At 41.4% G+C, this 72,089-nt stretch overlaps 1 pseudogene; it reads right to left on the bottom strand.

The window, feature by feature from the left end:
- Positions 1–34,210: 34,210 nt before the first annotated feature.
- LOC147429001 (uncharacterized) lies at positions 34,211–35,059 on the bottom strand (annotated as a pseudogene).
- Between the last annotated feature and the right edge of the window lie 37,030 nt (positions 35,060–72,089).

Here is a 72,089-nt window from a genome sequence, read left to right as displayed (position 1 = left end):
GTTTGGAGTCAACCTTGTCAGTTTTGTCCAGACTCTATTTGGAAATGCTCACACCAAGGTGGCCATCAATGGAATGCTATCAGAAGCATTTACTCTCAACATATCTATCAGACAAGGGTGCCCCCTTGCCCCTTTACTCTTTGCAGTTGTGCAGGAGATGGACTTAACTACCTAGTCAAAGGCTGGATAGCTGACAAGCTGATAGAGGGGATCACTCTCTTGAACTCTGAAAAACAACAATGCCTGTCACAATTTGTAGATGACACTAATGGGTTGGTAGAAAATCAAGACATGTCACTCCAAAACTTCTAGAGAGCAATCGCTATCTTTTCCTCTGCATATGGCTCCAAAGTGAACCATTCCAAAACAGGAGTTAGGGCCTTCATCTCTCCCATCCGTAATTGGATGTCTGAACAGGGATGTAAAGTCATCCCAGAGGGGCAAGTGTTTAGGCTCCTAGGCATCCCTTTTGGGTTTGGGGTCACAATGAAACAAAGATGGGACTGGGTGCTTGAATAATTCGGAGGGAAACTGAATAGATGGCTAGGGTTTCAAAGCAACATTGCTGGAAGAGTTATGGTAATCAATCACTATATGACTGCCTACCTCCTGTACTTCCTCAGCTGTTGGAGGCCCCCAGATGCCCATCTAAAGGACATCATCAAAATCTGTAGGAACTTGTTGTGGGCAGGGGACCCCTTCAAAAAGGGGGCTGCAAATGTCAAATGGGACATCTGCATTCTACGCAAGAACTTGGGAGGTCTTGGAGTCAGAAATGTCAGTGCTTGGGCTGACAAACTAGCCATCAAGACTATCATTAGGGCTATGGAACAACCAGAAGCTGAATGGGCATGCGTTCTGTTTAGACACCTGGAGAGCTTTCACATCAAAGGTCAAAGACTTTGGAGCCAGCTCCCTTGGATCACAGTATTCTTTGGAAATCAAGAGATAACCCCCATAGGGTCTGCCCTTCTCAAATTGGTACGGCAAGCATGGGAGAGAGGGAGGCCCATGCTGGGGTTTAGCCAGGAACACATACAAGACCAAGGAATCAGAAGAGAGGAATCCATCTGGTGGTCCAGGGACCTATTCCCCAAATCACTAATCAACATGCTAGAGCAACCAGGAGAACCCATCACAAAGGGTTCAAAGTTTGCAAGGACTTGTGGAGCAAAACCAATAGCTCCTGGCTCACCTTAGAGCAACTTATCATGACATTCCAGCTACAACCTTGGGAAGTTCAATTACTGGAATCAAGGATATAACAGTTCCCCCAAGGATATCAATGGATATTCAAAGCCAATGTTACTCCATCTGCCAAATGCATACGATGGAAAGGGGGGATAGCTCTTAAGAACCCCCCCGACTTCACAGTTGAACAGGTCCCCCCTCTCCATGTCACCCTAAGCAAAAGATAGAATGTGCAGCTTGACAGGAAGCAGTGGAACTTCAACTTCCAATCCATCTGGAACAGAAGTATTCAGCCCAAGCAGTTGTGGCTCATCCTTCATAAAGCTTTTTGGACAAGGGCTAGAAGTAGAAAAGCCAATCAGAGTGATGGTAGATGCATCAGGTGCAGAAGAGTAGTAGAAGACATCCCCCACCTGTTCTCAATTGCGAGACCAACATCCCCATCCTCTCCCCTTTAGTCAACACCCTAGACCACCAAATGGGTTGGAAACAGCTGCTCTTAGAAGACTCACCTGGCCTTCTCTCAGATTTTTGAAATAGATTTAGGGAAGAATTTTTGTGGATTATTTGGAAACTTAGAAATTATTTCTTATTTGTTCCTAACTTTCAAGCTCCTAGTCTAAAAAAGTTATTTGCCGAATGCTCTATGGAGGATGCCAACCTCAAGCTTGAACAAATGAGGATCTACATGCATAGAGTTTCAATCTTGAAAGACTCTCTAGAGCTTTATGCTAGAAGGCTGAAGACCTGCAGGGTTTGTTGGATGACAATGGCTCTCTGGATGTGATATATAATTGGGTGCAGGAGATGAAGGATGAAGTACTAGAGCTGGCCAGCAAATATGAAGAGGCCCTGAACTTTGCCAGCAAGCTTTAGGAGGAAATAGATTGGCTGTGAAAATTAGTGCTAACCACTTTTACCTTCAAGTTAACTGTTGTGGCCCTTTTTTGTAAAGATGCAGGCTTTAGAGTTAGACAAAATGAAACTTTCCTTAGGTCTATGGACTTATCCCTTGATGTATCTAACTCTTTATCCCTTCCATGGGTGATCATATGTAATTTTGCTTCTCTCTTATAAATTCAAAGAGCGTAAATGGATGACTAATCCATTTGGTGCTTGGGAGACGTAGCTGCCGCAAGCATGTCCGCTCTTTAGTCCATTTCATTCTCCCAAAGTAGAGTGACAACTTCTACTTGGTGTTTGAGAGACGTGTCATCACAACATGATTCTAAGCATGCATTCTATTTAAATTTGTGCACAATAAAAAGAGAATTAGTCTTATAAGACAAAAACAGTGGTCATTTAAAAGAAACATGTGCATTTGCTTACTCTAATGTAGCATTGTAAGCATTGACAAGGTTCATACTATCCTTAAGATGTATTCCTTTGCATCCATCTAGCATCGTTTTGGGTTGTAGCACCTCTTCTTGGTCTTTGATTTTTGGAGGGTCTTCAATAATTAGTTCTCTTGGTGGCTCTCCTTTGTAGGGCTTAAGTAGACTCGCATGAAAAGCATTGTGTGTGAGCCAATGGTTGGGCAACTTGAGTTGATAAGCCATGCCATTGATTGGCTTCAAGATTTGAAAAGGACCATAGTATCTTTTTGCTAGTTTAGCATAATATTTTGATGGCCCGTAGGATTTTTGCCCGTCGTTTGCCTCAATCGAGCCTTGGGAAACTTAAGTAAGACCCAATCATTTTCTTTGAATGTTAAGACCCTTATGTGCTTATCAGCAACATCCTTTTGCCTTTGTTGAGAGATGGATATAGCCTCCTTAATCTTTTGGAAAGAGTCTTGTAGGTCACGGCTATACTCATCAACAGCGAGGATCTTCCCATGTACTTTAAGTAGCAAGGGACTTTTAGGTCTTCCCGCTATGATCTTAAAAGGTACCTTTTCCATAGTGCTATGGACAATATTATTTTATGCATACCCTATAAGGGGTAAGTACTTCTCCCATTGTGAGCGTTGATCTACTTCGATCACATAAGTTTTTAGTAGATCGAGAATCATAAGATTAGCAATCTCACTTTGGCCATCCGTTTGTGGGTGATAGGCCAAAGAGAAATTCAATCTTGTACCTAAATTTTTTAAAGAGACCTTTTCAAAAATTACTGGTCATTCTAGGATCTCTATCTGACACGATGGATGTTGGTAATCCATGTTGTTTGAAAATCTGAGATATGAAGAGAGTTGCCATTTGGTGTGCCTTAATAGTCTTTTTGACAGGAATAAAGTGTGCTTGCTTGCTAAACCTATCAAGTGTTGTCCATATTATCGTATTCCCATGGATAGACTTGGGTAATTCAAAGATAAAATCCATGGATATACTCTGCCATGGTGAATTAGGGATTGGCAATGACTAGAGTAATCTAGGTTGCTTCCCTCTATCATGCTTGGTCTTTTGGCATACCACACATTTTGAAACATACTCTTGTATGTCTACTTTCATGGTAGGCCACTCTACTCCTCGAAGAGGACGTTGAATACCTCTATGCCACACATAGGGAGGAGCATGGGATTCATACATGACTTTCTCACGAAGGGAGTGGGTAACACATAGCCTATTGCCATGGAGAAGATAACCATCCTGCAAGGTGAACGGTTCTTCTTTCTTCCCCAATGCAAGGACTGACATTATGTCTCAAAAGTCAGGGTCAGTAGCATACTCATCTATCATAGAAGATAGATCATTGTGAGCTACTATAGACACCACATTAACTCTTGGTCTTTGTGAAAGTGCATCGGCTACTTGATTATGCTTACCACCAATGTGAGCAATATGAAAATATAATTGCAAAAGAAAAATTGCCCACCTCATTTGTTTGTCAGAGAGCTTGGTTTGCGTCATGAAGTACTTTAGACTTTGGTGGTCCGTTCGCAACATAAATGGAGTCCCCAAAAGATAGTGCTTCCATATGTCTAGGGCATGTAGAATAGCTAAAAGCTCTTTTTCGTATATGCCCAAGATCCGTTCATTGGTATTGAGCCTTCAGCTCTCATATGCTATGGCATGCCCTTCTTGAAGCAAAACTGCTCCAAGGCAATCACCACAAGCATCACATTGGACCTCAAATGGCTTTGAGCCGGAAGTATAAGGACTGGTTGGGAGGTAAGCTTCTCTTTGAGCTTGTCAAAAGCATTTTTCTCTTTAGCAGTTCATGACTACTTAACATTATTCTTTGTTAGGTCATGCAATGGTCCTGCTATTTGAGAGGATTTGGCTATGAAGAGTCTATAGTATGCACACATACCAATAAAGCTTCTTAGCTCATGTAGATTCCTTGGGTTAGGCCATGCTTTTATTACCTCCAACTTTGATGGATACATACAGATACCATCTTGAGAGATAATATGACCTAAGTATTGAATCTCTTGAAGGAAAAATTCACTCTTCTTTTGATTGATAAAAAGCTTGTTCTCCCTCAAAGCTTGAAAAATCACTTGGAGATGTTGCTTGTGTTCCTCCAAGGACTTGGAGTAGATGATGATATCATCAACCAATGAATTTGAGGTAGGGTCTAAATATTTTCTCCCTTAAACGATTGAACATGGTTGGTGCGTTAGTCAAGCCAAAAGGGATGACTAGATATTCATAAAGACCAAACCTTGTATGGAACGCGGTCTTTAGGATACCTTCACTCACTATCCTTATTTGATGGTAACCACTTTTAAGGTCAATCCTACTGAAGTAGGTAGAGCCTTGTAGCTTATCAAACAAATATTCTACCCACTATACGGGAAATCTATTTTTGATAGTGGTATGGTTTAGTGCTCGATAGTCCACACACATGTGGTATGTACCATCTTTCTTTTGCACTAAAAGGACTGGAGAACAAAAGGGAGAGGAGCTAGACCTCACCATCCCTTTGTCTACCAATTCTTGTACTTGCCTCATGATCTCCTCTTGTTGAGCTTGGGAAACTCGATAAGGAGGCTTGTTAGGTGGTGAGATTCCTGATAGGAGTTCAATTCGATGGTCATCATCCCCTCATTTTGGAGGTAAGTCCATAGGGATATCATTGATGAACACATCTTGGAATCCATTTAGAAAATTAGACAAGTTCAACTCTTCTTGATTACTAACATTTTTCTTTGTTTAAACATTAGCATCATTTAGAGACTCTTTGACAAAAATCATGTACGCAAAAACTGAGCTTTTCATTGATTTATCAAAAGCAGGAGAATTTACAAGTGGTATAGTACGACCTGACTCACTAGCATCTATATACATGCTCTTTTCCCTATAGGTGAAGTAGATTCTCCTTTCAGGGAACTTCATGTTGGCATCCATGTGGTTGAACCATGGTGCCCCTAGGATAACATGCTCATGTTGGAGAGGAGAGATGTAAAATTATTCTTTGTCGATGTAGATTTGGACATGAAGCCTCAACTTCCCAATCAAGGGAGTAACGGAGTATTGCTGTCCCTTGAAAGCTCCATCGACAGTTACAGTATCTCCCACCTCAAAAGCTTGAATGCCCAACTTAGTGGCCAACTCCACTGATATGAAGTTGTGAGTAGAGCCAGAGTCAAGCAAGATGAAGGCATTATGCTCCCTTAACTTTCCCCAAGCATATGAGAGAGGTGATCCTTTGCAATGAGCATCCTCTTTTGGAGCTTCGATCGTTGAAGCTCTAAGAGTCTCATTGCGGCCATTTATTTTGGGACAAGAACGATAGCCGTGTCCTTGCTCCCCACACTTGAAGTATTTGTGGTCCTTACAAAAATCTTCTAACTCTTCAGGAGAGAGTTTATTTTTACCTTTGTAAACTCCCTTCTCCTTGGACCGATTGTTGTTGTTGTTTTTGTTGGAATTGCATTGGAAAGAATTTTGGGCATTGTTTTCCCCCTTTGCATCACTTTTGTCTTTGCTTTCCGTGGGCTTAGTATTCCTTTTAGCCCCTTGTTGGAAATTGATGTGTGAAGCAACCATAGTGTGGTGGATTACTTTGGTAATAGAACCAGGCCGTTGGGAGTTAACGTACTCGACCATCTCTTCAGGTAATCCCGCATAGAATTGTTTCTTTTTCTTTGCGAAGTCTATCTTTTGAAAGATAGTAGCCGTGAAAGACAATAGCCTTCAGATGTGAGTCCCAAAACTTGTCCACAAATTCGTGGATAGACTCATGGGGGAGAAGCTTCAAACTCCGCCATTCGGTAGGCACTTTGTCCTTTGCATCGCTTGCAAGGAATTGCTTCATGATGAAAACTTGTAGATTTTTCCATGTCTTTGGGGCTTCGTCGTTGCCACGAAGGCTAGCCCACCATTGACGAGAAGATTTTTTGGAAGTGCATAGCTACATGGTGTAGCTTGGAGGACTCTGTAAAGCCCTCATCTCCAAAGGCCGCAACAAATTGCTTGATGAAGTCCAATACTTTGTCAATAGCACCAAAGGTGCCATCATAGGTGAGAAAAGAGATACTCTTTCCTCCCTCTTTGAACTTCTTGAGCTTTTGGGACCTTCTCGAGGTAGGGTAAGATTTGCGATGTCCTCTCCTCTTGTATTCTCTAGGAGAATAGCTATTGCTTTTGTTGGAAGAGGAGGAAGATGAATAAGAAGGAGAAGAGGGTGACCTCTTTCTTCCCTTTTTATTCCTTTGTTTCCTCTGTTCCCTTTCGGAGTGACGAGGAAATACAATCTTTGTGTTCCTTGTTGTGACATAGGTGATGCAATGAAGATGGAAAGCTTCATACATTATGAGCATAACATAATCTTTGTAAAAGAATTAACCATCCTGACCTCAGTCCCAAGGCTTCAAACACCTTCAAAGGTGGAGAGAGCTAGTAGGGAATGAGGGTAGGGAAGAAGAAGAAGAAGCATTCATAGGAGAAAGAAATAGTTCCTTCACTCTTCTTGCTTAGCATAGCATAATAGCATAATAATGAAGGTGCAGAAGATGGAAAGATTAAGCATTGAAGCATGGCTCTTGGTTGGATTTGCATTTGATAGCCAAGAGCGTTGGTGTAGGCTCTCAACTTCTCAACAAGCTTGGAGAAGGAGATGGAGCTCTTGCACTTTGCACTTCACACAATGAGAGAGAGAGAGAGAGAGAGAGAGAGAGAGAGAGAGAGAGTGGAGGGGGGGTGGGGGGGAGAGTATATCCGGCAAGCTAGCCCCTCTTTAAGCTTTGTCGACCCCCTCTTTAAGCTCATGGTGGAAGCTCATTGGATCCCTTCAAGCCTAGCCAATCACATGCAGAGTGCATATCAAAGCAAGCACGCTAGCCTTGGGACAAGTGTCCCCCTTTCCCTTTGAGAGAGATGACTTGATAAATGCATACACAATTAATTAATTAGCTTAATTATCATTGGACGAGATGCCAACCAATAGGCTTTAGGCACCTTATGAGGGCAACACGGAGAGGAACTTGATATGTGTCCTTGTTGCCTCCTTGGACTAGGCTTGCCTTGTGCGAGGGTGTCTGTGTTCTTCTCTTGCCCCTACTTGTAGGGTCACCCACCCTTGTAAGGATCCTTGTTGACTTTTGGAACACCTCAAGCCCCTCATGCTTGGAGAAGGTTCCCACCTCAAGCTCAACTCTATCAAGCTTGGAGAAGGTTCCCGCATAAATCTCAGTCCTAGCACCTCAAGCATGACAAGCACCTCAAGCACCTCAGTTAGCAAGCACGGCAAGCACCTCAAGCGCCTTAGTCAGCAAGCACAACAAGCACCTCAAACATGGGCTAGGTTTCCACCTTAAGCACAACCCTAGCTTGCCTAAGGTCAAAGGATTTTTTAACACTAACCTTTGGAGATCTTTAATGAAGCTAACTCTAAGGTGTTTAAGCTCCATTAGGTAGCCTTGCTATTTGATGTACCCTTTCTCATTTGGACCCCTTTAACCTTGGCTCCGTGTTGAGACAGATCCATAAGCACATGTCTATATTCTAATCCTTGTTCCCGTTTATTCTCCCACATTAAATGATCAGTTCAATATGAGAAAATCATTTGGGTTGGTTAGATATTAGGTTTTATGACACGACTTACTATGAGCAAACTTTTTGTTGGTGCCTTGTGCACAAGAAGTGCATGGTAGCATAACTCTACGAACTCTGAGAAAAAATTCAACCCTATGTCTTCCTCATGTGCACAATGCTTCAAAGCATGCAAACCATGTAGTTTATGGAGTTCATGTGTAACAAAGGGTTGTGCTAGTATTAGGGTCTTCACATAATTTCCCCCTTACTCTAACAATAGGAGTTCAACATGCTATTCAAAACATGTGTTGGGGTAAAGGCAGCATGTGCCTTGCCTCAAGGTCAAAGTTCGATTCCCTGCCACCCATGGATTTACGGACCACTGACCTTATTCTTTCTACAAAATGGGCAAGGGGTCTTACTCATTTAGTAGTGAATACTCCACAGTCTATCACTCTACACTCATCGCACGCACACCCACACTACACAACTTCCACACTAGCGTACTCTAAAACTGGTATCAAATCACAGGGGGAGTGGCAACAACAACCTTGACATTGTGTCATAGAGAGTAGAGCAAAAGCAGGAACACGATTTTTTGTAGCTTGTTTTTGCCATCTTCGAGCTTCGAAACTCCATCACACAAAGTCAGATGGATATGATCCAGGAGTTAAGGTTGGGGTTTTTGCCACGTTTTGAATACAATGGTGATGTCAATTTTTTGAATTTCTATTTTGAAATATAGGTACAAAAGGAGAAGGGTTTGTTCTACATTCTCAGGCCAAAAAAACATTGTTTTGGCGTGTCTCTCATAGTCGGACTTGGATCTATATGTTCTAAGAGTCTACCCTAGAGTTTCTCAATGTTCCAAATGCATTGGGGGTATAAGAATTTTGAAATTTTGAAGACTAATTTTTTTGCAGCAATCAGCAACAATTTCTACACATAGACGCTTTGATAGTTGGACTCCTACACTGCGGAGCATTATGTAGTTTGCATCTTTGGGTATATATGTCACATTGTAGTGCTACTTGAGAGAGAAACTGTTGATTTGGAATATAGATTTTGAATTGATACATATCTGGTGTTTTGTGTGCATTGAGAGTGTGTGGGATTTAAGAGAGTTATATGCACGGTTTTGTGCGGTTAATCGTTATGTATACCATATGTGGATACAAGTGATCAAGTTATAGCTCATAGATTGCATATTCATAAGTGTACAAATTGCAAACAGGTGGAGTTGTCCAAAGAGCTACTCATGTGTAGGAGTGAACTCCATTGTGTCATGCTCTAAGGTATGTATCACGTGGATTTGTGATTTGAGACGGTTTCGTCTCTGTTATATTTATGCGCTTTGTTCAATCCAACATTTTATTTTGCTTCTCTCCATCATGTTTGGAGAACCTTTTAGTTAATTTGAATTGATGTATGATAGATTATGGATGTAAGCTTTGATCTCTGTTTATGTGCATAACATAGTAGATTTTAGAGGTTTTGTGTATGCCGATTTTTTGTGAGATGTTTTGAGATTTTGCTCAAATTACAATGAAAACTTTTTCGGATTATCTCCAAGTTTCTTGTCATAGTTTCTACGTATTTGCAGTTTACTCTTTGATGCTTTAATGGTCGAGTGTGACTCCCACATTGACAATGATCGAGTTTTGACTATCACTTTGACAAAATTGGTTGCTTTTAGATACGGATTTAGTATTCTTGTATCCACTCTTGTAGAAATGAGATTTGTGTATGCTTGTTGTGGGTACAGGTTACAGGTTATGCATTGTTTTCAATCGATGGATATTTCAATTGTGAGTCTACTGCTTACATGTTACATGTAGTCATAAGTTACAAGTCCTATAGGTCTCTTTGGTAAAGCTACGTTGAGCTACAAGTTGCATATGCATTAATCAGTTGTGTAGTGGTCGAGGTGATTTCCCACTTTGGCATCTTTGATGCAGTTTATGGTTGAGATTTTACTGAGTTTACAAGGGAGACTCTGCCAAATTTCTCCTAGAAATTCTTGCCATCTACCTTCTGACGTATGTATAGATTTTGGTTTTTTGGCATCCATTTAGCAAATATGTGTGACATTTTAGAGTCTGCACAATGACTTGTGAGAGACAAAGATCTCATTCATGTCGATACTTGCATTGTTGGCATTGTGGTGACACATGGCACATTAGGCGCCATTGTTTCAGACATATGAGACATTAGTAGAGATGTATGTGTTATGCATGTGAGGTTTTGACATAGATAAAGAGGTGGCTTTATATGCGAATGACGGTGATGTAAAATTTACCTCTAGTGTTTCGCTTGTTTATATGCTAACACAAATGAAATTTCTTCCCATTGGTTGATAGATGAGGATGCACTTTTCACATCACAACATATCGTGAGTGGTTTAGCACTTTCTCTAGTGGGAGTCTTGATTGTGTGCACTTGGTCGAAGGTTCGGTGTTTGACATTACAAGAGTAGGAGATGTATGCTTGTCATTAGTTGATGGTGCATATTTTATGCTACGGCATGTGCATTATGTTCTTGAAATCACACACAATTTGATCTCAATAAGATAGCTAGCAAATTATGGTTGTCATGTACTCCTTTGAGAGCAGCCTTTCCAGATGCATTGTGGATTGCTTGTGTTTGTGAGAGGATCTATATATTATGGCTTCTATGCTCCATTGGATGTATCTAAGTTTTGAGATGGTTTGGTCTTGATTGCATCATTGACATGTAGTATGCAAGAGACGAGACGTGTTTCATTCACGAATGAGCTCTACTATGCTCAAAAGATACAACATTTAGTTGTGCAAGACATGTCGGTAGACTTTGCAGATGCAGAGGTGGAGCGAGATTGCTCTAGTGAGACACAACAAGTGTCATCATAGTCTATGTAGATAGAGGTAGAGCACGTATGCTCCCTAGAGGCATATGTAGTGATGATGGACATGGATTACTTTGATACCTCCCCCCCCCCCCCCCCCCCCCCCCCCCCCCCCCCCCCCCCTCTTTGTGCACATGCCTTTTCTATCCAAGTCCTCCCTTGTCTCGCCCACACATCCGTCCTAGCACATTCATCCCTCTGTAAAGACCACCTCACCTCAGCTTGCCTTGTTGTTGCTCCTCGTGAGTGAGAGAGAGAGAGAGAGAGAGAGAGAGAGAGAGAGAGAGAGAGAGAGTTTTAACTATTAACAATATACTTAACACATGAGATATTCTACAAAGACCTTGGCCTACAGATAAAGTACAAAGTCATGTATTTCTTTCGACAGTCTATCCAAAGCAAATACATCATAGTAACAGGCCATTAAAGAGTAGGATGGTCCTGTTATAGTCCAATAGTTACAAGTACAACACTTCATCTTCTTAATCAATTGCCAAGGAGAGGACACCCTTACCTACATCCACAGTAAGAAAACAAACTTTCGATTAGTTTTCAAACAGCATAACAGGTAACTGGGGTGACCTAGTTGTCATCCATGTCACCCAGGTATTAACTAAAAAAAAAAACATGCTGCTCAAATTATAGTGATGTGTAAAATCTTTTCTCAAAGACCATGAGTTCCATAAACTAGAATCAAACCCACATAATATTATGTCCAAAACTGACCACTCGTTATTTGTACCTTCCGTACCCTAATGCGAAGTTCAAATTGAACATTCCTTTATTCTAATGCAAAGTTAATCCTCAAATTAGATCAATTTGACATATAATGTTGACTCAAAAAAATTCCATTCTCATATACTATTCTGCCATCTAAAATTTTCCTTTGAAAGCGTATTTTAGTGAGTTACTGTACATACTGAAGTCCCAGTACACCTTGGTGATCTGCAAAAATCAGGTATAGAGATATTAGTTGGCATTCCTATCTTGGCAATCTCCTTGGAAGGCCAACCGGTGCCATATTCCATTAATATCGTATATCAGACCGAAAAGAGCCCGTCTAGACCAGATACAAAGAGATACATAAGGCTAAAAAAAGTAACGTATAAACTAGATACAAGGCTATGCTATACCGTATCCAAGGCCGAATATAGCCCGTATACACCAGAAAATTCAATTCCTAGTACCCAAGAAAAAGGATTCAAATATTTTGTGAGTTTTAACATAGTCTATGGTTGATCAAATCAACATAAGGTATGATCCATCAGTAAGGGAATACTACCTGATCTGCACAAATAATAATACGATTTAGTCGTTGGCATTCTGTCATGGCCATACCAATGGAAGGCCAACCTCCTTTACTATAGTTATACCATATCATAGGCCTAAAAAAAGATACGTATATACCACATAGAGGAGACATGAATACAGATATACGGCTAAAATATCCAAATAGATCAGATAAAAAGCCAAAACCATACCGTATATAGGGCCGCATACAGTCCATATACTCCAGATAATGCAAATTCCAGTATCCAAGATAAACCTTAAAACAATCTATGAGTTTAACACAGTCTATTGCAGTAAAACCAGCAATAAGAATGATCAACAACAAAGACCATCCCATTAGTTGTAGAACTACTAATCCCATATAAGTTTCCAATCCATCTCGGCCCATCATTTGATCAGAAAAACCTCCATGATTAGGGTCAGTAGTTGGCATCCCCAACTTGGTATTTATCACTGGAAGGCCAGCTTGTGCTATATAAAGAATACACAGATTACAACTACGTAAACCTATACAAGGCCGAAATAGAGCCCGTATATACCAGATATCCCAATACCCAGCACACAAATCTATCCATTATTATTCTGTGAGTTAGCATAGTCTCCTGTCGTTAATCCCAGCAAAAAGGAAATATCAACAGTAAGGGATAAACCAGCATCCGTGCTTCAAAGTCAAACCATATTCTGAGTTATTGCTACAAAGTACTTATTAGTGTGTAGTATACTTCGGCCCATCATCCGATCCAGTTAGAAACCATGATTAGGGTCAGTAGTAGGCATTCCTAATCTGGCATTTATCTTGAAAGGCCATTCGATGCTTTAATACAGTTTATACATAAAGTTCAGCCAAAGTACACTGTCATGCGACCGAAAACCAGTCCATATAGCCCAGATACACCACTTACCCGTATCCAAGATTTATCCATGATTATCTTGTGAGTTTAGCAAACTTTCCTTATTGGTAAAACCAGTAACCAATGAAAGAACAACAGTAATGGATAAGCCAACATCCGGGCCTCATGTCAAACCCATAGTATGTGTTACTTCAGATGACTATAATTAACATTTGAAATAGCTCTTAGGAAGACATAATCTTCTCAAAGATCCTAACTTAAATCCATTGTTTGAATAGAAAATTAGCACGGCTTCTTGAAAATGACCATAGTGTTAAAGTTTGTTGAAGCATTCCTTTAATCAGCAAAATTACCTCTGTAGATTCCACTATAGTTTTCTTGTTGGGGGCCATCACTTTGAAGACAACCAGGTAACAACACGTACAGAAAGATATATGTAGAGTATGCACAGAAGGAATAAAACCCACACACCCTGCTGAATGAAAACTAAGTGAGCATAGAGCTCACCTTATATACCAATGCCAGCTCCATGTATCCCATTCAAAGCTGGCTGTGGAGCCCCCATAGGGAAGGAAAGGTCACGACAACTAGGCGGTCTTGAATATCCCACCGCATCGGCTCCGTATCGTGCGGCGTTATCAGCTTCATGCACTCCCAAAAAAACAGCGCGTGGGGGGGGATGTAACCACCCTGGTATCTCTTCGTCAGATCCCTTCAATAGCCGTCACCAAACATAGCATTGCTAAATAAGTCGAAAAATCGTTTTATTCTCTTATGAAAGTGTTTTTAGAATCCACCCAATTTTAGGGAAATCGAAGTGGCAGCTTATCAACACACCCATGTGGTGGGGTATGGTAGAGAGTACATACATTGAGGTCAGTGGTAATACTCTCCTTTTTATGAAAGAATGGCATAGTCCCCATCAGATGTAAAACGATAGAGTAAAAAAAGTCAAAGTAAATCAGAGAGTTACAATGTAGTAGATATAATATCCAGTCCAATCTAGGCTAGCGGCTAGTGTTTAGACCAAGCCAGAGATAGGATGTGGTAAATCAAATCCCGTTGATACCAAGTATATCTATATATATATATATCGGTGTCTAGAGGGTGAACTATCGGTGTTGGAGTTCAAGCTATCGGTGGTTGAACCTGTGGGTCAGAGTTCAAGGCACGAACCAATCAGATGTATCTAAAACACTATGGATGAGTGCATCAATCCATTGTTGTTGATCGAATTATGGACATGATGTGTTTCAAAGTTCATTGTCTAGAAAAAGTATTTTGGATGTGATCTATTCACAGTTCACGAATGGGGATTCTTGGACGTAGTGTGGTCTACAATTCAATTTTTTATAAGCAAACGATGCTTAAGATGGCATTCTTCTAAGGTACAAAGTTGAGGGTAGCAAATCCAAGGTGTATCCAATAGTCTGCAATTGTTGGGGTGTCCATGGTAGCTTCTTCATCAACTTGGTCTCACTATTTATGTCCTCTATCAGCTGCAAAGAGGGTATTAGAGTTTTGGCATCTCGAGTGAACTGCCCAATGTGATCCTATTAATTATTTTGGCTTTTAGGTATTTATTTTACTTATCTGCAAAAGTTTGGGTAGGGAAATTTACTGAGGATTCTATATAAGCAACCTTGAGCCCCCATTGTATTACATCAGTTACTCATTGCCAAGGTTGGTTGGTTCAAGAGACTCTCTCTCTTTCTCTCTCTCTCTCTCTCTCTCTCTCTCTCTCTCTCTCTCTCTCTCTCTCTCTCTCTCCATTTCTCCCCTTGGTCTCTACACTTTCGCATCGTCAACTTTGACATAATGGAGTGTTGGTGAAGGGATTGTCTCAATTTCTCTCCGTTGAGTCTCTACTTTCTTTTTGTTTTCTTTCAAGTGTTGGTGCAAATATGTGTGTGATTCAATGTGCAAGTGATTGTTTATATTGAGAGGCGATCTCTCCAATTTGTGTAATATATGCATTTCCATGTGCATGTGCATGCTTTGTTGAGGAGATTACATTGATTGTAGCTAGGACTTAGTGTTTTGGTAGAGTAGATCTCTCCCATAGCTTTTGTGTTTTGATAGGAGTAGATAGATTTTGGTTGGGAGAATCATTTTTTTTGTGTGTTGATTCCAATGTTTATACATGGTTGCCTCCATGTTCTAGCAAAGTAAGAGCTCATCAGATTTTGACATTATTGTCTTGGTTGTGTGTACGCTATAATGGCTACACAAGCTCTCTTACAACTCAATATTAACAACTCTCTTGCTACAATGGCTATCAGCTATGTCCCCAATCTTCTTAAGGATTTTTAATCTTTACATTATCTTAAAAAAAGTGTATCACCTCCTTGCTTTGTGGTTTTTGAGTACCCAAGAAATTTCAAGAATAGGAATAAATTTCTTTAGAGGTAATAGGTCTATGCCTTTTGCAAGCACACAACCCTATGCATGGCGATTGCTTTCTCTTGCTTCCTTTAGCATGTCATCCATGTCTTTAGGAAATCCATGAAAAATTTGGTCTTTTCCTTCAGAAATATTTATTCACGTGTGGAGATATAGACTAGAAAACCTATATCAACATGAATGGTGCAAAACTTGTGAGTAGAGGAGATTTAGGCTAGAAACCGTACATCACCATGAATGGTGATGTACGGTTTGAAAATGAATGGTGTGAAAATTTGAGATGAGGTACATAATGCTCCGACTTGGATTGTTTTTTAGTCATATTTGAGCACATCATGTCCTCTAGAAATCGTGTATGACTCAAATAACATGCTCTTGATGAAGACAAAGGAGCTCAATTCATTTCATTGTTGCGGATGGTTCCTCATAAGATTTAGCCATGGCGGATATCCATAAGGTATTGCAAGATGGGTCATCCTTGGAATCTTTTATATAGCTCTCCTCTAGATGGTCCCTTAGGGTCCTCCTTTTTATAGCCAATTTGGCTAGAATGTGTAGATACTTTTCTAGGGCTCTTTTGAACCCAATGCCTAGCCCACTTAGAAGTTGTGCTTTTAGTTTTTGTATTTCAAGGTCTATTTGCTTTTTATTATCACTTTTGAAAACTTAAGGATGCAAGGTGGTGGTTAGTAGGTGTTATATTGCAAGAAGATAGTTAGTAGGGCTGGGTTGATAGGTGTAAGAAATGAGCTCTTTGGTGCTCCAATGATTTCTTGCAATAGTCAAAGTTTCACCAAGACTAAGGTATTAGACCTAGAAGAGGGGCCACAGTGATGCTTGAAACTGAAAAAGTGCACATATATTAGCTACTAAGGAAATAATCTAAGCTTATATTTTTTCTAGTAAGAGTAGAAAATTGGTTTTAGAGTAACCAAACCGGTCGTAGAGTCAAAATTGACCGAAAAGTTGAGCATTGTGGAAACCCTAGTCAACTAAGATAATTTCATAGCCAAGATCAACTTGTGCTCTTGGGTGAATCTATGTGTTCCCAGGTTCTTAAAGAGTCCTCGGCCTAGTGTAGATCGTAAAAGTCACCTACATCCTAGAAATATCATGAGCAATGCTCAAATACATGAGAGTAGAGAGCAATTTTTTGAGCCTTGTGAATTACAAGTGACACAAAAACCCCGGGGATTCCACTATATAAAAAATTCATAAGCACGTGCAAACAAGAGGTATTTAAATTATCCCTTACCCGTATATTTTCAAGTATTATATGTATCCCTTATGTATGCACTTTTGTGAAAAAACTAGCCCTTATGTATTGAAAATTTCACTTTCACAATAAAAAGACCCTTTATCTAAGTACATTTTTTTGTAAATGTACCTAATTATAAATCCCTTATTTTGTTCGCACATGCTATCTTACATATTTCCTACTGGACGCCCCGGACAAAAACCCAGTTTAGGGTGATGAAGGTGTTTTGATTCTAAAGGAATCATAAAATGTTAGTTTCTCCATGCAAATCTACCTAAAAACATATAAAAAGTACATTAGACTAAGTAATTTTAGATGAAGCTTTCTCGTTCGCACTTTCCTTGATTCTAAGTAACTCAGATGATGATCTTACTTTGCATAGTATTGCTCTTATTGGCAAGAGAAATATCAACTACAAAAGGTTTTGGAGCCTCACTCAACTCAAATGTGCTGATCTTTTCAACCCTAAAATGAATAGATTGATGCTAGAAAGGTTTTCCTATCCTTGTAGCATACCCAAGTACCAACCCTCTAAAATGAAGTCCAAGGATTTGGCAACTTGACCCTAACCTAAAATGTTGGAAGCCACGTTGAGTTCATGAAAAAAAAATATATGCAAGCCCTAAGTCTTAGTAGCACTTGCTCACTTCCCAAGAGATGGAAATGCCACCCTTTCCATCTACTAATCAAGCAACACTTCCTGATGTTTGCAATGGTAATGAAGCTTGACCTACTTTGGAGTAGTGGGAGTTAGCACCACAATTTTGGACTAGAGAACATAAGAAATGAATAGCTCAATGTTGCTCCTCACGAATTAACTCTTATTCTACCTATTAATAGCACCACAATTTTGGAGTAGGGAGCATAAGAAATGAATAGCTCAATGTTGCTCCTCACCAATTAACTCATTCTACCTATTGATACAACCTTAATTGTAGCTAGTGATAACACACAAGCACATTCAACATGATTAGCATGGAAAATCAAACGCTTCTCTCTATCAAAATAGTTAACAACATCAAGGACCATTGGTCAAGATAAGAAGAGAGAAAATGATTGATTCTATTACATGTGCTCCACATCTATGTCTGAAGGAGCATTGTTAGCTATTTAGCTAACCAACATACCATTTTCTATATTTTTAGCTAAATCTCTCATAATATGCTCTCATCAAGTCCAGTATTGTTGTATTAAAATCGTTCATTCAAACTATAAAATAGGTAAATAGAACCAAGTGCTTTTAGCTTGTAGTTACATTTTGGTCGGATGTAGTTGTTAGCCCTACTTTACCTAGACTTTGAGTTAGAAACCTATATTTTTAAACCTTGGCTAAGGTACACAAGCTAATCTTGTAAAAATGGGCCTAAGTTTTGGATAATGAAAGTGAGCGTATGACTGCTCTATCTACAGAGTCTTGTCTCTTGCTTCCTTGCTCATATCTCCCTCATACGATGTGGCATTTTTGTTCTGAGACTTGCTACGCATACAAAGGTGAAAGATCTTTTTATTAATGTAAGTTTTGTGTGATAACTATGTGGTTTTGAGTGTGCCTCTCTACAAGCTGTATATGCTCATACTACAAAAAATACATGGTCAAACCTATTTTTAAACTTAAAAGTGGGGATAAAGCATGCTTAGAGGAAGCTATCAAGTGCTTCTAGCATCCAAACCGACCTGCTAAAAATAGGTTACTACTATTAGGGGCAAATTCTCCCAATGTTGAAAGAAAGATTTGATGTCTTAAGGAAATTTAATATGGCATGGTCTATTCATGTAGTGAGTTTGAGTGCATTTGAAGTTCTATAGATACCTCAAATTATCACTTGACGCTTACACTAAAGTAGGCTAGGTTTTAATGTCTGAACATAGATTTATACTTCAAATTAGCAAGGTAGACTAGGGTTTTCTAAGATAATTCCAACCTCTTGCATCCTAATCGAGTCAACTATATCCCACGGGTAGACTAGGGTTTTCTAAGATAATTCCAACCTCTTGCATCCTAATCGATTCAACTATATCCCACGGATTGACATTTTAATGTATGTGTTTCTTGCTTTGCTACCATTGATATGGTGGGGCTTGGCAGTTGAACAAAGTTATGGTGCCATTCCTAGGGACAAGGCAACCTAGAATAGCAAAAAATTTTAAAAAATCACGAGTAAAATCAATTACCACCTCTAATTACTCTAGCATATTCGTTTTTTTTATTTTGCAGGGTTGAAAGGCAACTTACCAGCTATGTAGGGTACATTGGAGTGGGGAAAGTTGCTAGGGACCTTGGTAGCTTTAGTAGGATGGGGCTGGTGGTGGATGGTCCTTGAGACTTGTGTCAATTTGGGAAGGATATCACCAAGTTAGGAAGGTAGAATTCAGAGAAATTATGATTTCATCTTCACTTTGTATGAACTTTCAGCTTCAAAAGGAGTAGGGTAAGTAAAAAAATTCAAGATTGCGTCTATGCTGAAATTGTATGAAGTTGTATAGAAAATCATCTAGGTCACTAATAGGTGTACCTTAGAATTGGCATTCTAATCTATGAATGACTACTTGTGAACACACAAAAATTCTTCAATCTTCTAGGAACCTAGCCATATGCAAAACATGGGATTTGGACACGTGAAAAGGGTACTTCATTATTAGGCACACCTAATAGTAGTCAAAGGAAAATTTTAGGACTCAACTTTCAACTTTGACTTGATGAGCTTATTGTATGCATTATATAGGCAAGCTCTACCAAATTTGGTGTCATTTGAAATATTGGATTTCCAAATAGGGCCTAAATCTTGAGAAAACTGTTGAAAGGGTGTAACTAAAGTTGCTTGTATCCAAAAGTCAAACCATTTCACATATGAGACCTAAATACTGTGTATAAGCTAAGGGTAGTGTCAAATTGCAAAAAATTGGAATTTTGAGTGAAGCCACTATAAAGCGCATCTAATATCTACCATGAACCTAGAAAGGAAAGTTTGTGCATTTTTTGTTTCCTATGGCTTATACTTGCCACTTGGAAGCTACTGACCAATTTTGGAAGAATTTGGAGCTAAATATAAGGGGAATTTGCCAAAACAGTCATAGACTCTTTGAAATCTACAAATCAATAGATAATTTTTTTTATTTTTGCAAATTTTTAAGTGGAAATGATTGTAATATTGGGATAAAATTGACCGGTGGGACATTTTTTGGGTTACATACTGCTTGAAGTGCTAATTTTCTATAGACATATTTGCTACCGCTTGAAGGGCTAGATGGACATTTTTGGAGTCACAAATTGCTTGATTACTCCTTGTTTGATAGCTCGATAGTGGTAGAACCTTAGGTACCCCCGTAGGGTCCACTATTAAAACTACAACTCTTGGGATGTTCAAGCATCTACCATGTATGGGTTGATAAATCCTTGTATCCCTTATCCTCGATAATTACCTTTCATGCTCAATCCAAGAACCATCCTTTCTTCAAAAAGAAAGAATAACTTCAAAAAGCTACCAATGACAAAATATTGGCAATATAACAACAAAATAATGGAGATTAATATGTAGATCAATCATTTGTGTATAACTAAGCACGTTGTACCATAAAACTTGCAAAGACATGTATAAGTTCATAAAGATTCAATCACACATATACACATGAACTGAAACACGATTATAGAGAGGGAGAGAATTTGACACCAGCTGAGAGTCGGGATTTTTGGAGTCGACCCCCACTTCAAAAGGAATCTATATTAAATATTCTCTTCAATCAAAAATCATTTGATTACTTACAATGCTATTCTCAATTCTCGCTAATCAAATTAGAGAGAGGGAGACTCTAGAATTTGACAACATCTTGTGAATATACTTGATATGCAATTAACTCATAGGACTCAATCTCAAGGCCTTAGACACCTTGTGGGTAATAAGATCTATAGAGATTAAGTAAGAATACATAATCATTAAGGAGTACATAAGCTCTGAGAGAGAGAGAGAGAGAGAGAGAGAGAGAGAGAGAGAGAGAGAGAGAGAGAGAGAGAGAGAGAGAGAGATGAGCCTTGAGAAGAGCATGGAGACCAAGGATTGCATGGAGATTCAAGAGAGAGGGAAACAGAAGTACCCCTGCTCTCTCTAGTACAATCCCATAGAAAAATGAAAAAATATCACTTTTTTCATCTTCAAATAAAAACTGTTTGAACATGAAAGTTGTTCATCTCTTTGTTTCCCATAATCTAGGAGGTACATTGTTAAACAAATGCCTTTGTTTTTTAATTATTTTGAAATACTCACACTAGTTCATTTACAAAAAAAATTAATTTTAGAACTACTCTTTTTACCTCCTCTCTTTCATGGAAGTCTTGTGGACCATGTCCCTTATATCCACATAGCTTTAGCTTTGCATGTGTGGACAATAACACCTTGGATGCCATTCACACCATTTAATTACCCGTATTGCCCACTTTTGGAGGCTTTTGGGATCTATTTTGGACTCTTTTGAGCTTCTAAATATCATATTTTTGTCCTATAGAATCCTAGTTGTCGGATTTTGTTGCCACTTTTATAAAATGCATCCACCTTTTAAAACTCTCGTCCTAGAATACATTTTACTACCCATTTTACATTATTATCCCTTTAAATTTGTTTTAATTTTCTCTCACTAGAATGGCCAATTCTAACGGGAGAAAATTGTTTTAGTAGACCAAAAATGAACTTTGGTGACATGCCACATTCCATAGGACAATTAGATTACAACTCAATCAAATTTGGAATCATAAGATGCTTGAAAATAGACAATGAGAGCTTGAGAATCTGTTATTGGAAAAATGTGGATTCAAATGAAATGCTATGGGTAAAAAATGCAAGACCTATAACCTTCAAGATAACAAGATAGGATGAAGGAGATATGCATGTATTTAGGTTTTGGGACAAATACAACATTGGGTTTATATCCATGACTCATGAGGACATAGAGATAACTTTGTATCAAGGATATTCAATGGAACATTATAAGCCTAAATGGGGAAAAGTGTATTTTCCACAAGATTCCATAGATAGCATGCATAATCAAAGAGATTCAACAATGAGCCAAACACAAGCTAGATAACTTGATGACGTGATACCACGAGATTGGGTCAATGGAGGAACCAATGCAACCCCTGACATGAACATAATCGTCGATGTCATTAGAACCAGATGTGGATTCAATGAATCACATTGTCCCACAACCCTATTCAATGATCTTGGACCAGTAGCACCAATAACAAAGAGAAAAGGACCAGCACCACATAGGTAAGTGAGATCGCCAAATTTCCCAAAATGGACGGAGAAATATGATGGGAATGGAAATCCCCATAATCATTTGATAGTTTCTCAAAGCCGTGAAAGCCTATGATTTTCACAAACAGTATGAAGGTTTTGGTTTATGCTTTGATTCCAAAACATAGAAAATGGAACAATCACTGATTTGCACACTTTACCTACTAGTAGGTTTGTTGCAAGATTTGCACACTTTACCTACTAGTAGGTTTGTTGCAACATTTTTAAATACTCAAATTTATAGCTTCAAATAGAGTCTAGGGGAAACAATATGAGATTGTATCAATTGAATTGAATAATACATGGCAAGGTGTCCTAGAATAGAGCTATAAGAAAAAGAAGATTAGTATCGTTGCTTTTGGAGGGTTTACACAACAAAAACTTGTATTTTAGCTTGTATAATATCAAAACATGGGACATTAGAAGCTTGCATATGCGGTGTAATATATTTGGGAGATAACTTTTGGGAGATAACTGTGAGATCTAATTCTCAAAAAGAGGAGGGATTAAACTTAGAAAGTGAATAATAGTAGCTTTGCCCACATAAATTGGACCTATAGTAACAACCTTTAATTACTAGTTCAAGTTTGGAGACTGTTACACAAATTCTTGCACAATATATTACAAAGACAGATACAAATGAAAGCACAAGGGCAAGAAAAACTTCTTGTGCCACTGCTCGCACAACCTATGTCTCCTTGATTAAAAAAATGATGTGCTGCAAAGGATAAATGGACCAATCATGAAGCACATGAGTGCTATTATTGGCCTAAATATGATGCGAATGTACATTATGTGCCCATAATGTACGCAGGGACAACCTATTTATCGATATCCACCCAATATGACTAAGGGCTTAGACCTACAAGGGGATTGGAGAGACCTCAACCTATAGTTGGGCAACAATCTCCATTGCCTAGGGATAATCCTATCTCAAATAAGATTACGTAGCCTGAGGAATTGAGAAACTAACATGCATTAGTGCCAATAATGGATAGTTCTTACGAGTGGTAGAAGAGGATCGGTGTGAACCACAACTAATTCCTATGTATGAGCCATTATATTATGCTCAACCCAATATTCCTCCAGTTTACTTCATTAGCTAAGTTACTACCCAAGGATGGAAGAACAACTAAAGAAGATATGATGCATACTTTGAGTGAAGCCATCAAGATGTTTCAATGGATACTAGATCTAGCTTGCATCATGCATAGATAGACTGCCTTAATGATGCTCACGTGGTTAAAACCTTCCATAGAGGAGAGTAGATACACACAACATGGATGTCATTAGAGGGAAACAAGGGGCTCTGTTATGATGTTTGAGAAATTGATAGACAAGATTCTATATGTGTTTTATGCACGTTTGGCGTTCTTGCCATCCTATTGCATGCAAACCTTTGAGGAGGCTTTTTTATTGGTTTCTTCACTCACGCGTCAAAGATTTTTGGCCCTATCATCACAAACCTCCATGCAAGGTTCATGAACTACTCTACAATAGAGGAAAAAAACAAATTACGATGCAGTTTATTATAGTGGCTAACAAAGAGCTATGTATCAAGTATTGACAAGGCTTGGGGTAGCTCCAAAAATGAAACACTGCACATCAACCCACATACTACTTAGCCAATAAGTAGATATGTCATGGACAACATAGGCATGGGGGGCTGGGGAGGGGAGGTTAGCTACATAGATAACCAAGATACCAATTTCTATCACTTTAGCCAAATCTCTTGCAATATGCTTCACTTATTGAATGAAAATCCCGTCAAGTCCAATATTGTTGTACCAAAATCATTCATTCAGATGTGTAAAATAGGTAAATGGGGCCAAGAGATTCCAGCTTGTAGTTACATTTTGATTTGTTGCAATTATTAGCCCTAATTTATTAAATTTTGAGTCAAAAACCTTGCTAAGCTATAAAAGCCATTTAAAAAAAAATGGACCTAAGTTTTGGATAATGAAAGTGAGTGTATGATTGTTCGGTTTATGGAGTCTTACCTCTTGCTTCTGTTGCTCATATCTCCCTCATATGGTGTGGCATTTTTGTTCCGAGACTTGCTATGCATACACATACTACCGGTAACATTTGAACTATTTAATGTTAGTTTCTTGAGATAACTTTGAGGTTTTAAGTGTGCATGTCTACAAGCTAGTTATGCTCATACTGCACAAAAACAAGTTGAAATCAACTTTTGAGCTTAATAGTGGATACAACATGCTTAGATGAAGCTATCAAGTGCTTTTGTCATCCAAACCAATCTATAAAAATAGGTTTCTACTATTAAGAGCAATTTTTTCCAAGTGCTAAAATGGAGATTTGACATCTTAAGGACTTATAATATGGCATGGTCTACTCATGCAGTGAGTTTGTGTGCAAGTCTTGTAGCTACAAATTATCACTTGGTACTTGCCATAAAGCAGACTAGCTTTTAGTGTATGACACACACTTGAGATTAGCAAGGTAGACTAAGGTTTTTTGAGAGGATTTCTAGTCTCCATGCATTAGTTGGATCAACAATGTCCAATGGATTGACATTTAATGTATGTGGTTCTTGATTTGCTACCATTGATATAGTGAGGCTTGGTAGTCGGGTGACAAGTATGAGGGAGCTAGATACATACATCATAACAAACTATAGTGCTCCTTGGTGATGTCAAATCTCAAGCTCCTATGAAATGGGAATGCATAAAGCTTGAAGGCATCGGAACCATTAAAATGTCATGACTAGCTCTATTTAAAACAATGAGCTTATAATCATACATATTATGCTTGACCTGCCAAAATTGGTTGAAAATGGCATAATCTCTAGGAACTTGGTTATGGGACCTTACACAAAATACATAAAAATCATTCAAGTCTTCCATGATCTTCTAGTTCTTATTCATGATAATTTTATCACAATGGATTTCCCAAAATGAGGTTTTGGATAAATACCACCCCAGACTAGGGAAAAAGTGGGGTTTGATTCAAAAATAATGACAAGTGTTGGGTATTTCTTGGACTATCACATCAACGTGCACCCTTGATCCATATTTACTTTAACATTAATTTTTGTAGACCTTGATAGCTCTTCTCTAAACCTTTGCAACTAATCCACAACATTGACACACATCTTTGTGTCTTCATATGTGCTCACAGATGCACACTTCTCCATAGATGAGGCTCACTCATCTTTCTCCTTGAATCCATCTCCATGGTGTGTACTATGGTCTCTAGCTTTCCAAATTCCTTTTGCCTTCCCAATGTGCTTCCTATTACCTTTTTTTAATGGAGGAAGTTTCTGATCCCAATCAGTCTTCATATGTATTTAGTTGCTTTGAGGTGTGCAAATTGCTAGAGGAAAAGGCCTCTTTGAAGTTATTTCCTAAGGAATAAGGGCCGTTATTGAAAGGTATAAGGACACTATAGTTCATAATAGAAAAATAATGATAAGGAATTAAGCTCACATGCTAATATTTAGAATCCCTTGTGAGCCCTATTATGGGAAGTATGTTGTGCATAATGATATGCAGATATGGTGTAGCTATATGTGTTGGAGGCGAATGGGATGAAGTGCATAAATTGGGTAAAATCTATCCCCAAACATGAGTGAGCTACTCTCTCATGCATGTATTTACATGCATGAGTGAGCTACTCCCTCATGCATGCATTTACTTTCCTTTAGATTGAAAAGTGAGTTTGAAAAGAGAGGTATATTCCATTTTGGGTAAAAGTAAAGTGCTTTATTTGAAATAGAGTTTTCATGATTTAAGAGGGGTTTCCTATGGAAAAAGAGCTAAACAATCTTTACTCTTTATTCTAAACGTAGAGGCCACTTGAAGTGAATGAGTACTTGTAATATATATCAACCCATTTGCCAACACACATCAATCACACAATATATTATCATATCTCTCACAAACTGAATATCCAAAGTGGATTCAAGTGAAAATCATGATTTGATTCACCTTTCATAACAAAGTGTTGAAATATTAAGCTCACATTCACATGGATGACTTCTATCCCACATTCACCATTGGCACAAAGGTAGAAAATACAAGGATGATTGCCAATGATACTAAGGTGATACTACAAAACGACTTCATGGACATATTCTACTTGTGATAGACTTTTTAATCCCTTTGATTAATGAAAAAGAAGAAGGGGCTTTTGACCTCCATTGCCATTGTGTGTTCTCTTAGTTGTGTGTGTGTGTGTGTGTGTGTGTGCGCGTGTGCACACACATGCATAAGCTTGCTTACAAGGGCTCAAGCTTTCTCCTTCTCTTTCTTTACTTTATATTAGAACCTAGTTGTGGCAAAGGAGCTATGATAGGCAAGTTGAATTGAAATCCTTAGGCATATACTCCCCCTTTTATCAAAATAGTGGGTGTCCTCAGTACAACTTTGTACTGATGACATTTTTAGCCATAAGCAAAATTGTTAGATGCACTTAAACACTTTGAACTTTTCCTTAAGAAAAGGTCAATTGAACTCCATTTGATATCTATTATGGACTTAATGTTGTGTTGCTCCCTTGACAATATGGACAAGACAAGTCTTAAGGTAGTAGTCCACACTATGTATGTTGGGAAGTGAATATGTAAGGCTTGGTATGAGCAAAATGTATAGTCTGATCAAGATTTCAATAATATAGGAGATCTTATGTTGCATGTGAATATGGAGAAGATGAAGGTGAAGCTCAATAGCACACAACACAAAAATAGTAGTACTGAGTCTCTCACATATATCTTGGCACAAAGATCCATCCCTCTCTCTTCCCCCTTATATTTTCACATGCTATTAGAGCATGTTGTTTAATAGAGGAAAGTCTCACAGCTTTACTAGAGGAAGAGGTAGAAATACTCACATTCGGAACCTCTTGGACTTATATTCATCTATATTGTGCAGGTAACTTTTGGCCCCTGGGAAAGCCTGATGCCTCTCACAAAGAAGATCTCAGCTTTGGAATTTGTGTATGTACACTATCTTTTCCAAAATGAAATGTTGGATTGGTTCCCCCCCAAATCAATATTTTGTGAGTGCTTTGAATTACTTTTTGGCAACCATAAAATGCTTGATAATGTCCTTATTGGCTGGAGGTATCAGCAGTCGGTTGAGAGTCTAGTCTATTGTAATGTTTTTTTACGTCACAATACTATCCCTAAATGTGATTGCAATAAATATAACAATTTTCATAAAGATTTTGGTGATTTGGGTAGACATGTTTGCACTTGTGATCTTAAATTAATCAATGACACCATGGTTGGGGACTCCGGAAAATCTTGGCCAAAGGACCGAATCACATCCCTAGTTTTCCAAAAAATTGTTATCTAGCTCTATTAGCTTTACTTAGCTGCTTAAGTGACCTTGTCAGTTCTCTTTGATTGGAGAATATAGTCCTAATGGACTTGAAAAAATTAGTTCAAAAATGTTTTTCTTTTTAAATCTCGCTCCTACCACACAATTGGCTTTCTATTGATAGCACTTGGATTATACCAGACCTTGAACTTAAGTTCCAAAAACTTGCTCGTTATGTGGTTTATCATAGGACTCAACAAAAGTGCTAATTGCCCTACTTTTATATGCAAAAACTTAGCATGAAAGGCAGCACATTCTCTTCTGTTTGGTAAGGAATTTGCCTTGCTTAACCTGGCTCCTAGTTCAGTTACCAATGGTATTGCTTTACATCTCAACAGTCTTGGATACTCCCTTGAGACGATCAAGCTTCCAATCCTATTTCCCACATATAAACATCACAAACATAAGTTTAGATGGATATCTGATGCTTTGAAATGTATATTTACCAGAATTACTAAAGATATCACCCTCTGCCTAGACCTTTTTTTGTCTGAGTTTGAATCTGTTTGTGTAGAGAAACAGAGAGTTTGTTCAAACTTCCTCAATATTCAATATAATCCCTTTTGGCTGGTAAAAAACTTTACCAAGGTCAATCTCAACCTCTCAGTCAAATATTCCATCTCGTTACTGCAAACATTACTCAATGCTGCAAAATATATACCTCTAAATGGAGACTTAGGGCTGAAAAATATTCTAAGGAAAAGGACTAAAATAGCGTTTAAACATGCTAGGATAAGGGGCTTTGTCTATATTTCCCCATGAATAAACCAAAATGGATTAAGAAAACTTGCTCGTTGCACCCCTCCCACTTTAATGAGGAAAAACTGATTGAAAACATAACTTGGATTCTTGACGACTATTCTATCCTCTTCAGAGGCCAATGTTTTAACCAAAGCCTAGGCATCCCTATGGGTTTTTCATGCTCCCCACTCATGTGTAATTTTTACTTAGCCTTTTTTGAATACAAATGGCTCCTTGAAACCATGAAAGATAAGGATAAAAATTATAAGCTCTCCCTATTTAAACATACATATAGATACACGGAAAACATCCTGTGCCTTAACAATATATCTTTTTTGGATGAGGTTAACCATATTTACCCAAACTGGCTGAAGATTGAACCAACATAAGATAATGGCTTTGCTACACCCTCAGGGTCCTTTTCCACTTTTGTACAATTTCTTAATTTCACTATTATGTTACATAACCCCTGTAATGGCGCATATGACTATCATTTCACCTCGAAAAGAGATCTAATAAATATCTCCTCCATTAAGTTCATCAAGAAGAAAAGTCACATGCCTCATAAAACAACTATTAATACATGCATCAAACTCCTTCATTGAGTTCATCAAGAAGAAAAGTCACCTGCCTCATAAAACAACTATTAATACATGCATCAAACTCCTTCATTCAATCCTATATTCCTCCTCTAAATGCTTGGCTTGGGAGGATATCAGGTTTTTTATACATAAACTTTTCCTTGGATTCAAGTGTAGTGACCTAATTAGTACAATCATCAAGGCAATTTCATGGAATGATTGGCCTGGCTTATAGTTCAGCCCTATTAATCTCATCTCCTTAGTTAGGCAGTAGGCCCATGCACAATGGGCATACTGCCGACCCATTGTGTACGGCGCTTGGAATAGGCTGGGTACACAAAAACACACACACACACACACACACACACACACACACACACACACACACACACACACACACACACACACACACACACACACACACACACACACGCACGCACACACACGCACGCACACACACACACACACACCCCTAAGTACTATTACAACTAAATCTCTGTGGGCATGAAGATGCCTCGTCACTTGGACCTGACTACCTAGTACAAACCTAGACTCTATAACATACTAATTTTTTGCTAATATAACCCATTCCCTTTTGTTCACCCCCCCCCCCAAACAAAACACAAACCCCCAATGGGGCTGGAGCTCCCCTTCATCGCTCTGAGGTGGGTCTCTTTTACCTCTCCTTTGCATAAACAAGAGGTTTTCCAATAGAACACCGCCCCTAATAGGGGACTTATATCCTTTTAGCATTTTGTGACACCGAATGTGGGGTGTTAAAGGCTTGACGTCGAGGGGTAAGTATTTGTTCATGCCCATTCCCTCTTCCTCTTAACTCTGTTGCACCTGCTATCTCTGCACCTACATATGATGGTTTTTTCCCCCACCTCTCCCACTCTGTCTCTATGTAGGGGCCCATGGCAGCTACCATTGCCAACCGGATGCCTTGGGGGCTGACCGTAGTTCAATGTGGTATCCTACACGACGGCCATCCTCAACACTTCCTCCAATGGTGACCACTATATATAAGAGGTGAGGTTGGCTCAAAGCCGCGCACTTAGCCTTTCCTTTGCGTTGGTATTATGTGTCTGCGTTGGTTTTCTTTTGTGGCCTGCTTACTACTTAATGCCATGGAGCTAATAAAAAACGAGGGTGCTTCTCAGGTCTGCACTCTGTTTAATTTTGGTATTTATTGGTTCCATAACTTTCTATTACAATGGTATAAAGTTGGTTAAATTTATTGTACTCCAGAAAGGAAATGGATTGGTGGCTATGGGGTATTTTTTAGCCCGGTGGGCTTGCTTAGCAGAAGGCAACACGGGGTGGTTTTCCTCTTGTGATTGTGCTCTATTAAGCTTACTGATTATGAAAGTGTTTTAGGAATGTTCCTTATTCTATGAAAGTTGTGAAAATGTGGCCTTGAGTACATTGAGGTGCTGGAGATTTTATAAATTGTACCATCAAATTTCTTGGGGCCTGTCTCATAGGGCTTAAAAGCACCTAGGGGCTAGCTCCCAATACTCTATCATATACTCAATATGATTGCCGTTGTTGAGGTGGCCTTTTGATGTACTAAAACAGGTCTATGGCTTGCATGGCATGGTGTTTTTGGGGTTGATATGTCTGTATACCGTGGAAAAATACAGCAGATACTCACACCCCAAAAAGGCGCTAGTCACCGTTGTTGACGGTGGTGTTACATTCTCATGGTGACACGCTCAAACTTTTATGTGAGATATTGGTGTTGGTCCATTAAAATAAACTATTTGGGGCTTTGTTTGTTTGACTCCAGCAGGGATGTTTTTCAAACAGGAAAAGGGGGGAGCAACCATATAATATAGATACTTGGCTCTTATAGTGGTTTGTTTTTTAACATGACACGATCGATGATGGTTTGTAGAACTACTTACTCGATTTGTTTTTGGTATTTTATTTTGACTTGCTAAGCCGGATGTAATGCTATGCCGAATAAAAAGGTTTGGGTAAATTGACAACTTACTATTATTTTTTTTGGGGAAGACAGCAAGTGGTTTACCACTTGGTTGGCAATTCTAGATATGTATCTTGCAAAGTACTATAGGAAGAACTTGGGGATGATTATGGTTGTGAAACACTTCAAAAGGGGTAGTAACCTTTTTTATCTAAATGCTTTATATGTTAATTTACAAGCTAACCATGATATGGTTATTATATAGCTATCATAGGTTTAAAGAAGTATGTCTTTCACCACACACTTTTGGAAATAAATTAGAAAATATACACACCTTATACATTTGCACTCTGGAAGTTTGTTTTAGGTTAAAAAGTTGTAAGCTGGACATGGATAACAAACGGATATAGTCCAATAACACCTGTAAAAAGCATTCAAGGCTAACATATGTTGTCTTGTTTGAATGGATGCAAGTGATGACTCTATTCTTTCTTGGAATTTTTTGGCTTAAAGCAAATGTTCGTATAACTATGTAAAAAAATAATTCTAAGACTGAGTTGTTTTTGTGCTTATCATTATCATTTGTCTAAAGCCAGTTTCTCTTTGAACTTAAATGTTCATTTATGTTTTATTATTTAAGTAAATTAGCTTTACACACACACACACACACACACACACACACACACACACACACACACACATGCTCTCGCTCGCACACTTCAATTGGTATTAGAGCTTGAGAATTGGAGAGCACCATTGGAGCTTGGCAGGGAAGCAAACAGGAAGCATTAAAACACAGCAAAACTTTAGCACATTTTGCAGATCTATTTTGGTCTATCAAAAGGTGTCCGTTCAGGTTGATTCTTGCTGGTTCTAATTGATTTTTTGTGCTCTTCAACTTTGTAGAAAGTTTTCTCAGAATCCTCACCGATTTTGAGTTACATTGCTCAAACTGCTTGCAAATAATGTAGGACATGCTGCAAATTTTTTTGATAAGATGTCTCATGGTTACAATTTTAGCTCAATTCCCACAATTCTTAACATTTTCATGCGCTCTACAACTTTGCACATGGAAATTTTTACAAATTCTCCACGGTTTGGGAGTTATCTACTTCAAACAACAGGATGGTTTACTTTTGCAGGTTCTTCTGCACACAATTCCTTTGCATTGCAAGATTCTTTTGGCGTGCATATATGTATGCATACACAAGCATACACTTGCATATTGACGTTGGAAAGGGGGAAGTCGGAAAACCACCAGCACACTCATTGAATGCCTCTCTATAGCCCAATGATCTCACAACACCCCTATCCCCTAGTAAACACACACCTAGACTCACAATCTGCAAACGACTATTTCCCTTGACCGAACCCAACCAACCCTAACTGTGTACATGCGGCCACAAAGCAAGCAATGTTAACCCTATCCTATAACCTTCCACATATAAGCACCTCAAAATTGGCCAATACATAGACCCCTACACAAATCCCTCGCATGAACCACTCCCTCTCACACACTTATACCCAACAAACAACTAGACTCAAGAGCAAGAGGAAAGATTGACACAAGTGGGGGGGGGTATAAATTTTTCAACTATGGATGTACAGAGACAAAGGCCATGGGCAAAACTACCCTCCTTTGGCATAGGATCCAGCAAATCCTCGATGGATAAGCACAAGCAAGATAATGTGGTTGGCCATCTCCCACTTCGGACCTTGAATCAGAATTTTGATATGCCACCTTCGACCAAATGTTCTCTTTAAGTTGACTCATGGGTGCCCACAATAATCATTTTTTCTCACGGCCACCATTGGCTGCATATGGCCACCCCTTCTATTTGCTACACAAGCGGCCTCGTTGCTTTCTCCCTGCCTCAAGCCACCATTCCATCGTTTTCTTTACTCGTGGATGTATCCTTGATCCTGAGCATGGCTAGCTTCTTGCACCCTTACACCACACAGAGCCCTCGTGTTCACAACCGGCCTTCCCTTTGCTTATCAGCCAATGGACTCCCTCTCGCTCAAGGTCGAGCTCACCTCTTCATGTGGCCAGGCCTCAACTCCGTAGACCCTGGATTCCTCTCCCCCTCCTGCTTTAGATGCATCAATTTGAGATGCAGCCATTTCTAAGGGGTCCCCCACAGCTGCCAAATATGATCCTGATGACTGTGTGCCAGCCCACAAAGACAAAGATGCAGGTGCGGCTGCTGCTGCTGATGTTCTTACGTTTTAGCTTTCTCGGTGGAACTTCATGTCTTATGATCGCGAATAGCCCTGAGGGGATATGAAAACACTTGCAATGACGGCCTTGAGGGATGTGGCAGACAAACGGAGCTGCAACCTGGCTTCATCAAGGGCACCCCACCCAGCTTCCCGTTGAGAAGATCCTTCACCTCCTGCAGCTCTTGGCCCCCTTTGGCCAATAGCGACCTCGCTATTGGTCGCCTCCCCTTGCAAAACTGGCTGCACTCCTTTTCTACTCCGTATGGCCACCTCCCAGATGGCGCTCCACTCCCTCCATGCAGTCTGCAGTGCTCTCTAGAGCCGCCCCCCACTCGACTGGCCACCCTCTCCCCATGCGAAAGTGCCTGCTCGTTTTTGTCAATTCCAGGCTTCACCTTTAGCTTTAACAAATATCGAGCTTGGACCCTTTCACATGCTCCCATTGTAAGAGAAACCTTAACTTGGCCATCCCGCTCACCTTTAATTGCCTGCTCCAAACTCTAGGTTTTCCAAAAACTGCCTTCTTTCAACGTCATATGAGCGCAGAGACAACATAGTCGAGATCCCCCATATCCATAGCATCATAAAGAAAACTCTATGCCATAACCAAAGCTTCACGCCCTTTGGTGAATATAGTCGACTTCACATAATACTTTCCTGGATGATGAAATCTCGGGCGGGAGAGGTGACGACTGCTAGGATCGTCGACTAGCTAGAGCCACCCACAACCTCAATATGTCATGATATTATTGAATGTGATGAAATCCACCAATCTCTAGCACTTCTAGATATCCCGATCAGTTGAGTTTGAAAATCACCTTTGACCTGTCAAAAGCCACATTTGACGTACCCATTCCGACGATACATGTTGTACCTTGCATCAAGCAACCTCTCAAGCATCGTACCATCTTCTTGCAAACCTCCATGCCTGGGCTTCTTGCACTTCCATAGGTCGACACAGTTTGGCCGTAACATCATTGCCCACCCCGTGATGCTCAACCATAGCATTATTTAGGTAAAATAGGTCTGTATAGAGAGAATGATATAACATGGATATATAGACTGCATAAGAAATAGTGGCTATATAAATAAGATAGAGATAGAGAGAAAAGCATCTACTACTGCATCATCTGCCAGGATCAAATGGAAAGCTCGAGGCGCATGGTGTAGAGTCCACCTGGATCAAAAAGAAAACATTGGCCGTGTCCATCCACCTATAAAGCATGCACATTGAAGCCCCTCTTTGCACTTGTAGGCCAATAGACACACCACCCTTCCAACTCTCCATAGCATGGAGCTTTGTCATCCTACATCCATAACCCTTCTTGCCAACCATAAGCATACTTGCGATCACTTGAAGCACTGGTACTACAAGCCGCTATCATGTCATCTGCTAGAGAACCCTCCATATCATCATCTTTATCATATGAGCATTGAAACCTGCATAGTACACCTTGCAAAGCAACCTACAACAACATAGCTATCAATAGCATAGCATGAAGCAACAATACCCTGCCATTTGCCTCCACCTGCTGCATAGCCAAGCAAACCTGATCCCTTTGCAAACATGTATCCAAACCCTCTGTAAATGGCTCCAAGGCCACCTTTTCATACTCAAGAGCATGACCTGCTAAAGATTTATCCTTTTCTTCAAGCACCTCATCACCTGCAAGGTTGGTGGCACCTTCCTCTTTGCATGGAACCTCTCTCTTACAGGCTGCACCTGTATCAGTTTCCATAGAGTCATCTGCCGGAGCTAGCTCTCCACGGCTACACACAAACTCTGAAACTTCAAAGTACACCTCGACATGCCCATCAAGGCAAGGTTGCCCCACCCCCTGCATAGATGCATCACTTCGACATATCTTTGCTTCTGTTTCTCGCTCCTGCAAGTCATCCTCAAAAACCTGCTCTTCAACTAGGTCTGATGCACAATCAAACCATACTTATTCCTCCAATAGGGACTCACCATCACCAGACACAAGATAGGGCTGCTCGACTAGCCTGTTCACACAAGGCATCTCCACACTTGCACTATGCTCCTCTTTTACCTTCAAATGACTGGTAAGCAACTCGTATACATCTTGCTCCACTTCATATACATGAAAAACATCATAACTTTCATACCTAGAAGACAGGAACTCCGTTTCCCACATGCTATCTGTGTCCAAAGCACTCCTAGAGCTTTGAGAACTTTTGAACTCCTCTTCTGATCTTGTCGGTTCCTGCACCTTTGCTGTCAGCCTCGTTGCTGGATCTAGAACTGACACCTCTTCTTTAAGATCTTCTATCACCTCGTCCCCTTGAGCAAGAAAGCTGGGTGGCACTCTGAATATGCCTCGCTGTATCTTTTGAGACGTGGTTGGCACTTCTTCTACCTCTCCTATCTTGGCATCAACTTCACGTGCTTTGATCACATTCATATCAAAAAAAGAAAGGGCTGTTACCTCTTGATGCTCATCGATTTGTTTGGGCTTAGATCCACTTACTACCATGACTGCCGACTGTAGCAATCCTGCCTCCATCTCCTTCTTCATTTTTTGACTCTTTGCTCTGGCAACTTTGACAGCTTCATCAAAGGTCCTTGGATCTTCATACTCCACCCTCTCACGAACATAGGGATGCATGCAAGATAGAAAACTTTCCAGCTTAAAGTATCCCACATGGGTTGCTTGGGTAGTAGCCGCAAAATCCCCCCAATAAGCTTCAAATTTATCAACAAAAGCATCAAAATTTTCACTTACCTCCTGTTGCAAACCTTTAATCCACTACAAGAGGTTGTGTGCTCTTGTGACGTTGTTAGCGACGGAAATACACTGGGTTTTTATAACCCCCGACGTCGCTAAAACCGTCGCTAATAGCGTCGCTACGAGAGCGTCGCTATAAGCGTCGCTATATAGCGACGCTCATAGCGACGGTTATAGCGACGTTTACACAGAAGTCTATAGCGACGCTCATAGCGACGCTACAGAGCCATAAATAGCGACGCCCGAGAGATTTTTTTTTTGGTGACAGGGCATTGAATGCCTTGCCACCCATCAACCATATTGTACTTGATTCACTTTTTAAAAAAAGTGCAAGGGTAGATAATAGACCCAAAATGTTGGAATTAGGGTTGCAGAGAAACACACACAGCTTGGAGAAGACGAAGGAAGCTCAAGGCACACGATAGAGAGTATGTTACTTAGTGTGCAATGAAAAGATAGATAGCCCTAGAGTGATGGGCGTATATACAATGCACGGGGGAAAAAACCTCCTAAAGAGGGAAAAAATGCCCCGGCGGTCCTAGTGTGTTCACACACATCACTACCACATGTATATGGTAACAAATCCCCCCTAGAGTGATGCGGTGAACGAGAGCTGGCACATGAGTAAAGGGAAGTGCCATGCCCTGAGGACAGGATCAGTCCACAAAGGGGAGTAAGCCCAAAGCTTTGCGGAAAGCTTCAAGCTTCTCACGAGACAATGCCTTTGTGAAAAGATCTGCAAGGTTGTCCTGTGTTGGCACATAAGCCAAGTTGATCTCTCCTGCTGAGAGCCTCTCCCTGACATAGTGGTAATGCACCTCAATGTGCTTTGTGCGAGCATGAAAAACTGGGTTCCTCGCAACTGCCAATGCGCTCTGACTGTCAGTGTAGATAGTGTTGGCAGTGTCCTGTCCAACACCCAAGTCAGCCATAAGGCGTCTGAGCCATACACACTCAACCGTAGCTGTGAAGACTGCCCTGTACTCAGCCTCACAACTCAAAGTGGCCACAGTAGGTTGCTTCTTGCTCAACCATGATATACATGAACTGCCAAGCATGAAACAAAAACCACTTGTGGACACTCGCGTGTCAAAACAACCAGCCCAATCTGAGTCCGAAAAAGCATGTAAGTCTGGCGGCAATGATCCCCCCTTGGGATAAAACAAGCCAAGATGTAAAGTGCCACTAAGGTAGCGGAAAATCCTCTTGACAGCCTGCCAATGCTTAGACCCTGGGCTATGCATAAATCTGCTGACCTGCGAGACTGCAAACTGAATATCTGGCCTCGTGTTGCATACATAAATGAGGCAGCCAACAGCAGTTTGGTAAAGAGTGACATCAGCAGGATCGCTAGCATCATGTAGACTCAACTTCAAACCTGTTTCCATGGGAGTGGCAATAGGTTTGCAATCCTCAAGTCCAAACTTACATAGCAATGTCTCTATGTAACTTTTCTGACACAAGGCAATACCACCATCACACTGCTTAAACTGTATACCCAAGTAATGATGCAACAGCCCCAAATCTTTCATCTTGAAAGTAGCATTCAAAACAGCCTTAAATTCAGCAATATGTCTCTCATTTGGTCCAGTGATCAGCAAATCATCAACATAAAGAACCACAATGAGAAATACATCATCCTCACGCTTTACATACAATGTGCTTTCTGTTGGACTGTTACGAAAGCCTCGTTTAACCAAATGAGTGTCAGCTTTCTCATACCAAGCACGAGGAGATTGCTTCAACCCATACAAAGCCTTCTTACATTTGCACACTTTGTCCTCTTGTCCTTTTATGACAAAACCGCGAGGCTGCGTTACATAAACTTCCTCAAATATGTCACCATTCAAGAAAGCAGTAACAATGTCTAATTGATGTACATCCCAACCAAAATGAGCTGCCAATGCACATAGAAAACGCACAGTAGTCATACGACAAGTGGGAGCAAAAGTCTCTTCATAATCTATGCCTTTTTGTTGTGCATAACCCTTTGCAACAAGTCGAGCCTTATGGCGATCGATCTCACCATCCGGCTTGCGTTTCAACTTGTAAACCCACTTTGTACCAATGGCCTTTTTGCCAGGAGACAAATCACATAAAGTCCATGTGTCATTCTCTATAAGTGCATCATATTCTGATTTCATGGCAGCAATCCAATTTTCTGAATTCTGTGCTTCATCAAAAGACAGAGGCTCCTCAACATCATGTAAACTAGACACAGCCAAGGCATAACAATCTGATGCATAAGATGCATGGCGAGAGCCTGAACGAGTACGACTAGATAAAGGTGCATCCAATTTACTGTCACGCAAAGTGTGCACCAGCCATTTTGGCATACCTCTAGCCTGCTCATTTTCAGCCCTTTCCTCATCAAGTACATCATGTACATCTGCATCAGTAATAGGCTGTTCTAAAACATTTTCAGAAACCCCCATAGGCTGTACATTTGCCTCATTGGAACTTACATTCGTATTTCCACCACTGAAAAGAGGCAACAAAGTGTCATAAATGTCCTGTGAGCTTACATTACTGTCTCTAGTACATGACAACAAGGGCTGAACAGAATCTTCCACAAACACTACATCCCGTGAAACCAGAATACATTTTGTTTGCGGATGATACAACCTGTAACCTTTGCTTTCAGCACTATAACCAACAAAAATACATTTGACAGCCTTATCATCCAGTTTTCTGCGCTGCACTTGTGGCACCAAAGCATATGCCAAACAGCCAAAAACACGCATGTGTTCAATAGAAGGCTTTCTATCATGCCATGCTTCATATGGAGTAATAGACTGCAAAGCTTTCGTAGGACACCTGTTAAGTACATAAGTGGCACACATGATGGCCTCAAGCCAAAAAGAATGCGGCAAAGCTTGACTTTTGACCATACATTGTGCCATTTCCGTTAGTGACCTGTTTTTCCTCTTAGCAACACCATTTTGCTGAGGTGTATAAGGCACTGTACATTGGTGTTTTATCCCACGACTAGCCAGAAATGCATTAAATTCATGAGACATATACTCCCCCCCTCGATCGGAACGGAGGGTGCCCATAGTACATTTTGAGACATTTTCAGCCATAGCCAAAAATTGTTTGAAGCACATAAAAACTTCGGACTTCGCTTTAAGTGGAAATACCCATGCATGCCTGGAGTAATCATCAATGAAAGTCACGAAGTACAGGTAATTGCCCAAGGACGGAGTTTGCATGGGCCCACAAACATCACTATGCACAAGCTGCAACCTGCATGTGGCCCTAACTGAACCATCCTTTGGAAACTTAGAACGCTGCATTTTACCCAGAATACAGCCTTCACAAACATGTTTGACAGGTGCTTCAAGAGGCGGCAAAGAAGCAACCATATCAGATTTCTGCAAACGCAGCAAACTGGCAAAATTCAGATGACCAAAACGTGCATGCCAAAGTTTTGCATCTGAAATAGCCCTTGAATCTGCAACAGCATTTGCAAAATTTTGTCCACACTTGTCATACAAAGTGAGCTTATACAGCCCACGGCACAAAAGCCCAGATGCAACAATTTCATCACCAAAACTGAGATCATGAACTGTACATCTGTCATCCACAAATTTGACTACAAGTCTAAGTCTAGCAAGTGCGGATACAGACAAGAGATTCTTCTTGATCCCAGGTACATAAAGTGCATCAACAAGTGTGAAGGAACTGCCATTAGCAGCAGTGAGTACAATCTTTCCAACTCCCTGAACTGGATAAGAGGCGTTGTTGGCACAAGTGACTGAATTCCCATGAGGGACAGACTCGAGAGAGGTAAACAATGCACGATGTGAGGTAATGTGCTTTGTAGCACCACTGTCGAAATACCACCCATGTGAATCTGCAGCAACTGACAAGCATGCATCATGGACAGCAGGATTGTAAGTGCACTCTGCGCTAAAAGCCCATTCTGCATCAACATCAGCATCACAATCTCCTTTCACAGAAGACTCAACAATGGCTGCATTTGTAGTGGAACCAGCATTTGCAGTGGAACCACCCTCTTTCTTCTTAGCCTCTTTGGCCTTCAACTTAGGACATGACTTGATCAAGTGATCATTGGCTTTACAATAATGGCAACGCATCTTCTTTTTGCCCTTATCACCAGAATTGCCAGACGAAGTGCTGCCACCAGAAGCATTAGGAACAGAATTTTTGCCACTCGCAGCAGAACCATAAGAAGTGGCTGCATTACTGTTACCACCCTTTCTTTGAGAAGCAATAAAAGCCTGTTCAACTGCACGCTGCCTAGTCCTGTTTTTTCTAGAAAGTGACTCTTGCAACAGCAATGTGCATAATGCATCAAGCTTGACAACTTCAGGATTTCCTTGGGTCATGAGTCTCCAAGTACTAGCAAAAGTCTGGTAGGAATCTAGTAAGGCATCAAGAACAGTCTGCACAAGGGAACTGTCCGAAATGACTTCACCTGCAGAAATGAGTTGCTCATTGATATCCTTGACACTAGCAAGGAAAGTGTCCATATCATCTTCCTCATGCATAATCTTCGACTCTAGCTCTTTACACAGCAAAGCAATTTTAGCCTCATTGCGGCTTGCATAAAGACCTGCTAGAATATCCCAAGCCTGTTTTGCAGATTTTGCTGAACGGATGTGAGGAATAATGGTGCGCTTCACAGACAACGCAATCAATGCATGAGCCTGCGCATCCTTAACATCCCAACGAGCTTGTTCTGCCGTAGGCAAAACAACTCTAACAGCTGCAATCCTTGCAGCAAGACCTGCAACATCCTCAACATCGCCTACATCTTCAGAACCAGGACGTACATCAATGCCCTGCACAATGTTCCAGACACCTTTTGACACAAGAACATGTTGCATCATATAAGCCCACATAGGGTAGTTGTCCCCATCCAACCTGTCCTCAGCAGCAAACATCTTGAACACATCTGTGTTGTTGTTGTCAGCCATGGTAAATGTTGCACCTGATGTGAAAACTGCCCGAAAATAGGAGAAATGGAGCGGGAACAACTTGTGCTATATAGCACAAACCGTAGAAGACTATAAGGCACCTGTTATGCAGAAAGTGGCACTGACAGAAAATCTGCACAAAATGACGAAATAGCCTGTGCAGTACTGCCCGTAGTGGAAACGGAGGCCGAAATGAGCCCAAATCAAAATTCTGAGCAGACCAAGCTCTTCGAGCTTACCCAAAATATTTGTCAACCTGCGAACGCTCGCTAAAGCTCACTGAAATCGGAGAAAGTGAGCAGGCGTGTGCTGGAGCAGCTGGCGACTAAGCCCGGGAGGACGTGACCTGCTCTGATACCAATTGTTGGAATTAGGGTTGCAGAGAAACACACACAGCTTGGAGAAGACGAAGGAAGCTCAAGGCACACGATAGAGAGTATGTTACTTAGTGTGCAATGAAAAGATAGATAGCCCTAGAGTGATGGGCGTATATACATTGCACGGGGAAAAAACCTCCTAAAGAGGGAAAAAATGCCCCGGCGGTCCTAGTGTGTTCACACACATCACTACCACATGTATATGGTAACACAAAATAGTCACCCACAAGACGCATTGTTTGCAAAATTGACAAGCGTAAAATTGACAATTGTACACATCATAGGCAAAATGAATTGATTGGCAAATGTAATAATGACAATTGTACAACATCATAGGCATAAAGAATTGATTGGCAAAATGAACAGGGGTGACAAATGTAATAATGTACATGGTTCAAAAAGACATATAAAATCCGTCTCATGATACATAAGCTATGAGAAACCCTAAACTAATGCTATCTAGCTACGGCTAAACTGACGTCGTCTAGTCAGACGTCTCATCGCGTCCAAGCGGCGTATCTGTCGGATTCTGCAAAAAAAGACAATAAGACAGCTTTCAGTAAGTATAAACATATAACGACATTTATAAAAAAATACAAAAAATAGAAAAGAGTAAACCCTAATACTAACCATGCCGCCGCGAGAACTGAGAATGTCCATCAGGGCGTTTAAGCCCTTCCTGCCTGCGTACTCGCGCTCGTACGGTGTGGGATCACGTCTTGTCATCGACCACTGTCAAAACATACAAAGATTTCATTATGTTAGAATTAAAAAACTCATAAACCCTAAACTATCGAACATAAAGAGCAATGCGAAAACACTTACAAAATCGGCCTCAAATGATGCCTATCCACCGCTCCCCAAGTGGTGCGAGCTCCCTGCCTCTACTCGCGCTCTGGCTGCATCCTTTTGTTGCTTCCACTTGTCGGGATTCTCGCGCGCTGCTTACTTCGCATTCTTCCAATCTTCTTTGGCCAGCCAATCTGGCCTGTTCCACCCATGCTTGATTGCTTTTTGCACTTCGAAACGCTTGTGTTTGCAGTATTCGCGCATTCGAATCTTCATCAGGTCTTCATTGAAGCGCTGATCCCGTGTTGGAACGGGAAACTCATCATGAAGTACGCTGATGACTCTGGCTTTTAAATCACTTGGTACTTCACTCCATTTGTTTAGTATGTAGTGTCTAAACAGCTGAGAGAAAAGACCACGCATGCGCGAGATCATCTTCTTGCCGTCATCATCCATGATGATGCCGTCGCTGAAGTCGACGGAGTAAGGCAAGCCCTCTGGCCGGTGACGTGTGAACCTGGGTGTCCCGGCAGGGGTCTCTAGCGGCGTGTCGATGGGCGTACGGACATCAGGTGTCTCCACCGGCGTCTGGGCCCCGAACCGATGAGTGTCGAGTGGGGTGGCTCCTGGCGGAGTAGGTAGAGGTGTGTAGCTGGTAGGAACAGTCAGCCGCGCGAAACCTGGCGTAGATGGCGATGCTTTGGTTGGTGTGGGGGCGGGCAAAGAAGGGGAGGGTAAAGAGCCTCGTCGAACACAAGGCGGTGTGGAGGCATCGGCGGCGGAATCCCCACAACAACCGCCACCGCCACCACTAGAGCGCCGGTGTCTAGACGAGTGTGAAGATCGTCTCGTCGACAAGCTTCGGAGCGCGCCGAATGCTCCGAAAGAGAGGGAGATGCGGATGGAGTAGGAACGCGCGATGATGCGCCAGAGCGATGAAGCTCCACGTACCACTGTCTCTGCTGCGGTGACAAAGAAGAAAGAAACTCCTCATCATCCATACCTGCATTAAACACACGAATGTTTAAACTTAATATTGAATGAATAGAGTAGACAATGACGCAAAGACCATTAAATACAATGACGTAATGACGCATATAAATACAATGACGCAATGAATTGAGTGATAGAAGAGGAAATTTGAAAACTCAGAATTTTGAATCAAAAGATGTGAGCGCGAGTAGAAAAGAGCGTTATACACCATGGAAGGTACTTAGAGAGCCAGAGCTTTTACAACACGGAGCAAAATTGTTCAAATACAATATTTGTGGCTTTAAGAGATCTCTCTCTCATCCTCGCATAACTCAGCATAACTTCCTATATCTATATAGAGCTCTCCGTTTAAACACATATCCTCTGTTTCATTTTGTAGCTCCTCTGCATGCACCCCATATAGAGTAGTAGCATCTTGATGCTCGTCTGGCACCACCGCAGCGGCTTCTGATTGAGCATCTTCTTTGATCTCCTCCATTGATGCCGTTGTGATTGGCACATGGTAGCCTTCATACGTCCTTGCACTACGAGAGGCTACCTCTATGACATACCACCAGTTTGATGTAGACTTTGTAGGATGAAATATTACCTGCCAGAGCCACATAACTTACATGAGAGATTTCAAGCACATAACTTGTAAAAGGGGGATGTTAACTATTTACATACTTACTTGTTCACAATGCTCGGGTAGTACGAAAGTGTCTCCTAGGTCAGTCCATTTCTTAGTAGAATCCACCTCAAGAAAACCAAACTCTCCTCTACGCACAGTAGCGTTGCGACCCTCCATGATTATCTTGAACCATTGCACGTCGAACAAGTCGACAAAAAATCCTCTGTAATCGATCCTCAAAATCTCTTGTAGCGTGCCGAAGTAAGTGAGTTCCGCCACCACAGGATCTGCATCAGAGGAACGTCGTCGACTAGACTATTCAAATTTTGCGGCCATGATTCCACAATCTTGAGTAAAACGCTTTTTGTCAATCCGTTCCACCCTAAAATGTCGACCTTTACACCATGCTGCTGTGTATGACTTATACTACAACGAACAAAGATTATGAGTGGCCGTTCAAACGTTTAGTAATAAAGTCACTAGCTAGTCGTACATTGCAAACTTACCTTGGTCGCGCAACCCCGAGAGTACTCCCACTCTTCCTCAGTCACTTCGTCACCGCATTGTTGTGCGCTTTTCAATTGGTTGTGCAACCATCTTAAGCTCATGAATGTTGGTAGGCTCTCCAGACCCGTCGGATAGTGCATCGGTGATCGTCTTCCCCGTCTCCACTCGATTCGTGCCCTTTGTCGCTCTTGCTTTGCATCCTCATATTGTGAAATCCACTTTTGCATCACTGGATTGTGAAGCATGCAAAATCGGTTGATTTTAGCCTCTAGATCTTCCGTCATCTTCTTCTCAACACCGAGATTGCACATGACAATCCCAGATATGCGCTCATCATCTATGGTTCTCCATAGCGTGTTCCGGGCTTTATCAAATCCGTCTAGCCACTCTCCAATGTACACTAGGGACTCTGATACCAACCAACTTTCTACCATGCTACCCTCCGGGAGTGCCTTTTGATGCACATATCCCTTAAGCGTTTTCATGAAACGTTCTAAGAAGAACATCCATCTGGAATGAACTGTGCCAGCTATTTCCACCTCATCAACTATGTGAACAAGAAGATGCACCTGAATGGTTAGCATGGTAGTAGGAAAATGTTTCTCAAACATGCACACAAGCTCCGCAGCATTTAGTTTGGCGAATGGTATGGAGTCTACGTTGATCTCCTTTTGTGAGATCCATTGCACCAGCTTTGCAAGTTTGTAGATTGTGTTACGGATGTCGAGAGACAAACATCCCTCAATGGCAACCGGTAAAATAAACTATAAAGTATGTGTAGCAATGATATTAAAGTCCACATTTTATGCAATGATATTAAAGTCCACTATGAACGTACCTGACATATTTTATGCCAATCGTGTGACTTCAAACCGGTAAGCTTTCCTTCTTTAGTAAAACACGTTCGGAGCGAGTGCATTACGCCAGTGGGGGTCCGCAAAGATCGAATGGTCTCTTTTACTTTGCGTTCTTGGGCTCCTGTGAAAATCCATGGTGCTTTAGGGAGTTTTATCGATCCATCAGACGCTGTTTGCGGCCAATATTGCTCCATACGATCCACATTTCTAAGGTCAACTCTGGATCCCAAAGTATCTTTCTTGCCGGTCAGATGGTCCCATAGTAGATTACCCACATTCTTGAATATGTGCATTGGATCGAGCAAGTGATTGATCATGAGTCGGGGCCAGTATGGTAACTCGTACCATAGAGATAGTCTCTTCATCCCTGGAGGCAATCCGTCATCGCACATCTCCTTCTGCTCTAACCATGCTTGTGCAGACATCCTTGGTGGCTCTCTTCCCAAAAAGCCGTCGCGTAACACATGATTCTCTGGAAGATACGCTTGATGACCTTCGTAGATTTGCTTCTTCAGTGAGGGCGCCCTACGTGCATTCAGTCTCGGTCCACATGTGACACATGCTCTGTATCCGCTTGTTTGAAGCCCTGCATGTATACACATGATAATAGATCAACTATGGGAAAAAACAAGATTTACAGTGTCTGAGTGAGGAGTGTCAATAGATCACCTAAGCATTCTGTTAGCCCAAGATAGTCATGCATGGTCCACATTAGAATGCCTCTGATCAAAGCATTCCGTCGTCCTGTGTGTCTGCTCATATCCACCACCTCTATGCCAATCCACAATTGTTGTAGCTCTTCCAATAGTGGACGAAGATACACATCCATATTCTCCACTTTATATCGCCCTGGCACAATCAAGCTTAGCCATAGGTGCCCCTTCTTCGTAGTCAACCACGGGGGAATGTTGTAGTTGACGATGACAACGGGCCATACACTGTAAGATGTTGATCTTTGACCAAATGGATTTACGCCATCCATAGCCAGGCCTAAGCGCAAATTTCGAGCTTCCCTGGCAAAATCCGACCATGTTCCATCTATATGTTTCCAGGCTACGCAATCTGTAGAAATTCGTAGCACACCATTCGAAGATTTATTCTCCTCATGCCATGATGCTAGGGCGGCCATGGACTTACATTCGAAGAAATGCTTGATGCGAGGAAGCATAGGAAAATGTCGCAAAACCTTTTGTGGAATTTTTGTCCCGTGGAGATCTACTCGATATCTTTCGGAATCACATTTCGGACACTTCTCCATGTCTATGTATTCCCCTCTGAAAAGAATGCAGTCATTAGGACAAGCGTGGATAGAATTGTAATCCATCCCCAAGTTTCGCAAAATCTTTCTTGCTTCATCTCGGGAATCTGGCATCACATTGTCATATGGTAGTATGTGCTCTTTAAGCAATCTACACAACATAAAAATACGATACAGTCGTGTAAAAATCTATCAGATCATTATACATTTAGAGTTTTATTAAAGTAAACTAATTGTAATAGATCACCTAAAAAGCGCTATGACGCTAGTGTCACTCCATCCAAACTTTGCCTGCATGTTGAGAAGAACCAGGAGTGCTTTCAATCTAGACATACGTGCTCCATTATACAATGGCGTATCGGCTTCACTTTTCATATCATCATAGATAAGCTTTTCTGAATCCATGATCGTCTCGATCATTTCATCAATCTCGGGCTCAAACATTGCCTCGTTGGGAATGTGCTCTGCATAATCATCCCCCGAGCTGTCAGAGGCTACATCTTGTGGCCTCACATATGCTGCTTGACCAAAGCGTGTGCGAACACGTATATTGGGTTGCAAGATTGCTGCTTGTTGGCCAGCGTCAGAGTCCGACGAGTTATAATTGGCAACAACTCGATCTATAATAGATGGATCGAACTCGCCAAATTCAAGAACGTGCTGCAAAGAAACACGTCTTGTCCATCGCACAACATGCTTGCATTGATTACAAGGACATAAGACCCTCGTTGAGAGATAGGTGTTTCGGTTGGACGGTCCCACATTCTCGTCACTACTCATAATGAGGATAAAAATCTTATAACCTGGACAACAAATTTAATATTCTATTGGCATTCTTCGTCTTATCTCTCTCTCTCTCTCTCTCTACCTCACATTCTCTAGTCATGTCCAATCCCCGCACACCGCGGTCTAGAGGTGCACGGAGATCAGAACCACCGGGTTATAATCTCGTCTTTATTGGTCAATACCTATATTTGTGGGTACAAGAAATCTACAGACCCACGTCTACATGATACTGCATGTAGTGGACAAAACCCCTTTGCCTCTTCTCTAGCTGTAGCACTTCACAGCATCTTAACATCTTTTCACAGTAGATCTTTTCACTGTTCGTCTAACTCTAAACTCTAAACCGTAAGTAATTCTTGCGTGGACTCGATCTAACGTAAATAAGCGTAAATCTAAATAAACGTAAATCTAACTAAAAATAAACCTAAATCTAATTTAACGTAAGTCTACATCTAACCTAATCTTTAACGTCTTTTGGGATAGTTTCCTACGACGTTAAAACTCTCTTCTTCTTGTGTGTGTGTGTGTGTGTGTGTGTGTGTGGGTAAACCTAAATAAACCTAAGTCTAATCTAATATAACATAAAACTAAATCTAACGTAAATTATGTTATATTAAAAACAAAGAACTAAACTAACAGGGATTATAAGAACCTTAAAACTAATTTAACACATAATTTTTCACATAACTCGGCAAGAGTTGGCATTCTCATCACTAAAGATGTGAGAGTTAACTTCCGGCGGTGACGCTGCCTCATCTCCATCCACATCTGATGAAAGTAATTGGCCCTTTGGACCGTTCTTGCTCTTGTTACTAACTTTGAAGTTGCTGTTGAATGACTAGAGGTTGTCTAGATGGTCATTGTCGGGGATGTAGTGACTCTTGCCGCCCTGAAGATCCACCTTCTTCCCTATCTTCTGAAGACATTTCACTAGTACTTTTGGATCGACGGAGCCCACCATGAGTGAAGGCAGCAATACCCTATATTCCATTGAGGGCTTTCTTCACCTGCTTCATGCAGGCATCGCAGTTTATGGAGACCTAAATCTAATCTAATATAAGGTAAATCTAAATCTAGCGTAAATAAACGTAAATCTAACTAAAAATAAACCTAAATCTAATTTAATTTAACTTAAATAAACCTAAATCTAATTTAACGTAAGTCTACATCTAACCTAATCTTTAACGTCTTTTAGGATAGTTTCCTACGACGTTATAACTCTCTTCTTCTTGTGTGTGTGTGCGTGTGTGGATGTGTGTGTCAATAAAAAGAGATAAATGGTATAACCTTTCTATCACCCATGCCAAGTATGATAGATTGGTTCTGCCATTTCCCTCTTGAATAATAGGTCTTGAGTTCAACTCCTCATCGGCTAGATCTTTAGGTCTTTTAATTTTAATTAGTTTTCTACGACGTTAAATTAGTTTCTCTCTCTTTCTCTCTCAATGTGTGTGCGTTTATTTGTTTATGCATGTTTTCTCTCTCTTTTCCTCTCTCAATGCATGTGTGCGTTTTTTGTTTATGCATGTTCTCTCTCTCTTTTCCTCTCTCAATGTGTGCGTTTTTTGTTTATGCATGCACTCTCTCTCTTTTCCTCTCTCAATGTGTGTGTGCATTCTTTGTTTATGTATGTGTGTGTGCGTTTTTGTTTATGTTTGTACTCTTTCTCTCTCTCTCTCTCTCTCTCTCTCTCTCTCAAAAACACTATGTGTGTGTGTGTGTGTGTGTGTGAGAGACAGAGAAAGAGAGAGAGAGAGAGGGAGAGAGAAAGAGGGGAAGGGAACATGAGAGTGAGGAGAGGGAAGGAGCATACCTGGCTCTCCTTCCTCTCCTCGTGTGTGTGTGTGTGTGTGTGTGTGTGTGTGTATGGAGAAGAAAGAGAGAGAGAGAGAGAGAGAGAGAGAGAGAGAGCGTTACCTGCTCCTTGCTTGAGGGCGCCGAAAAACTCAGATGTGAGATCTGAGTTTTTGGGCGCTCTCTGTTATTTTTTTTAGCCCAGCCGGCGTCGCTATGAGCGTCGCAAATTTACTTGTAAATTTGCGACGCTCATAGCGACGCCGGGATTTTTTTTTTTGAGCGTCGCTAATATGAATAGCCTCTTGTAGTGATCTTTGCATTTGCTACTGAAGCTGACACCACCTTTTGATACCTTTGTAGAAAGTGCTCTCGAAATCTGATCCAAGTCTGCTTGTGTGCATCTTCTAAGCCATCGAACCAAACTTTTGCTTTACCTCGCAGCACCAAAGGTAGAGTCTGGAGCTTTGCTTCATCACCTGGCATCCGCAGTACTGTCAGCATAAATAGCTCAAAATCGGCTATCCAGTCGTCTGCATCTTCATCTCCTTTGAACACCGGACCAAATTCCTGCTTCATCTTGATTCACAAACACCTTGTTACGAAGCAATCAGTGGATCCTCAGTGGGGGCACCACAAGATGGAAAGGGGGAAGTCGGAAAACCACCAGCACACTCATTGAATGCCTCTCTATAGCCGAGTGATCTCACAGCACCCCTATCCCCTAGTAAACACACACCTAGACTCACAATCTGCAAACGACTATTTCCCATTGCTCGAACCCAACCAACCCTAACTGTGTACATGCGGCCACAAAGCAAGCAATATTAACCCTATCCTATAACCTTCCACATATAAGCACCTCAAAATTGGCCAATACATAGACCCCTACACAAATCCCTCGCATGCACCACTCCCTCTCACACACTTATACTCGACAAACAACTAGACTCAAGAGCAAGAGGAAAGATTGACATAAGTGGGGGGGGGGGGGGGGGGGGGGGGGGGTTATAAATCTTTCAAATATGGATGTATAGAGACAAAGGCCATGGGCAAAACGACCCTCCTTTGGCATAGGATCTAGCAAATCCTCGATAGATAAGCACAAGTAAGATAATCAAACTTCGGACCTTGAATCAGAATTTTGATATGCCACCTTCGACCAAATGTTCTCTTTAAGTTGACTCATGGGTGCCCACAATAATAATTTTTTCTCATGACCACCCTTGTCTGTATATGGCCACCCCTTCTATTTGCTGCACAAGCGGCCTCGCTGCTTTCTCCCTGCCTCAAGCCACCATTGCATCGTTTTTCTTGCTCGTGGATGCATCCTTGATCCTGCACATGGCTAGCTTCTTGCACCTTTACACCACACAGAGCCCTCGTGTTCACAACCGGCCTTCCCTTTGCTTCTTAGCCAATGGACTCCCTCTCGCTCAAGGTCGAGCTCACCTCTTCGTGGCCAGGCCTCAACTCCGTAGACCCTGGATTCCTCTCCCCCTCCTGCTTTAGATGCATCAATTCAAGATGCGCCATTTCTAAGGTGTCCCCCACAGCTGCCAAAGATGATCCTAATGACTGTGTGCCAGCCCCCAAAGACGAAGATGCGGCTGCGGTTGCTGCTGATGATGTTCTTAAGTTTTAGCTTTCTTGGTGGAACTTCATGTCTTATGATTGCGAATAGCCCTGAGGGGATCTGAAAACACTTGTAATGACGACCTTGAGGGATGTGGCAGACAAACGGAGCCGCAACCTGGCTTCATCAAGGGCACCCCACCCAGCTTCCTGCTGAGAAGATCCTTCACCTCCTGCAGCTCTTGGCCCCCTTTGGCCAATAGCGACCTCGCTATTGGTCGCCTCCCCTTGCAAAATTGGCTGCACTCCTTTTCTACTCCGTATGGCCACCACCCAGATGGTGCTCCACTCTCTCCATGAAATCTGCAGTGCTCTCCAGAGCCGCCCCCCACTCGGTTGGCCACCCTCTCCCCATGCAAAAGTGCCTGCTCGTTTTTGTCAATTCCAGGCTTAAACTTTAGCTTTAAAAAATATCAAGCTTGGCCCCCTTTCACATGCTCCGATCGTAAGAGAAACCTCGACTTGGCCATCCCGCTCACCTTTAATTGCTTGCTCCAAACTCGAGTTTTCCAAAAACTGCCTTCTTTCAACGTGATATCAGCGCAGAGACAACATAGTTGAGATCCCCCATATCCATAGCATCATAAAGAAAACTCTATGCCATAACCAAAACTTCACGCCCTTTGGTGAATATAGTCGGTTTCACATAATACTTTCCTGGATGATGAAATCTCGAGCGGGAGAGGTGACGACTGCTAGGATCGTCGACTAGCTAGAGCCACCCACAACCTCAATATGTCATGATATTATTGAATGTGATGAAATCCACCAATCTCTCTAGATATCCTCGATCAGTTGAGCTTGAAAATCACCTTTGACCTGTCAAAAGCCACATTTGACGTACCCATTCCGGCGATACATGTTGTACCTTGCATCAAGCAACCTCTCAAGCATCGTACCATCTTCTTGCAAACCTCCATGCCTAGGCTTCTTGCACTTCCATAGGTCGACACAGTTTGGCCGTACCAACATGCAGACCATGTATGCGTATTGGTGATTTAGAGTGCTTTTGGAGCTGGTTTGCTACATCCAGAGAGCTCAGTGTGAGCTTGGTTGTTCTCTTGCTTTCTGCATTTATGGTTTTCTCTCAATGATGAAACTGTGGGTTGAAAATTCCACCAAATTTATATGCATAAGTTGAGAGCGTGTTGTAGATGTATGCACTCTTGTGGACTCTCAAGATTCGAGAGGGATTCATCACATGTTATGCACATTGTTTCGTGCGATTGAGCAGATTTTGGAGAGTGTGGTGCATGAATTTGTAGAGAGTTTTGTAGGCATTTATGGTATGATTGCGAGTTGATTTTTTAGTTATTTTGGATGCTCATTTGTTGCATGCATTGATGCTCGTTTGTATTGCCATGTGGATGCACATGATGTGTGCTTTTCAATGACGATATTGTTTGTTTTGCAATGGCATATGCCCAGTGGGTTGATTTTCAGCTATTTTTGAGCATCAAATTGTGCCATATTTTGGTTGGTTTGCATCCAAGTTCTTGCTAGGAATTGCCTTGCTTGTAGAGTGTGGTGATGCACTTTGTGTTTTGGATTATAGGATTGTTTTCCAAATTCAGAGAGTTGAGACTTTGGGGCAGCTCATGTATTTTTGAGTGCGGAATTGTGCATGATTTGCTCATGGTTTTGAGCATGTTTACGACATGTATGGTTATCATGGTTAGATAGGCAGAATACTGCCAAAATTCTATCAAATTTTTTTGCGGTAATATCTTCAAGAGGGAGATTGTTGATGATAGATTCATTGGTTACTACATAGTGCTCTTAGATGGGAACATATTTTTGGCATCATTTGAGCGATTTTGCTCACTTGTCTCATTACATTGATCCCCATATTTGCTAAGATAGTTCTCTTAGATAGCTTATGCCTAAATGTATGTTGTATTTTGACTTGCTTGGTGTATGAGTTAGCTAGGATTTGGCTATTATCATTTGATTGATTGTGCTTGATCTTGTTCATAGGTTCCCTCTAGATTTGGCAAGGATATCATTGTCAGTGTTTACGCTTTTCCATACGAGGTTTGATGGTTCAAACTTCAAGCATTGAAAAGCAGGTATGTATGATGCATTGCCTCAGTTGGGGGCCAAGTGTTGCCACTACAGGGCATGGATGCTAGGCTAGAGTCTATGAGTGATGATGAATGAGAGGATTTGGAGGAGCTTGCATGTTTGATGATCATGTTACACCTCAATGAGTCTCTCTATCGCATCGGTTTGGATGCATATACAGCTAGAGATTTATGGTAGAGATTGTGTAATGCTTTTGATACAGATGAGTTTGGAGAGATGCCTTTTGTCAAAGGGAGATCTTGCAGACATAGAGATGCCGTGTGTTGGCATTGTGGTCATACATGACATGTACGCAAGCGTTGTTTTTGACGGATGAGACAACATAGGAGACAACACATGAGATATGCTATCACTTTGACTGATGTGAGAGTAGATGTGGCATATGAGGCTACACATGACGGAGATTTTGATTTTGCTTTCATGTTACTCCTAACTTTCTTATGTCGGGTTTTGATGACACATTACCTTTGCATTGGATACTAGATGCGAGTCCTAGATTTCATGTCACATTGAGTGGTGAGTGGTTTATCACATATGCTAGTGGTATGCTTGGACATGGGTGTCTAGTTGATGGTTCAATGCATGACATAATTGGTGCAAGATATGTCAAGCTATCATTACTGAGTGGTGCATCATACGTGTTGCAAAAAGATGTAGGCCATGTGCCAGGCTTGACATAGAGCTTGATCACTGTGAGTCAATTACGAGACAGTGGAGTAGTGTTGGACAAGCACTATTTGAGATTGCATCATGAATAGCTAGTCATAGCAAGAGATGCTAGTGTTGCCACAATTCATGCGATGTGAATACGTCACGTTCAACACATCATAGTCTTCCTGAGTACACAACCATGGAGAGAGATGAGGCATGTCTCCTTTGTGGATAGGCTACATGATGCTCTAGTTGGTGAGCATGTTGAGCCAATTGTGTAGTAGGGCTTGTCATTGAGGATTGAGCCATGCTTTAGTCATTTATGGATATGCTTAGGCCAAAGGCTGATGTGTTTGAGTTGAAGCTAGACATTGCTCTTAACTCACAAAGTTCACGATAGACAAATGCTTTTGGTGTGCATGTGATTTGCAATAAGCACGAGGATGGATTCCAAGGATCGGAGTCAAGGTGTCTAGATAATTGCAAGGAGTGGAGTTCTGAGCTAAATTTGACTGAGATGGTCAAGTTGGCAGAGATTTCCAGGATTGCATCAACATTTGGGAGTCTCATATACGAGATATGGATCTCGAGACCCAAGCTTGCATTTGCGATAGGTGCATTTGCAGTGAGAGCATTGAACCGTGCAATGATGATATTGGATTGGAGCATAGGGGCACTTGGCAGCGTATGGTAAGATACCTGCGGGATGTGTGCGGCTTTGGTGAGGAGTATGTGGTTGATTGCTCTATACTTCCTCTGCACTTTGAGCTAGATGCACACAAATTCAATGAGCCAATGGGCATTGACTGAGGTCATACTTGATGATGACCTTATATAGGTTTTGTACGGTATTCCTTTGTTTTCTCCCTCACGGCCACATTAGCCCCATATGGCCGGTTAGATCAGGCGTCCGCCCACTTCATTATGCACATAATAGACTAAGGGGGTTCACATATTCATAGTGAGATTTAGCCCTTGCAAACACAGGTCTCCTCTTCTTCTCTCTTCTCCATTTTTGCGCACGCGCGCGCGCACACACACACACACACACATTGTTGACAGACACTATAGGTTGGTCGATCAGATTTGTTTTGTTGGTTAATCGGATTGTAGTGAGTCGGACTGTAGTCAGTCAGATGTTGGTATGTCAGATATTGGCCTGTCGGATTTTGTTGGTCAGTCAGATGTTGCTTAGTCGGATTTTTCTGGTTAGTCAGATTCTGGTAGGTTTAGCCAGTTGAGGTTAAATCTATAAATTGTAATGTTCTTGGGGAGTTTTTTGGACGAGTCATATGAGAAATCAGTTATAAGTCTCTCTCTCTCTCTCTCTCTCTCTTCTTGCTCTCTCTCAATCTTTACGCAAGCAGTTTTGAGAGTCGTTCTCTGTGTTTTTCCTTGTTGAGGGTGTATGCCCTCAACACTTTGGCGATCACGGTGTTTAGTGATGAAGACTCATGCTTTCCTGTACTACTGAGGTGAGGCCATCTCTCCACTATCCACTTTCTGTGCGAGCAAGATTTCATCGTTCTCTCTTGCCAATACCCAATTCCATTCTTTGATTTCTCTTTCTATAGCGCTATCTGTGATTTATACTCCATAGCTTTCTCTGCATCACTTAGCGCAACCTGAAGAGCAAGCTTTCAGCCAAGCAGCCCACGACCTGTTATCTACATATTTGCATGAAGGACAAGCATTTGGAAGAGAGATGCTGCACCAGATTCGAATCAGAAGAAAGTTGTGCTAATGAAGATGGTGGCCGATCGATTGTGCATCCTATTTGCCATCCGATGACTTCATTGTCCTGCTCGCTCACAATTGGTGGTGCTTGTTTGTCCTCCATCTGACTCACAAACTTCACCCAAGTACTAAAGTGCAATTGAAACTCTTTTGGGTCCACAAGCAGCGACTCTCGCAACCCTACCTACCCCAAAAGGTCTTGGGTTCTCTTCTTGTGGGGCCCATCCCACGGCCTCGGCCCCATATTTTAGCTCAGTTTGTTAAAATCCCCTTCCTACAAACTGCCTCAAGGAGCCACTCTCCTTGGCTCTACTTAGAGGTCCTTCCTGTGGCTACAGGCTAAAGAGCCGAAGCATCTTGACACACAATTTTCTTGCCTAAAGCCATTGGTGCCTAAAGCCCTTGAAGGCCAAAAACCATAAGCATTTAAGGAAATTTTCCCATGGGACAACAACCATCAAATGGCTTGGAATTCATTCATCTGATATGTATGTTTTATTCAATATCGAGATTAGCAAAACCCTGCTAGTACCATCATTAGGCACTAGCTATTGATATGTATGCCAAATTTGATTTTTATTGTGTTCATATGGTGAGCTATGTCTTTGCACAAGGGATAGACATTGCCATAAGGAGTCCCTTTGGTAAGACCCCTCTTCACACATCTTTTGTTGGCGCAATCATGTCACGTATGCAATATCAGTTTATTGAGAATTGCACTAAGCTCTCATGCTTTATGCATGGAGAGAAGCACAAAATCTTTGCATACACATTTGCACGGACACAAAGCATGACCATGCTTGGCTTCAAAAAAGAAACTTTTGTACAAGGATCAGACACTGCCCGACAACGGGTAAGACCATCCTCATTATTTGCACAAAAATTTTGTTTTGTATGCCATGCCGCCATCGACATGTGACGATCATTTTGATTATACATTTGGAGGGGAGGAGAAGCGTCGATGATGACAACCTCAACGACATCGACATTTTGTAGACAACACTGACAACAAAGCACAATACAAAGCACTTTAAACATTTGCAGTAGGACTCCACCTTTGATCTCTGACATCGGAGAAGGCCTTATTTGTATTTGACCTACCACCTAGTTGCCTACCATTCTCTTGGGGAGGTGTATTTGGTCTATACCCTTGTGTCGAATTCTCAAGGGATAGGCATATTTTGATCCTACACCCATTTGACAATCTTCTGGGGAGGATGTTTTGACTTTGGTCCTACACCCTGTTGAAAAATTCTCTAGGGGAGGATACCTTTATACTTTTGGGTGCTACTATGACACACACGGGGAGGCTTGTTAGGGTGTCTGACACATGCACACCACCACAAGTGAGAATCCCCTCTATGACACACACGGGGAGGCTTGTTAGGATGTGTGACACATCCACACCACCACAAGTGAGGTGAGCCCCCTCTACATTGGAAGCCTACACACCTAGCATCACTGCTTGCATCATTGGAGAAAGTTGCTTGCATCATTGAAAACTTTCTCCCAACTCTATAAAAAAGAAATCTAAGCTACACACTTTGTATCCCATCACTTCCCCACCACTCTAGTCCACTTGTACTCATCATTTGCATATAAGTTTACTTACTGTTTTTCATCTCCATTAATGTCAATCTCTCTCTCTCTAATCTCTTGTGATGATTAAATTTCTAATCATACTATGAAACTCTTTAATGTTTTTGCCATAACGCCATTCCCTTCAAACAAGTGGGACTAGACAAAAATGCACTCAATTTACTATCACACAAAATCTGCATAAAGCATTTTGGCATACACCTAGCCTATCGATTTTTAGTCCTATCTCGATTAATGACATCTTGTACGTTTGCATCACAAATTGGCTGATAATGTAAAGTCATTTAAAACCTGCAGAGGCTACAAACATGCCTCATTAGGACTCACATTTGTACTTCCTCCATTGAACATTAAAAACAACACATCATATGCAACACATTGTTCAACAGAATAAGCACCAAACACACCTTTTTCAGCTTTTGGGTCCAACTTTATACGCAACTCGTCTGTCACTTGCACATAAGCAATAACTCCAAACACTTTAAGGTGTCCCAAATTTGTTTTTTTTTCCCCTATAAATGTCTCCTCGTGTGTCTTGTTATGTACAATAGCAGTGGGTGCCCTATTCATAATGTATACATCCATTAATGTAGATGTCTCCTCATGTGTCGGATTATGTACACAACAATGGGTGTCTTGTTCATAATGTATACATCCATAGAAAATGCCTCAACACATGCATATTCTTCTCATTTATCATTGCCCTTGCAACTTTTGTTTAGATGCATGTTCTTCCCTCAACAAAAGCATTCTACTGTTGCCAGTATATATGAATGAAAATGACCTATTTTGTGCTTTCTCAAAAGTTTGATGAACTCATTGGGAAAGTATTCTCCCCCTCCATCTGACCTTAGGCAATGTGCACATTGCCTGGTTTTTTTAAAACTATAACCTTGAAATTATATATCGGAAATTTCAACTAACATGTCCAACATTTGCCCTTGAAACTAAAGGTGCAATGCAATTACAACCGGGTCGGGAAATTTGCACCACATAGTACAAACCGGGTTATGTGCGCAGAAGGTCACCATCGCCACAACCAAGCCATTCAAAGTGCAAGGTTCAAACATTGAAAAAGTATGGAAAGGAAAGGCAGCACCAAGACAATCATAATTGTTGGAAATTTTGTGAGATTCTTTGTTGGTTTTTCAAACGAGAGAGAGGGAGTATTGTGGGGATTCGGGAGTCCACTAACTCTAGTTTGAAATTCGGGAGTGAAACTAACTCTAGTTTGAAATTTGAAAATTGAAGCGTAAACTTGAAAGGCGAATCGTGGCAAGAGCAGAGAGTCTGTCCAGTGTCTGCCTGCCGCTTGGCCAGTCCTGCGTGGTAGGCTCATTCTGCTCCATGTAGGCTCCCCAGTCCCCGAGTCGAGTCCTCAGTCGCTGCTGCTGCCAGTTGGCCAGTGTTCAAATCCCTCGACATTGGAAGCTTACACACCTAACATCACTGCTTGCATCATTGAAAACTTTCTCCCAACTCTACTACACACTTTGTATCCTATCACTTCCCCATCACTCTAGTCCACTTGTAGTCATCATTTGTTTACTTACTGATTTCCATCTCCATAAGTGTCAATCTCTCTCTCTCTCTCTAATCTCTTGTGATGATTAAATTCCTAGTCACACTATGAAAGACTCGTTAACATTTTCGCCATAATGCCATTCCCTTCAAACAAGTGGGACTAGACAAAAATGCACTCAATTTACTATCACACAAAATTTGCATAAAGCATTTTGGCATACACCTAGCCTATTGATTTTTAGCCCTATCTCGATTAATTACATTTTGTACGTCTGCATCACAAAGGCTGATATGTAAATTCATTTAAAACATGCAAAGGCTACATACATGCCTCATTAGGTCTCACATTTGTACTTCCTCCATTGAACATTAAAAACAACATATCATATGCACCACGTTGTTCAACAGAATAAACACCAAACACACCTTTTTCAGCTTTTGGGTCCAACTTTATACGCAACTCGTCTATCACATGCACATAATCAATAAATCCAAACACTTTAAGGTGTCCCAAATTTGTTTTTTTCCTATAAATGTCTCCTCGTGTGTCTTGTTATGTACAATAGTAGTGGGTGTCCTATTCATAATGTATACATCCATTAATGTAGATGTCTCCTCATGTGTCGGATTATGTACACAACAATGGGTGTCTTGTTCATAATGTATATATATATCCATAGAAAATGCCTCAACACATGCATATTCTTCTCATTTATCATTGCTTTTGCAACTTTTGTTAGATGCATGTTCTTCCCTCAACAAAAGCATTCCTCTGTTGCAAGTATACATGAATGAAAATTACCTATGAATTTTTGTGCTTTCTCAAAAGTTTGATGAACTCATTGGAAAAGTATTCTCCCCCTCTATCTCACCTCAGGCAATGTACACATTGCCTTGTTTTTTTTAAAATATAACCTTGAAATTATATATACGAAAATTTCAACTAAAATGTCCCTTGAAACTAAAGGTGCAATGCAATTACAACCGGGTTCGAGAAATTTGCACCACATAGTACAAACCGGGTTATGTGAGCAGAAGGTCACCATCGCCGCAACCAAGCCATTCAAAGTGCAAGCTTCACAATGTGAAAAAGTATGGAAAGGAAAGGCAACACCAAGCCAATCATAATTCCTGGAAATTTTGTGAGATTCTTGTTGGTTTTTCAAATGAGAGAGAGGGAGTATTGTGGGGATTCGGGGAGTCCACTAACTCTAGTTTGAAATTCGGGAGTCAAACTAACTCTAGTTTGAAATTTGAAAATTGAATCGTAAACTTGAAAGGCGAATCATGGCAGGAGCAGAGAGTCTGTCCAGTGTCTGCCTGCCGCTTGGCCAGTCCTGCGTGGCAGGCTCGTTCTGCTGCATGTAGGCTACCCGGTCCCCGAGTCGAGTCCCCAGTCGCTGCTGCTGCCAGTTGGCCAGTGTTCGAATCCTGCGTCCGTCCCTCACGTGACTGACTGGGCCCCTTCCCTCCACGTAGTAAATGAGAGCCGTTAGTACACCACCTTTTTTCCCCTGACGTTGTCGAATTTTTTGAACTTTGAAGTTGGACATCTGCTGATGAGAATGTGCCAACTGCCCTTCAGGTTTCATGTGTTCAAGTGTTGTGGCTTACGTCGACTTTCAAGGGTATTTGTGTGCCACAAAGTCCAATTCAAACGTCACTCTAGTCTCATCTGCCCACATCTATAATTTCAAGGAGGAATGCTTGTCACTAATTTATAGCTATACTCGTGAATCGAGCTTTAGCCTACAAAGTTCAAGTTGAAGGTGTTGCAACCAGTGTTCGGAAAAAGTGTGCCTCAGCTTGGCCTTGAGCCGGTTGCAAAATCAAAGTAGACGGTTGAGGGAAGGGCAAGAAGGAGAAAATTCTGCTTAAAATACATGGAAAATAGTGTAATTTTGCAAAAGTACTGGCTAGTACTGTAAAATTTTAGGTTCATATTTGTCTTGGAGGGATTTTTGTATGTTTGTGAAAATGATTTTTCCCGAACACTGGTTGCAACTTGCCTTATGTCTGCGTCTTTGTGTGGGGGTGGGAGATAACCCTCTCAAGGCTTAAAAGATTGCTAAATATATGTCTTTGAGCGATGCTTTATAACCAACGAGTACTGTCGGCCGCCTTCGACGGTCTCTCTCTCTCTCTCTCTTCCGCTCCCCTTCATCTCACTTGGCATTTAGCCTTCATCTTGTAGAGAGAGACACGTGTAAAGGGTTATGTACTCCGCCATATTATGTTAGTAGATTGCAACCCCATAGATTCACTTGTAAGGAACAATTGAGTAGACATACCCGAACCCTGCTGCTAGGGTTCTAGTTGTTGTGAACACTCAAGGGAACCAATCATGCAGGGGAATATTCGTTAAGAGCTCCTTCGGTTGACTCCACATGTGCCCACATGCACGCGAGTCTTGCATGTTTGCGTGTGTGAGGATTCATATCAATCATACCTTTCTTGTGTTGCAAATTTTTCCCCTCGAATCCCATGTGGGGATGCACCAATGTTAAAACGTTAATAAGAAAAAGGCCTCATGTAATCTTGCGAACGTCTAGAATGAAACATGGTGGGATGTGGCTGTGTGCTTGAAGATTAATCATGAGCACTTGCCCCATGTGTACTAGGGTAGAGGAGCCAATAAAGTAGGGATCCAAAACTAGAACAGCCTTTGAATAAATCCACCATATCCTTTTTTTATATTTAAATACTTGGTGAGGTAGAGATTTTATACATAAAAGAGTTTCACATAAGCTATCTTTTGACACCATTTTTATTCAAAATCATGGAATATTATGGGAGATTGAGTTGGAAAGATTTGAATTTCCTCAAATTGGTGCGTCTCTAAATCGGCTCCTCTACCCTAGTAGCCATAACTTTAGTAAATGTGCCATAATACCAGCCCTTAAATTTGAAGGGAGACCTCACACTCTACTTTTGATTTTGAAGTCCTTAAAGAAACTCTCGTAAGTCCTTTTCTTTGTGCACAAATTGGAAGCATATAAAAACTTTTTTTTTTTCAAATTTTCTTCCATTCTTTTGAAGGGCGCTATTTTCGTAGTCTTGCCTCCTTCGGAAGTGTGTTGTAGTCTTTCGATTTTAAGACTACTATCATTGGTGTGGGCCCACCTTTTAATCCTAAAAAGTGAAGTGGTAGCATTTTATGAAGTCATCCTTTTCGAGGCATTTATAGTGTGGCGTACCAGGAGAGAGAAGAAGGGGGGAAGAGAGTCGAGGGATCGACCTTAGAGTGCGTGAACAACAACGCGGCATTTTGGGAGGTCGGTCTCCGCAGCAAGGGGGGACAAGTTTTTATATGCGTGGGCTCGTATGCTTTGCCATGACACACGCTAGGTGGGTAGGATAAGGTGCTGCAGTGCCGGACGGGAGGTCAAGGGTTCAAGGCACAGTCGCGACGACGAGCACCCTAATTTTTTTCTCTCCTTGAAAATCCATCAATAAAGAAAAAGAGAGTCTTATAAGACAAAAACTTTGTTCTTTTAAACATTTTTACATTTGCTTATTCTAGGGAAGCATTGTAAGCATTGACAAGGTTTAGATTATCCTTTAAGTGTATGCCTTGCATCCATCTAGCATCTTCAGCCTTAAAATTAATAAGATATCGTCGGATAATCTTACCGCCTCTCAATACCTTGTCTTCATGTCGGAGAATGGACTCGGGTTGCAACACCTCTTCTTGGTCCTCGATCTCCGGTGGGTCTTCAATGGTTGCTTCATGGGGTGGCTCACCTTTGTAAGGCTTCAAGAGGCTCACATGAAAATCATTGTGTATGAGCCAATGGTCGGGCAACTTGAGTTGATAGGCCATCTCATTGATAGGCTTGAGAATCTGGAAGGGACCATAGTACCTTTTTGCTAGCTTAGCATAGTACTTCTGGTGTCCTGTAGGATTCTTGCCGTCGTGTGCCTTAATCGAGCCTTGGGAAATTTAAGCAAGACCCAATCATTTTCTTTAAAGGCTTGAGCTCTTCTGTGCTTATTAGCAACAGCCTTTTGCCTTTGCTGTGAGATAGAGATAGCATCCTTAAATCTTTTGGAAAGATTCTTGTAGGTCTCGGCTATACTCATCTGCAACGAAGATCTTCCCATGTATCTTAAGTACCAGGGGACTTTTGGATCTTCCCTCAATTACCTCGAAAGGTGTTTTTTTTGTGGAGGTATGTACATTGTTATTGTAGGCATACTTCACCAACGGTAAGTACTTCTCCCATTGGGACCTTTGATCTACTTTCGTTACATAGGCTTTTAGATCAAGAATTGTTAGGTTAGCTATTTCACTTTGGCCCATCCGTTTGCGGGTGATAGGCCGAAGAGAAGTTTAGCCTTGTCCCTAAATTTTCAAAGAGACCCTTCCAAAAATTATTGGTCATTCTAGGATCTCTATCCGACACTATGGGCGCTGGCAAGCCATGGTGCTTGAAGATTTGTGATATGAAGAGGGTTGCCATTTGATGGGCTTTGATAGTCTTTTTTACAAGTATGAAATGAGCTTGTTTGCTGAACCCGTCTACTATCGTCCATATTCCTGTATTTCCATGGATAGACTTGGGCAATCCAAAGATGAAATCCATGGATATGCTCTCCCATGGTGAATTAGGGATATGCAAAGGTTGAAGAAAACCGGGTTGCTTCCCCCTATCAAACTTCATCTTTTGGCAAACCATGAATTTTGAGACATACTCTTGTATGTTCGCTTTCATGGTAGGCCAATAGAAGTAGGTTTCTATCCCTCTTAGGGTACCTTGAATCCCTCTAGATGCCCCGCATAAGGAGGAGCATGAGATTCATACATCACTTTCTCACGTAGTGAGCTAGTAACACATAGCCTATTGCCATAGAGAAGTTAACCATCTTGTAGGGTAAATGGTTCCTATTTCTTCCCTAGTGCAAGGGCTGAAATCACATCTTTGAAATCGGGATCATTAGCGTACTCATCTATCATAATAGATAGATCATTGTGAGTAGCTATTGCTACCGCATTCACTCTCGGTCGTCTTGAGAGTGCATCAGCTACAAGATTATGATTGCCAACAATGTGAGCAATATGAAAGTGAAATTGTGAGAAGTAATTTACCCACCTCATTTGATTGTCGGAGAGCTTGGTCTGTGTCATGAAGTACTTAAGGCTTTGGTGATCCGTTCGTAGAATGAAAGGAGTCCCCAATAAATAGTGCTTCCACGAGTTTAAGGCATGTAGAACTGCGAGGAGTTCCTTTTCATATATGCCTAGATCTTGCTCAACAAGGTCGAGCCTTCGACTCTCCAAGGCTATGGAGTGCCCTTCTTGGAGCAAAACAGCTCCAAGGCAATCACCACAAGCGTCACATTGGACCTCAAATGGCTTTGAGAGGTTCGACAGTGTAAGCACGGGTTGAGAGATGAGCTTCTCCTTGAGCTTTTCGAAAGCATTGTTCTCTTTTGCAGATCATGTAAACTTAATGTTCTTTTTAGTTAGGTCATGCAATTGGTCCTGCTATTAGTGAAATCTTTTCTATAAAGCGTCTATAGTATGTCCACATACCTATAAAGCTTCTTAGTTCATGCAAATTCCTTGGAATGGGCCATCCTTTTATTACCTCCAACTTTGATGGATCCATTTGGATACCATCTTGAGAGATAATGTGACCTAAATACTGAATTTCTTGCAAGAAAAATTCACTTTTATTTCAATTTATGAAAAGCCTATTCTCTCTACTTGAAAAATTACTTGGAGATGTCGCTTGTGTTCGTCCAGAGAGTTGGAGTAGATGATAATATCATCAAAGAACACTCCAATGAAGCTGCAGTGAGGCTTGAATAGCCTCCATCAGTCGTTTTGTGCGTGTCTATCGCACGTGTCAATGCAAGGAACTTACCAATACACTGTGTGCGAGCCACAAATGGCTCCAAGCATGCAACTAGCCTAAAGTAGTAAGCTCAAAGATGAGTGTGTCACTCACCGCTCTATGCTTGCTGACGTGGAGGATTCCTTGCCGCAAAGAAGAGGGAGACGCCGCTATGCCGCGCTCAACCGTTTCACCGTTGTCGTGCCACCGTTGCAATGCTCGATCACGCACACTCTCTCTCTCTCTCTCACGCACACACACACACACACACACACACACACACACACACACACACACACACACACACACACACACACACAGACACAAGGAGATGAAGAAGAAGAAGATGGAGATGGAGCAAGAGCACTCTTCAATTGCACAAATGAAAGAATGAGTGAATTTTAGGTTTAGTTGACTTTTATATGAGCTCGCCCCATTCACACTTGAGTGTCCATGCTTAGCCAACTAATCCCTTGAATGTTCCAGTTAGAGTGCGCCTCTCATCGGCGATCACTCTTACCCTTTTTCTATTGGACCGACAAGCCCGGTACCTGACTTTACCAAATAAATAATACGGCGTCCGTTGTAGGTGATAGGAATGTGCGTGAGGGTTAACATGCCCCCCTTGCTGATGTAGATTATGTCCTCGGAAGCTATTGAGTTGAAGCTCGTTCATCGAGGTGGAAGAGCATTTGAGATGAATGTCCTTAGCCTTCTTCAGCCACTACAAAATCAAACAGCATTAGCACAATAATTGCATTCTCATATACAATTAAAAAGCATATGCAGTTGTATGCAGACAATTTGATTGGTAACAAAATTTTAAACCATTTGTCAGCAATAAACATTAAATTGCAATATAATCAAACGCATAAACAGTTGTAAAGATAAAAAATTAAACAAGTCTAGGGTCGCTAATTTAATGGTCGAAAGGCACTAAAGATCAACTATTAATACCATGGGCAAGCTTCTCAATTTTCTCTGGTCAATTAAGTTGTTTAATAACCAGAGCTAAGTATTTCATGTCCGAGGGCTGACTAGAGGCTATACCTAGAAGACCTTGTAGTTAAGCTATAATAAAAGGAATTGCTCATGAAAGCATCGCCTGACTTATTTCCTTTTCTTTGACCCCCCAAAGTCTTTTCACAGTGATTCAATTTTGATGTGCATGCTTATTTTGTATACTTTGGGTTTTTTGCTTTTTCAAGGAAAAGCACCCACACTGGGAACCTCTAGGGCTCTAGTACCATAGGCGATACATGTGAATGGAGTACCAAATCAAGCTGATGTTTCTCTTCCAGCTTAAGATTTTACATTGTGGCACTTTGATTTTTTTGTTTGTTCGTTTTCAGCATTTTAATTTTGTAACTTTGGGGGGTCATATAACACTGTTACCCTCCCCAGGCTCATCACACTAGTAAACTCCCTTTATAATACTTAAGCTAAAGGTCATGATAGGGACTAAGCCCACTAGAAAGCCCTAGTACATTGCACACAATGCTGCCTAAATTGGATTAAGAACCTAAGTAACCATAGATTATTAGGAAGGCATGCCCCATGGTATTAAGAGAAGATCTCTAACACCTAGCTTGGTCAAACTAGCTTAGTCGGCGGACTGCTTGATTTTTAAACCTAGACAAGTGATTATGATAAAAATTACATTGACTTTAATGTTTGATACTAAGCAAATGCATTGAATATTATGCTACCAATCACAATTAAAGTAGACAAACATGGATGCAAAAAGATAAGGGGCAATGCTAATGGACAAGAAACACCTTTTTGTGTTGATGGTCGTGCTTGATTTGAAATGTGAACGAGAGAAAGATTCCATGAAGGTCCAAATTCTAACAATAGCAACACGTTCTTGTACACACTAGGAAACACAAAGAATACCTGTAGGAGGCACATCAGTGGGAAAAGGTACCAACACTTATTGAACACAATTAAAAAACATAAGGAACCCTAACATAATTATTTGCACTCCCCCTAAAGAGTCAAGGGAATAGGATATTGTAGAGTTTGGGGGAAAACCCTAAGGTTAAACCCCTATCCTCATCATCGAGAAAAACAAAGTCATCATCCGTGAGACCATATGTGCCATCCGTATAATCATGTAAATCTTCTTCATCATTAGAGGCATCAATGTTTACTAAGAAGGTCACTAGACGCCTATAGTCATCTTGGTCAAAAGGATAGGCTTGTGCAATGGGAGATACACTCTCTACTAAGTATGGATCAGTCGTGGTCAAGAGGCGTATTAGCCATTCTAACTCCTCAAAATTCCTCTCACATGCTAGCGTACCTACCAAATCCCATTCACAGGCAAGCACTGGAAAGACCATGTGAAACATTTGTGAAAAGTAACGAGGGTACCTCTCACCCAAGGCAGGAGTGGATGACTCTAGCGTACTAGCCATATTCGTACACACAAATAGATGATGGTTAGAGTGCAAATATTACAAGGGTCATTTCTTGTGCATAATGTGTTTTTATGATTTTGTGTTATGGATCTTGCTCTTTTACTTTTTTATCTTGTTTTTATGAGTATAAGGCTTTATATATACATTCCTTAAGATTGGAGATTGAGAGGTCAGGGAGGAAGGTTGAGAGGGAAGCAAGTGAATGATGGATGTCAGCAAACACTCCCCCCTTCCTTGGGTAGATAATACCTTTTGGAATGATGTCATCACCTTTTGAAACCAATTGTTCCAAGTTGTTATGGGTGAAGGCTTTAACCACCCAATAGTTTTCGACCACCCTATGCGTTTCATCTAGTTGCAAGAGTGGTAAGGTACTCTCCCATGATTTTATTTTCAACATTGTTGTAGGTGGTGAACTTACAACGGGAGGTGCAAACTCTTTCTTGTTTGTATGGATATGTACAATGGTAGGTTGAGGTTGTGTCGAAGCTTCTATTTTTGTATAGGAACTACACGAAGAGCTAGAAGCTTCATTTGATTTCCCTGTTCTTGAGCTAGGTGGAATAAATCGTTCTTTCTTCGGTACCCAAACTAGCTCTAGACCAGGTGTGTAGCATTCTGTGATTTTTTCCTTTTCGCGATCTTCAATTTGTTTTGGAGCCACATGATTGAGCTCACATGGGCCCACTGACAAGTAAGAGCACAATTTACGTTTTGGCACCTAGATTTGATTATTTCCTTTATAGTAGCCTTGGGCTTCCAATAGTTTTTTAGGAATCCAACTCAACATTTCTTTACATTTTTTGGGGCGAAGGGGACGTCTCTTACCAGGCTCGTGTCTTTTAGCACTGGCTATGGTCGCTAAAGAAGCTTTAGGGACCCACTTGTATGTTTTCTTTGTTATATTGGGATGGGTCTTGTGTGTCTCAAGCTTTATTTCAACTACATCAGTTGAAGATTTAGAGAATTGGGCTATGGGGACATATGGTTCAACCTCTTGGATATGCAATGTTTTGGGTTTTATTTCCTTAGGAGGCAATATCTCAGGGGCTATGGCTTGAGTGGTAGGGCTAAGAGCTGGTTTTTGTGTTGTGACACCCCCTACCCCCCAATCAATAGTGCATTTGGTGGCTATCATCCATGTGCGTCCTAGGTTTATATTACCCTCCATAGTTCCAACAGTCATGACCAAAAAGTCTTGAGCTACAACCCCATTGTCATAACTGACAAAAGTGTGCCAAATTCCAAAAACTGTAGTTTTTTTCTTGTTGACACCCTTGAATTGGATAATACTCTCAGATAGAGGTGGCTTCCCTAACTGCTGATACCACACCCCATATGTTATTAGATTATATTTAGCACCCGTGTCCAATAAGGTGTTATATAGCACTTTTCCATAGGCGCTGTTTAGCTCAATAGGGTATTGTAGAGGTGTGTTAGAGTCCAACCAATCCTCGTTGGTTTCAACGTGGAATGCATGTGTAACTCCAAGGTTAGCCTCTCGTTGGCGTCTTATGCGTTGTTGTTGCTCCTTAGCCTCAGCTTGAGCTTGTATCTTCTTCAATTCTGTTTGTGCCTTGGCTACCTTTTTTGTATGGATGGCACGTAGCTCCTCTTGGCTTAAAGGATCATAATATCTTTTAAATTTGCTCCCATTGAGGAATCCAATGGTTTCAACTCCATCAAGAGTCTCCACAGGAATGGTTCCCTATGGGGTGATCTCACATACTCTATATGGTCCTTTTTCCGCATATTTCAACTTTTTCTTTTTGTTACGCACTCCATACATAAGGACTTTATCACCAACATTGATATCTTTGTTCTTTAGATGACGGTCAAACCATTTCTTCCTCCTATCTTTCTCCACAAGTGCATTTTGCACAGCTAATTGCCTCTCTTCATCTAACCTTTCAAGGATATATAATCGCTCAACTAAGGGGTTACCATTCCAACCTTCTTGAGAAGCTACTCGAAGACTAGGAACGACAAACTCCCATGGCATAACCGCTTCTTGGCCATACACCATCTTAAATGGTGTGCATTTAATGGCAACTTTATACGCAGTACGATAAGCCCATAGAGCTGATGTAAGCTTTAAATCCCAATCTGTGCGATGAGCTTTCACCTTTTTGGTTAAGATAGAGATTAAGGTTTTGTTGGTGCTCTCAGCTTGGCCATTTACTTGTGGATAATAAGGTGTGGACTTATGGTGAGCTATCATAAAGTTGGTAGTAAGTTCTTTCATTACTCTATTGATAAAATGAGTACCATTGTCACTCACAATCTCAAAGGGACAACCAAATCTTGTAATAATGTTCTCAAAGAGAAACTTGGCAGTTGACCTCGCATCGGCCTTATGTGTCGCCATGGATTCCGTCCACTTTGTCACATAATGAGTGGCAATGATAATATATCGAGATTGAGTGCTACAAGCTGCCGGACTAATTGGGCCTACAAAGTCCAAACCCCATTTTTCAAATGGTTGAGTCACTTTAACAAGATATAAGAGCATCTTATCCTTTCATTGTGTGATCTTGTAACGTTGGCATTCATCACATCCTTTTGCAAAAAGTGATGCACCCTTGAATAAGGTTGGTCACTAATAGCCTGATTGCAACACCTTTCTAGCTGTTAGTTCCCCTGAGAAATGTCCTCTGGCTATACCCATGTGGGCTTCTTGCAGTATGTATAAATACTCATCCTCACGGGCACAATGTCTAAGAATATCATCCTTCCCTAGCCTGTAGAGAATTCTTGCAATGAGAGAGTAAGGTTCACATTCTTTTAACAGTTTTTGAGGTATGTCTTTACGAAGCTCTTTGGGTGGAAAACCATTAACTAGAAAGTTCACAATCTTCTCACTCCATTCAGGTATGGTTTCGACTAGGAATAGAGAAGTATCGGGCAACTCATCACGAATCTAGTAGGGGCTTCACCATTGGGTATGCGAGACAAATGATCCGCCATGACATGTCTTTTACCAGGTCTCACCACAATAGTAAAATCAAACTCAAGGAGAATTAAAAACCATCGTGTAATTCTTCCCGTGGAACAAGGTTTATTTACTAGATACAACAAAGCTTGATGATCAACATAGAAAAAAAACTTGTTGGACAGAAGGTAGTGAAGGGGATCAGGGAGCACCACAGATGGAGAGTGAGAGAGAGAGAAGGAGATACACACGCGATGTGGGTGGGGAGACTCAAAAGAGTGAGCAGCCCCCTATACACTTATGCTATGTATAAGGTATACAAGTCAGTGGGCGCCCAGACTCTGGGCGGCCGGGCAAGGCATAGACGCCTATACCCCAACAACCTCCCACTTAAAGGCGACTGTGCCTTTAAGCAAGAGAACCTAGTCTAAAGACTACAAAAGGTGAGAGAAAACCGCTCTCAACCGATGCCCACTGGCTGGCTGTGATCGTGTGCATCCGGCTGTCCTGCTCCCGTGTAAGTCCATACACCACCAGACGTACCGCACACGTACTGCAAGTATGTACGCAATACCTGCATATCACCCTCGTGCACTATGCCATCATCAGTCAACAAACGACTGACAACCCTAACTGCAAATGCTCCCACTGCAGCTGCGATATCCGGTCTCAAGATTAACATCTCATACATGAGACCACCGAATTCCGATGCAATGCTAGCGGGCCCTGCTAGCTCTACGGAGCATGCATCAACATATATATCCCTGGAAATAGGCATCTCTGACTGACAAGGCGATTCAGCCACATGCATCTCCTGACTGTCCACAAAAGACGCATCAACCTGTCGTGCAACCTCAGAGCAAACCAGCTACTCTAGGTGTCTGCTTGAAGACATATCGTGCACAACTATATCCCCATGCTCACTGTCGAGCATAGAAAGGAATGATTGCATAATCGCTGACATCTCAGTCTCCTCTGCAATCATCCACTGCAAACATGACCACTCAATCTGCTGTGACTCACTAGAGCTCTCATGCTCTAACTCCGTATGCATAGACTCTTGCACAACGTCCTCCTGTCGTGACTCACTAGAGCAAGACCGCTCTACCTGTCTATCCTGCATAGAAGTATCTCGCACAACTGACTCTCTGCTTTGCTCAGTCACTAGCAAAGCATGCATGTCTGACTCTGTCACCTCTCTGTGTGACTACTCAAGTCGTACCCCAACTGTGTGCACAACGAGCTCACTACTCTGCACTCCATGCAAAGCATCCTGCAACCCACAAGCAAAAGAGACTCGCCTGTTCTCTCGCTGTCTACCTGGCTGCATGATCACAGAGACAACACTGTCTCTCGCGTGATCCACATGCAATGGGTAACCTGTACCACTCCTGGCACCTCTCGCAATCACTAGCGAACCCAAATGCATCACAAAATCTCTCTCGTAGCGAAATCTGACATCCACAATCTCTAAGCTGACCAATCGAGATCAAACTCACTGTCAAATCTGGTACATAGCGCACATGTCGTAACAAGTAAGATGCACCACTCGGTAATGACAGTCTCACATCTCCTGCACCTGCTATCGCATGCACTGATCCATCGGTCAAACATACACTGCCAAGCATCCCGCTAGAATAGCTACAAAACCATGCACGATGCGGCGTGACATGAAACATAGCATCTACGTCTAGCAACCACTGCGAAGGGAGTGCACTATCCACATGTATAGCATCTCGTGCATAGCTCGAGGTAAAAGTAACATCCCCGTCACTAGTATACTCCGACACTACATGTGCATCAACTGTCAAAGCAACTGAGTCCATGACATCACTACATACATCTCTGAGACTGCCATGTCTCCTACGATGTCGCATACGACAAAAAAAATGCCGTCTAACGTGTCCAGAATGACCACAATACCAACATGTCACCTGTCGGCGTGCTCGTGAATGTACATGTCTCACACGAGTCCGTGATGACTCAGATCTATCATACATATCATGTAATCTGCGCCAAAGTGCTCTCGAAGTAGTCTCATACATAACAAGAGCATATACAAATTCCGCAAGGTGCAAAGAGAGTGTAGATAGTGCCATCTCCTCTAGCTCCTGCCACTGATCGTCAGACATGTTTGAAGGTCTACCTGCATCACCACTCAATGGCCGATGCAATCCTTGCTGTGTCAATGCGTCAAGCATACACTCTCTCCATGCCGCAAAGTCTGACCCATCAAACATGCGCATCTGTGAGAGGTCACAATCTGATTGATCACCTGTCTCTGCCATGAGCACAATGTAGCAAACTAGAAAGCAAAACCACCTCAGCAACAACACCTGAAAACTGTCTACCAATATGGCCAGAAACACAATGTAAAACCTGTGAGACACACTCCAAAATAGAGCTCCCGCAATGTCAATACAAGCCTCGCATGCTCTAGTATCACACTGCAATCTGTGAGCTAATCACCAAGCCCACACTGTGCGGTATCGATGCATACACACTCACAAATCTCCCACCTGCAGAGAACACCGCACGCAAATGCTGAGTGCAACCCGCAATCTCTACCTAGATCGCATAAATGATACGCATAAAACTCCTGGGAAAATTTTGCCAGAGTTTCGACGCACAATGGCTATCAACACAAAATAACCATTGTCCTGCAAGCTCAATACAATGAGCAATCAATGCGCATCAAACTACACTCAATATACATGCATAAGCTCTGCAAACCTGTGTCCAACAAATGCTCACAAAGAGTACCACAGGTGATCATACATAACCAACCTCTGCACTTGCTCACAAGATCTACTGCTCACCACATAAGCATACATAGAGCATTACCCGCTCAAACACCATGTATGCAAGCCACAACACTGCAGAAGAACCACTCAACTTCAACTGGCAACACCTGTGGGAGTACTAGACTCAACCTGTACCTGGGAGTCAAACCCGATCTTGTAACACCTCATATGTGCCTGCTACCTGCAGTGTACACGGGTAAGCTGTCTGCAGCAAAGAAAACAACAGAGCCCAAAACTGTCATGAAAAACAGTCTCTGTGTTTTTAATTTCAGACCCACCTGCACTCCGAATCAGA

This window comes from Adiantum capillus-veneris, chromosome 22 (assembly GCF_014529385.1).
Source record: "Adiantum capillus-veneris isolate H3 chromosome 22, ASM1452938v2, whole genome shotgun sequence".
In the NCBI taxonomy this organism is placed as follows: Eukaryota; Viridiplantae; Streptophyta; class Polypodiopsida; order Polypodiales; family Pteridaceae; genus Adiantum; species Adiantum capillus-veneris.
This window is presented reverse-complemented; position numbering and strand designations above follow the sequence as displayed.